Source organism: Panicum virgatum, chromosome 2K, assembly GCF_016808335.1.
Source record: "Panicum virgatum strain AP13 chromosome 2K, P.virgatum_v5, whole genome shotgun sequence".
NCBI lineage: Eukaryota > Viridiplantae > Streptophyta > Magnoliopsida > Poales > Poaceae > Panicum > Panicum virgatum.
Window position 1 is genome coordinate 49,055,344 of NC_053137.1, and position 67,025 is coordinate 49,122,368.

The 67,025-nt window shown below is 47.1% G+C and overlaps 4 protein-coding genes, 1 long non-coding RNA gene and 2 pseudogenes across 7 annotated transcripts; 4 read left to right on the plus strand and 3 right to left on the minus strand.

Moving 5' to 3' along the window:
• The first annotated feature begins 12,582 nt into the window (after positions 1–12,582).
• Positions 12,583–18,684, plus strand: LOC120681927 (protein SCAI homolog). 3 transcript variants are annotated; one of them, XM_039963616.1, is made up of 10 exons: positions 12,610–13,273; positions 14,202–14,408; positions 14,530–14,769; positions 15,287–15,353; positions 15,439–15,582; positions 15,727–15,818; positions 16,464–16,637; positions 16,724–16,860; positions 17,170–17,401; positions 18,023–18,684. In XM_039963616.1, the coding sequence occupies exons 1-10, from the start codon at positions 12,764–12,766 to the stop codon at positions 18,071–18,073; spliced, it is 1,854 nt and encodes a 617-aa protein (XP_039819550.1). In that variant the 5' UTR covers positions 12,610–12,763; the 3' UTR covers positions 18,074–18,684. The 3 variants fall into 3 exon arrangements, 2 of the variants coding, with proteins under 2 accessions (XP_039819558.1, XP_039819550.1); XM_039963624.1 differs by lacking the exon at positions 17,170–17,401 and having other exon boundaries at positions 12,583–13,273; XR_005678141.1 differs by lacking the exons at positions 17,170–17,401; positions 18,023–18,684 and having other exon boundaries at positions 15,727–15,822; positions 16,724–16,866.
• Positions 18,685–19,253: 569 nt separating this feature from the next.
• On the plus strand, positions 19,254–21,465 carry LOC120696095 (plant cysteine oxidase 1-like). Its single transcript, XM_039979246.1, has 5 exons — positions 19,254–19,495; positions 19,580–19,764; positions 19,895–20,039; positions 20,626–20,832; positions 21,217–21,465. Exons 1-5 carry the CDS (start codon positions 19,372–19,374, stop codon positions 21,318–21,320), a joined length of 765 nt encoding a protein of 254 aa, XP_039835180.1. The 5' UTR covers positions 19,254–19,371; the 3' UTR covers positions 21,321–21,465.
• A 4,521-nt stretch (positions 21,466–25,986) lies between these two features.
• Positions 25,987–29,671, minus strand: LOC120681945 (peroxidase 17-like). Its single transcript, XM_039963639.1, has 3 exons — positions 29,210–29,671; positions 28,905–29,096; positions 25,987–26,897 (listed from the first exon to the last, which is right to left on the minus strand). Exons 1-3 carry the CDS (start codon positions 29,426–29,428, stop codon positions 26,274–26,276), a joined length of 1,035 nt encoding a protein of 344 aa, XP_039819573.1. The 5' UTR covers positions 29,429–29,671; the 3' UTR covers positions 25,987–26,273.
• A 4,871-nt stretch (positions 29,672–34,542) lies between these two features.
• On the minus strand, positions 34,543–39,285 carry LOC120681955 (annotated as a pseudogene).
• A 6,091-nt stretch (positions 39,286–45,376) lies between these two features.
• Positions 45,377–48,955, plus strand: LOC120681966. The gene is made up of 3 exons (XR_005678150.1): positions 45,377–46,026; positions 48,330–48,839; positions 48,888–48,955. It is a non-coding gene; the product is annotated as an uncharacterized LOC120681966 (long non-coding RNA).
• On the minus strand, positions 46,660–49,648 carry LOC120681957 (annotated as a pseudogene).
• A 1,408-nt stretch (positions 49,649–51,056) lies between these two features.
• LOC120681975 (RNA cytosine C(5)-methyltransferase NSUN2-like) lies at positions 51,057–60,557 on the plus strand. Its single transcript, XM_039963676.1, has 15 exons — positions 51,057–51,482; positions 51,842–51,930; positions 52,797–52,863; positions 52,947–53,062; positions 55,018–55,084; positions 55,185–55,233; positions 55,966–56,051; positions 56,179–56,432; positions 56,506–56,561; positions 57,094–57,179; positions 57,463–57,555; positions 58,275–58,689; positions 58,815–59,335; positions 59,442–59,670; positions 59,851–60,557. The coding sequence occupies exons 1-15, from the start codon at positions 51,303–51,305 to the stop codon at positions 60,132–60,134; spliced, it is 2,592 nt and encodes an 863-aa protein (XP_039819610.1). The 5' UTR covers positions 51,057–51,302; the 3' UTR covers positions 60,135–60,557.
• The last annotated feature ends 6,468 nt before the right edge of the window (positions 60,558–67,025 follow it).

The following is a 67,025-nucleotide window of genomic DNA, read 5'->3' on the forward strand; positions in this document are numbered from 1 at the left end:
TTCACGTAACTTTCAATACACTAACTTCTTTGAAAGGGTAGTCTCTACTTTAAGGAACTCAGGGTCACTTGTCTGTCGACGAGATCGTCTCGAACTCATCCTAAGGGCTTCTTGAGAAGTTCGATAAGCGCAGGTAAGAGAATGAGTCAAAAGTGGGAAAGAGTAAAAAAGATAGAGTTTATAGTTCAAGGGGGTATATAAAGTAGACGGAAGCGTTTAGAGAATCCTAAATCTAACGACCGTTGCTATGGCCCATGCTACGGTCAAGTATGGCTCTGATACCAACTGAAACGAATCGGTTTATCGAACGGTCAACCCGACTCCCTGTATCGTCGTGATAGTCCTTGGATCAGTAGCTATCACATACAGAATTCATTTCAATTACATATCACAGTTGTCGGTACCCCAGGACTGGGGTACCCCCTCTTGTTGTGTCTAGGCAGGAGCCTTGTGGTTATCCTTGACTACGTCCAAACAGCCGGATCCCCGCGGTCCGGAGCCCTGTTCACCCAACAACGGTCCCGGACCCGTCCCCCGGCTGGGAAGGGTCTGGGAGCACCACGTGTTTCGGGAAAAGCAGGCGCTCAGCCCGAACAGCCGGGAGCTCCGGACCTTCCGTGGAGGTCCGGACCCCCGCGGAGTCCCGAACCCCCCATGGGCTCCCGGACCCCCTGTATAGTAACCGGACCCCTCACTAAGGGAAGGAATTGACACCCTGCCCCGGGGAGGTCCGGAGCTGCCACGTGTCTGCAAGCACAGACACGTATATAAGGCCACTTGGTCTCCATACTAAAGGATCACCTTCCACTGCATTCATTGCGGTAGGTGGACGTCCGCATTGATATAGCAGAAGCCGAGGCAAGTCTTTGACCAGGGGACACTATTGATCGCGTATTACCAAGACGTGTAGTGGAGCCGCTGGCACCGCCCACGCCGCGCCTGTCAGTCTGCCATGACAGATGGACACGACGGCTCGGCTTCACCCATTATGACGCCTACATAATAGCCTCAACAGGCCACGCCGCAAGCTACGTTTCCCCAACGGGCACCTTGCTGACGGGACAAGAGAAGACCTCCCTGAGTCAGAACGCCAGCAGGGCATGGACGCATATCAGAGAAAAGATTCACAACTACTGTAGACATTTAAGCACTCTGCGTAGTATGCTACATAGTCACGTTGGGCCCACCTGTCGGGGCCTCAACGACCAATGTATCTGCACCCCTTGATCTATAAAAGGGAGGGCGCCCGCTAGAAGAAGGCCCAGGCTGGAAAAAGGCCAAGGCCCGGCAGAGGATAGGTTGATATACAACCAAGAACAATACTTCTCCCAGTGGATGTAAGGTATTACGCTCCGGCGGCCCGAACCACTCTAGATCGGGAGTTCATGTGTGCTTGCCTCCGGGCTAGATTAGCCTAACTGCTTAGTACTTCCCCGAGTCCTCCCTCACCGGGAATAGGCGGGTGCGCTCCGCCACCTGGCTGTGGGTACCCTAAAAATCCCACGACATTTTGGCGCCGTCCGTGGGGAAGATACAGGCGTTGGCTAGATCTCCAAGTTTTCGAGGCTGAGCTCATCCTCTGCGACAGCAGCGAGAAGATGAAGAGAGGCATGGTGGCACCTACGCCGCATGTCACTACGCTGAGGCACCAGCGCCCTCGGTGCGGCGGTGCACGGCAGCGGCGCCTGCTGTGCGTCGCCACTGCGACGCCTCAGAACCGGCACGGTGGTGCGCGGGGGCGACGCCTGTTGCGTGTCGCCCCGCGCCATCCCAGAGTCGGCTCAAGGTTTTCTCTCAAGCAACGGCCACGCTTCCTCTGCGGTGGCATGGCGTCGGCTCAAGGCTTTCTCTCAACATGGAGCCTGAGATGCTTGGTGCTGCCGCAGACAGGATCCCGCCACCAGGTGCGGGGGCCCCTGGCGCTAGCACCAAGGACAAGCCGGCGAACGACTGCCCTTCTCCACGCCCCGTGCTCGTCCATACGAGCACCCGTTCTCCTGCTGCGCCAGGGCGGAAGACCAGGTTCTGCCGCAGCAAGCGGCAGGTGGGCTGGCTCCCGGTGGCAGACGACGACGGCGGGGGAGGGGGGGGGCGCTCCCATTCAAAGCCAAAGAATTTGTCTCATGCTACCTAGGCATATGACAGCTCTTAGGCAAGGAATGGTCCCCCGAGCTCCCGAGGTGATGCTGGATGATGCAGTTCAGGCACATCCAGGGCGCCTTCACCTCCGACGACTATGAAGAATCCAGGAGTAGCGGAACCACTTCCAATCAGAGAAGGACATGCTGTATAGGATGCAGCCGAAGGTTACTCCTAAGATAAGACTAAGAAAATTCCTCCTTTGTAATAACGTGGCACCTACGTGTGAGTCCAGAGCGGTCAAGGTCCGACCTTGTAAACCCAGCCTCTGGCCCTATCACACAAACAGGCAAAAAACGGTCCGGAGCGGTAGAGGTCCGACCGCGTAATCCCGACCTCTGATGTATACCATGATAACCACAATAATAAAGGGGATTTTCTTTCTCAGTTTTATCTAGGCTCCACCTTGATTACATTTATTCACATTGGTTTAACTATTCTTTCCTCTTAAGCAGAATCTTCCTTTTATTGCTAACAATCCAAGTTGAGTTGCTGGCTTGTGGCCAGGTGGGGACACCCCTTCTAGCTGGAAGGCAGTTCGGACCCCTAAGGACCTGCTCCGGAGAAGTAGTATTCGTATCCTGGGGTAGAGCAGCTCCGCGTAGCTTAGCCTGGTAATGTACCCTAAGTTTACGTACTTCACTACCCTGTTACAAGTACTCTAGTATCCGAGACTGCTGTCTTTAGAGGTCCCGGACTCCCTTCTAGTATAAGGCTTGGTTTCTCGCACCTTACTATGAGGACCGGTGACATTTCATCGGATCGTTAGCAACGACTCAAGTCCACTCCGGTGGCCCGCTCCGGCGGAGACCGCTCGCCACGGTCGACTCAAGTCCACTCCGGTGGCCCGCTCCGGCGGAGACCGCTCGCCACGGTCGACTCAAGTCCACTCCGGTGGCCCGCTCCGGCGGAGACCGCTCGCCACGGTCGACTCAAGTCCACTCCGGTGGCCCGCTCCGGCGGAGACCGCTCGCCACGGTCGACTCAAGTCCACTCCGGTGGCCCGCTCCGGCGGAGACCGCTCGCCACAGTCGACTCAAGTCCACTCCGGTGGCCCGCTCCGGCGGAGACCGCTCGCCACGGTCGACTCAAGTCCACTCCGGTGGCCCGCTCCGGCGGAGACCGCTCGCCACAGTCGACTCAAGTCCACTCCGGTGGCCCGCTCCGGCGGAGACCGCTCACCATGGTCGACTCAAGTCCACTCCGGTGGCCCGCTCCGGCGGAGACCGCTCGCCACGGTCGACTCAAGTCGACTCCGGTGGCCCGCTCCGGCGGAGATTGCTCGCCATGGTCGACTCAAGTCCACTCCGGTGGCCCGCTCCGGCGGAGACCGCTCGCCACGGTCGACTCAAGTCCACTCCGGTGGCCCGCTCCGGTGGAGACCGCTCGCCACGGTCGACTCAAGTCCACTCCGGTGGCCCGCTCTGGCGGAGACCGCTCGCCACGGTCGACTCAAGTCCACTCCGGTGGCCCGCTCCGGCGGAGACCGCTCGCCACGGTCGACTCAAGTCCACTCCGGTGGCCCGCTCCGGCGGAGACCGCTCGCCATGGTCGACTCAAGTCCACTCCGGTGGCCCGCTCCGGCGGGGACCGCTCGCCACGGTCGACTCAAGTCCACTCCGGTGGCCCGCTCCGGCGGAGATCGCTCGCCACGGTCGCCAAGAGCCGGGTTCGGGAAGTGGTGCTTGCTCCCTGAGCGATCCGAGGTCTGTGTAGCCGCTTAGCTTGGTTCTGCACCCTAAGCCTACACCTTCGTCGCCCTGTGGAGAGCGCTCTAGTACCTGAACCTGGCAACCGGTGTACCGGCCCCAAGGGTCCGGAGCGCCCGCTCTCTACATGAGCACACCGATGCAATCAAGTTTGCGTGGAAACACATCACGATAGTAAGGCCCTACCCGCGGGTTCGTACCTCTCCCGAGGTGGGCCCAGGGGCCACTGTCGGTACCCCAGGACTGGGGTACCCCCTCTTGCTGTGTCTAGGCAGGAGCCTTGTGGTTATCCTTAACTACGTCCAAACAGCCGGATCCCCGCGGTCCGGAGCCCTGTTCACCCAACAACGGTCCCGGACCCGTCCCCCGGCTGGGAAGGGTCTGGGAGCACCACGTGTTTCGGGAAAAGCAGGCGCTCAGCCCGAACAGCCGGGAGTTCCGGACCTTCCGTGGAGGTCCGGACCCCCGCGGAGTCCCGGACCCCCCATGGGCTCCCGGACCCCCTGTATAGTAACCGGACCCCTCACTAAGGGAAGGAATTGACACCCTGCCCCGGGGAGGTCCGGAGCTGCCACGTGTCTGCAAGCACAGACACGTATATAAGGCCACTTGGTCTCCATACTAAAGGATCACCTTCCACTGCATTCATTGCGGTAGGTGGACGTCCGCATTGATATAGCAGAAGCCGAGGCAAGTCTTTGACCAGGGGACACTATTGATCGCGTATTACCAAGACGTGTAGTGGAGCCGCTGGCGCCGCCCACGCCGCGCCTGTCAGTCTGCCATGACAGATGGACACGATGGCTCGGCTTCACCCATTATGACGCCTACATAATAGCCTCAACAGGCCACGCCGCAAGCTACGTTTCCCCAACGGGCACCTTGCTGACGGGACAAGAGAAGACCTCCCTGAGTCAGAACGCCAGCAGGGCATGGAAGCATATCAGAGAAAAGATTCACAACTACTGTAGACATTTAAGCACTCTGCGCAGTATGCTACATAGTCACGTTGGGCCCACCTGTCGGGGCCTCAACGACCAATGTATCCGCACCCCTTGATCTATAAAAGGGAGGGCGCCCGCTAGAAGAAGGCCCAGGCTGGAAAAAGGCCAAGGCCCGGCAGAGGATAGGTTGATATACAACCAAGAACAATACTTCTCCCAGTGGATGTAGGGTATTACGCTCCGGCGGCCCGAACCAATCTAGATCGGGAGTTCATGTGTGCTTGCCTCCGGGCTAGATTAGCCTAACCGCTTAGTACTTCCCCGAGTCCTCCCTCACCGGGAATAGGCGGGTGCGCTCCGCCACCTGGCTGTGGGTACCCTAAAAATCCCACGACAACAGTCATACTTCGCGATAAACACATCAAAGGTTTAATTATTACTTAATCCAGCGGATTGTTATACGAAATTCTGATACAAGCCCATTGGGCTAAAAGGAAACAAACAGAACTCGGAAGCGGAAGCTAGACTTCTGGGGTATCCTCCATCTTGACGTCTTCTTTCATCCACATGCAAACTTGAGCGAAGCACGAGTCGTCCTTAGTCCTTCCTTCAAAGTCATCGTCGATCCTCGAGTCGGATCCTGCATCTACCAAACTATCCCCAAGGACGGGATAGGTTCACGTCACCATCCGTATGCAAGCTTTAAGTGGATGCATTATGGTATAAGAAATAGTCAACGGATAAGGCTAGGGTTTCCTATGCATAGCATCAACAAAGTATAGCATCTGCCAAGTCACCTGACGCGGGCCATTCCGACATCCCGGACTCCATTCCGGCATCCCGGACTCCCGGTCAACTCACACCTCCGAGACTCACCCAAGTCCCTGATAACCAAGTCGGTGCGAGAACTCCCTCTCCTCGCACCTCAGCTGCTATCCAAGCAGGAAAGTAGGCTAGAGGGAGGTAGAATAGTATCAAGTCACACTAACTAATGGAAGTAACAGAAGAGTAGGAATGTACATGACCGAGTACGCGGCTATACGTATAGTTTTCACCCTGCAGGGGTTGTACACCTGTACCCACTCGAATCGCTGCCCGCCGGAGGCCAGCCGACTGACATCGAGACACCGGTCTACTGAGAACAAGAACTAGCAGCCATGGCACCATCCTGCTTTCCCGGGTTTGGGTGCGTTCTCTCGCAAGAGGTCTCCCCGGGACTGTGAAGCCATCTAGAATAGGATTCCCATGCATCCCGCGAATCGGGGAACATCAGGTCCACACCTGCTATCCCTACACCGATACTACATCTGCCTACAGGCTTGGCACCCCGCTTACTAGCCTCGGACCGTATCCACCCGCATAGTGGATAAGTGGTGTGCACGCTCACAAAGTCCCACTAATCATAGTTACACCAACCGGTTCCTTATATGCCGGGGCGAGCATCTCCGTCCTCATGCGTATCCGCCACAGCGGTCCGCGACTGGCACCCATTACAGGTAAGGCCCACAAAACACCTCAAAACTCCAACCGTGTCCAACGACACAAACATGCACCCGCAACAGGTGCTCGCAGGGTGTGCCCAACACACACCCCCAGCAAAGTCAACTTGCTCGCCCCCTGCTAAAAGCCCTAATCACCAACTCCTGATATGGTGGATCTCCACTCATGCCAAGACTATCATATCACGAGGAAATCCCACACATACACATGCAAGCATATCAACCATTCAACACATGGTTTATATTAGGAGTTCAAGGAATAAGGGCACACAATTGGCTATGCAGGTTCATCTCATAACAGTAATAAAGCGATAGCAGTTCTAGCAAGCAATGCCTAATAGGTAATCAAATCATAGATGGGCGTGAACCTGAGACTTCTCGTAGTCGTCCTAGGTCTTCGGAGTCTTCTCGTAGTCCGGTACATCCTTCTGGGTCCTCTGGGCGTCCGGGGCGTCGATCAGCTCCTCCTCGCTAAGGGCATATTCGTAATTACGAGTTACTAAGGGGGTCAATGTGCGAAAGTGTACAAAAGTATCCAAATAAGATCCAAATCACAACAAAACCTACTCTAACGCGTAGATCATGTTTTTAGAAGAATTATGAAACTAGTTTCATAATTTTCGGAGCTCCGGTTAATTTATTATCAATTTTTGAATCCTAAATCTATTTTTGAATCCTAAATCTATTTTTGAAATTAACAAATGATTTTCGGAAAAAGAAAAACACACAGTCAACGGTCAACGTCTAGGTCAGCGGGGTCCACGTGTCAGTGGCCCCACCTGTCAGTCTCTCGCTAGAGGCTGACGTGTGGGACCCAAGGGTTAAAAGAAAAGAGAAAGGATCAGGCGGCTTGACTTACTAGGCTAAAAGAAGCAGGCCGGCTCGGGTCGGCCCAAACTTGGCTCGGATTGGCAGGCTCAAAGCAACGGGCTGGCTCAGGTTGTCTCAGCAGATCGGCTTGGGATCGGCTTCACAGGGCAGGCCGGCTCGAATCACGGCTTGACTTGTTGGGCCGAAAGCATGGCCCGATCACCCTCTCTTCTCTCTCACTCTCTTACAGGCCGGGCCCGCGAGGCTATTTTTCTCTCCCTCCACTAACAAGGCGACCCCACATGTCAGTGGGAGCCGGATCCTGTGCGGCCGGTGCTCCGATCTGATGCAGATCGCTTGTGTGTGGCTTAGTGCGGCTGTGGTGAGGCGTGCACGCGTCCAGCGCATCGCGGCGTCGCTGTGCTGGTGGCGGCGAGGATGGCGGTGGCTGCGGGGCTCGATAGGTGCACGTGCGGTCTTGGTCGAAGGCGGGCCTTGGTCCCTGCAGCGGCCGTGCGCGTGTGTTCGCGGCGGTCTGGCGCGGATCTGCGTCGCACACGCAGGTGCGGGTCGTGCCGGACCACGACGGCGGCGACGAAGGGCAGGCAGGGGTGCGCGCGGGCACTTGGGAAGCCAAGGCCCGGCGCGGTCGTTGCGCGCGCGGTGCTCCGTGGCCGGAACGCGGCGGTGCAGTCGAGACCAGACGGTCTGGTGGTTGGCAAGCCGTGAGGTGCGGTGTGCGTCGTGTGCGCGCGCGACGCGCGCATGGGGAAACCATGGCTAGGCCGAGGCGGTGGCGAACGGCAATGGCGGCCGCTATAGGGCAGCACCGGCGTGATTCAGGGCGTGGCTCGCCACGGTGCGCGAAGGCAACACCTTGGTGTGGGTGGCGTTCGCACGCGCGCGGGCCCCTGGCATTCCAGGACCGCGACGTGGCCACGGCGAGCGTGCTCGACACGGCGGCGCAGGGGTAGAGCGGCGGCAGGCTGCGGGCTATGACAACGGCGAAGGGTCCCTGCAAGAAAGGATAGGACGGGTTCCTATGGCTCGCTAGGAGGGTTCATCGGCGGTGTACGGCGGCCGGACAGCAAGGTGGGGGAGAAAGGGCGGTGCGACGGTGGCTCACCGGCGGGCTCGTGGAGGAAAGGCTCGGTGCCGTGGCGAGGTGCGGCCGCGACGACTCGAAGCAGTGCCGTGCAGCGCTGCTTCGCCGACGGAGTCGTACGGGGGCACCGGCGTGGTGAAGGTCCGTGGCGACGGTAGCATTCAAATTAAGTCCCACACAATTCAAAAAAAAATAAATCAAACCAAATTTAAACATGGTAGATTCAAATAAGCTCCAACTCCAAATATAGCACACTAGCATTTATATCCTTACATTGGCCTTGTTTGGCATGCTAGGTAGCGCTAGGAATAGTAACATTTGACTACTAATTACAGTGTGTCAAACAAAGCCAGTTTACAAAATCAACTTCAGAACTCCCGCGCTAGTGACTTTGAAGAATCTAATGAGGCATTTGACCGCGCGATTAGAGGATGGTACCGTAGCATCACTGTAGCAAATCATCGATTAATTACCGTCATTAGATTCGTCGCGAAAAGTTACACCCATTTCTGAAAAGATTTTGCAAATAGACTTCATTTAGTGCTTCATGCATGCGAAATTCTTTTTTCGGGAAGCGTGCGCGCTAGATTTGTTGCGGAACCAAACAAGCCCATTTGTTTTGGTTTTAATTTACTAGGAATTTAAGGTGGAGGAGAGATCAACCTTATATTATTTCTACCTAATTACACATGCACACAAAAAGTTTTTGAAATTTCACATTTTTGCACTATATAACATTCCGTAAAAATACGGGATGTTACAAAAGCGACCTACATTTTGAAACGGAGGGAGTAGGAATATAAATGTTGTATAATCCATTGATATAATATTTAGACACTTGCAAGCATATAATTTGACTAGTCATTAATTGAATCGCACGGGGTTTAACCTTTCAGATCATAATTATAATATCCTACATAAAGGAAAACAAGAGAGTATCTATTTCATAGGCCTGTATTTAGTCCATAATACTCGCTGAAAAAAAAAGATGGTCCTTCATGTCAATTGATTGAAATATCACTTGATTGCACCCAGCACATTCGACAGCAGCAGTTCTGTTTTCTATATCTCAATTCTCATAAAAAGATATATTCTATTCCTGTGTTTCATTAGTGCGGCCGTGCCTTATCTCTCTCTGTCCCTATTTGTTTCCGATTATAAGCCGATTCCAGATGAAAAGAAGCGAGAATCCCGCCCAAATGTCTTGGTTAATTTTCGATTACCTGGGCCGCTGCTTACGTCAGAATCCCCGAAACAACGTGGCGGCCGATTCTTCCCAACACGCACTTGAGCCCGTGTCTCCGAGAAGCGCACGTCATTTTCCTCCCATGCCCTCCGCTTCCTCTCCCTGCGTCGTGCCTCCCTCTCCAGATCTGCACCTCCCTCTCCCTGCGCCGCGCCTCCTCCTCGCGCTCTGACGAGGCGCACCAGTCACAGCCTCCATCTCCATCTCGACTGCCCTGATCTGCGCCTCTGCTCCCTGCTCCGCTGCCTCCCTATGAATCGTGCCACCCCTTCATTCCCCGAACCGGATATGCGACGCCCGCTCCTGCCCTCTTTGAACTGGAGTTGCGTTTCCACCCCGACCTCCCCTCGACCCCAAGCAGAATTGGTGGAGGACGTCGAGATCGTGGCCCACGGCGCTATCGCTATATTAGAAGGCGAAGCCGGGGTTGAAGGAGACACCGCGCTCAGAGTGCAAGCAGGCTAGAGTAACCGGGTGGCAATGAGTGGCTTGAATGGGAGGGGAGAGAGAGTGGGGCAAGGAGATGGCTGCGGTGGCCATGGAGGCGGGAAGAGTGGGGAGAGTTTAGGATGGATTGGGTTTAGCCAGTGTTTATGATGCCGGACTGTAAATTATGCTCTTAACCGTGGTAGGTTAAAATGAGTCATTACAAGTATAATTGTGACATTAAACTATATTGGATCTAATTGTAATATAATTATGTAGTCAAAATACTCAAAAAACATAAGAATTATTGAATTCTACTCGTATTCAAGAAAGAAAAGAGATATCATCAGCCTCAGGGACATTTCGGATATTTTACCACTCAACTCAGAGAATCAACTTAAAATAATGAGGATTGCCGAACATTTTACTTATCCAGACAGCCAATTCTCCAGACAGTTAGATTATCTTAGAATCTTGCTTCTAAAAAAAGCGAGGTCTAGATAAGCGGAAATAAAGCTTCTCTCAAGCCTAGAGTCGCATAGTGGAATGCGGAAATATTAGACCCTGTTTGGTTCCTAAAAGTCCATAGACTAATTTTAGTTCCTGGGCTAAAACAAAAAGTCCCTTCCTGTTTGCTATGAAGTGCTAAAGGACTAGAGAAGTGGTGAAAGGACTCAAATACCCCTGCATTCAAGGGCAACGACACGGCGCTCGAGCAGGCGGCGCTACGGGCGGCCGCGTCAACGTCACCATGGCGCAGGCCACGGCGGAGGGCGCGGCCTCTCCGGCGGCGGAGCGGCGGAGGGAGCTTCAAGGCGAAGGGCGCAACCGCTCTCCGCCGGAAGGCGAGGCAAAGGGCGCAGGGGAGCTTGGGCGGCGCGGGGGAGCCTGGGCGTGTAGGCAGGCGAGCAGAGGGAGGCCACGCGCGGATCTTCTCGGCCATGGCGGCGACGGTGGATCTTTGAGGCCATGGCGGCGACAGCACGGCTCGCCTCGGTTCGGATCTGTAGCCTCGAGCTGGCGCGCCTCCCTCCACGACCCGAGCTCGAGGCCCGCCATGGCTGCCGCCGCCATGGCCTCCGAGCTCGAGAAGGAGGTCGGTCGAGCTCCGCCGCTGCAGATCAACTCAAGGCCGGCCGGAGCAGCGCCGAAACGAGGGATGGGGAGGGAGCAGGCCGAGCTCGGAGCGCCGCCGCCGGCGAGGGAGGGGAAAGGAGCTCCGCGGGGCGCGCACGGGCGCCATGGCCGCGGGCCGAGCTCGGAGCGCCGTCGCCGCCGGTCTTGCGTGGATCTGCGGGCGCGGGCGAGCACGAGCGGGTGGAGCGTGGTCGCCGGCGGCGGCCCTTGCGCGGGCGGCGCAGCCGGCGGCGCGGACCGGGAGAGAGAAGCGGGTGGGGGGTCACGGGGAGCGGAAGGTGGGGGAGGGTCACGGGGCCTTGGGGGGAGGCGTTGGGAATCATGCGTGGACCAGGGGTAGGGTGGAATAAGGCCCTGTTTGGAAATAAATTTTTTTCAGAAGTCCCTATCACATTAAAAGGAATTTTACTATTTTATAGTATTAAATAAAATCTGTTTATAAATGTTTTTTGACAGCTGAGTGCTTTTTCATGAGACGAATCTAATGAGCCTAATTAATTCATAATTTGCTACAGTGATGCTACAGTAACCATCCGCTAATCATAGATTAATATACCTCATTAGATTCGTCTCGCAATTTAGCCCCCGGATTCTGCAGTTAGTTTTATAATTAACTTTTATTTAATACTTCTAAATACTAAAAAGTTCCAGGGACTTATAAAAAGTCACCGGAACCAAACAACCCCTAAGTCCCAAAAAATGTCTCTTTAGGGACTTCTCAAGTTTTAGCCTCCAACAGACTTTTAGTCCCAAAAAGCCCCCCTGTTTAGTTGTTTAGCCCCAAAAATCCTAAAAAATTATACAAAAGTCCCTCAAACCAAACAGGACGTTAATATGCTCTCTTTCTTAACCCTACGGTCACGGCGACATGTAATGACAAATTGACAATCAACTACTACTTCCGGTCATAATACTTGACGATTTGATTAACAATTTTTTTTAAAAAAAATTTGGTCATCAGTATCTCAAATATATTCTGTTTGACTAATATAAACCATATATATGTGTGTGTAATAATGAAAAATCGATTCCAAGATCTCATGCACTTATACTAGATATTTTAACAGAAGAAAGTGTAGCTAGGCAGTGTAACTCATATGAATTTAGGCCCTGTTTAGTTTCTAAATAATTTTCTACAATGCTCATCACATCGAATTTTTTGACACATGCATGGAGGATTAAATACAGTTGAAAAAATAACACATGCATGAATCTTTTAAATTTAATTAATTCATAATTAAATATTATTTGTCGAGTAACAATGAAATGTGCTACAGTTTCAAAATCCAAACTTTTTGGCCAAGTAAACACACCCTTAGTGCCTTCCAAACTAAACTATACTATGAGTAAGCAGGTAAGTGAGTGGAGTCAATTTTGGAGGAGGATCGACGACAGCATCCGTTCCAAGTTCATCCTTGGTTAGGTTAGCAAGTGGGATTGTACAGAAAAGAAATGGGGGAAGCCATTAAACAAAGCCCAAATGATTGACTCAGCGCCCAATTAGACGCCACCCAAATCACAGCAATTTACTACAACAACAGCTCATCCCGTACTCCCCGACCGCCGCTGCCTGCTCCTCGAAGCACAACGAACACCTCCTTTTATTACTCTCTCTCTCTCTCTCTCTCTCTCTCTCTCCACCTCCTCCTCCAGTCCTCGTTCTGCCATTCGCCCAAATCGAGTGGGGGGACAAGGAATTAAAACCTCTCCGCCTCCGGTCCCCTCCCCCCTCCACCTCGTCGCCGGCGATGGCCGACGGCGAGGCCGGCGCGTACCGGGAGTTCAAGGCGCTGGCGGAGGCGGCGGACCGCAAGTTCGCGCGCGCGCGGGACCTGCCGCTATACGGCGGCGGCGACCACCACAGCCGGAAGGCCTTCAAGGCGTACACGCGCCTGTGGCGCCTGCAGCAGGAGCGCCGCCGGGAGCTCGTCGCCGGCGGGCTCCGCCGCTGGGAGATCGGCGAGGTCGCCTCGCGGATCGGGCAGCTCTACTACGCGCGGTACCTCCGCACGGCCGAGCCGCGGTCGCTCGTCGGGGCCTACGTCTTCTACGAGGCCATCTACAGCCGCGGGTACTTCGGCGCCGCGGCGGGCGCGGAAGGCGGTGGCCGGCACCAGGCGCTCCTGATCCGGTACAAGGAGCTGCGGTTCATCGCGCGGTTCCTCGTCGTCGCCATGCTGATGCGGCGGGCCGAGGCGGTCGACCACCTCGCCGGGCGCCTACGCGCGTTCGTTGAGGAGTCCAAGGTGGCGTACCCTGTAAGGAGCTTTGCTTCTCTTGTCTTTTGAATTGGGGAACCTGACTGAAATTTACGAGTTGTGGTGTTTTTGTTGTATATCTGGGGACCTAAAGCCCTGAGGAGATGATTTACGTTTAAGTTAGCAGCGGAGAGTTGATCCTTTTTTTAAAAAAAAAATTAAGTTAGCGTGTGCCTGTCTGTGGTCACTAGTTTTTGGGAAGTGATATGCATAGTGCTCTTTTTGTTCTGAAAGGAACATCCACGATGGGGATTCTGAGTTGGATTGCTGTTGAATCAGGGGTTTTCTGTTTTACATAATTGCCTCGTAAATTGTGTTTTTGTATACCAAGTTTTATCTTGTGTAATGGCACTTGAAAGTTGAAATCTTATAATGCTCGCTGCCCATTCACAATCTAGTTGCAGAAGAACATGCTTGCTCCTGTTACTTTCGGTGGAAATTTGACATTTGAATAAAGTGTAAAGAACCGTGGATGAGCCCCCACCCCACAAGTTAGTGGGACTGTGATTGGTTGCTTTACAATTGTGATTTGGAATTTTTCAACTGTGTGAATGGAGACAAAAATTGAGTTTCAGTTGGTTTGAAATCCCAAGGTTTCTGCGAATACAAAAAAGAAAAAATTATGGCAATTGGACAAACAGCATGACCTGTTAGGAAAATACCACATGGTTCTCTCAGAGCTTATTGAAAATTGAAACATGTGCATGATGGTTATGGCTCTGTGATGAATACATTTTATATTGTAAATGAAAAAAAACATGTGTTTTGGAGAACCACATGGTTGAGTGATATGCAAGTTTCATTCTTTGTTTTCCTTATTGAGCCTTCCATTTCAGTAAAATATGGCATGTTGACATGTTTTTAGGCAGTTTTGAGCCTATCATCAACTTTGTTCCTGATGGATACTTTGTGACCTTGTACCTATTAGAAAACCAACTTCAAGGAGTGGAAACAAGTGCTTCAAGAGCTTGGGAGATTCTTGAAGGCTGATGGGGCATACAAGGGATCTAGATCACTGAGATATGACAACTTGTTTGATTCTTATCCATCAAATCTTGCATCTATCGCTCGATTCCATTCAAAAAGAGTGTTGAAACTGAAGGAAGCTGTATTAACAAGCTATCGCCGAAATGAGGTAGCATATTTCTGCTATCCCATCGTCAATAATTTAGCACTAATCTAATTTTCGCTTGTGTTTCACGAAAAGATGCTGAACAGTTGAAGACATCCCTCACAGCCTTTTTTCTGGAATCCAGGTCAAGTTCACAGAACTAACTTTGGACACATTCAGAATGCTACAGTGTTTGGAATGGGAACCCACTGGATCTTATCAGATTGCTGCCAAAGAACTTACAGAAAATGGCACTGTAAGTGATCAGAGCGGGCCCTCCGGTCTCATTGATATTCACCTGTCTGCAGAAATCTCTGATGGAGGTCTTCCTTCAAATCCTCAAAAAGCAATTATATATCATCCTACAGTTTCTCATCTTTTAGCGGTATGAATCTTACCTATTGTTTCCTTCTCATTTATCAGTCTTTGCATGATATTAGGAGGCACATGAACTTCTGGTAGAATTGCACGTCTTCTTGTACATTACTCTTTATTCAGAAACTCTAATCTAATTTACTTGTCTACAATCCTAAAATATGAATTAGTTGGTGTCGAACCATCGAAAAGAGTGCCAATTGCATCTCAAAATCATGATTGTAACGAAACAAGGACAAATAACTACCATAAGCATAATTTTAGTGATTTAGTCAGAAACAGGTGGTTTTCCTGCATGCTCCCAAAATGTGGTTATCTCCTTGAAAACTGGTTTCATTGAGTTTCCTGGTCAGCCAGGATTCATTAGTTCCCTTCCTAAGACAAAGGCTGGGGATGCCATCTCACCATGGTCAAATTTTTTTAATATAATTATAATTGAGAAATGATAGCCCCCACCCCCAACACACACACACACAAATCCTATAGAAGTTTATTTCATACTGTTGACTCATAATTTTAAAGTACAGGTTCTTGCAACAATCTGTGAGGAGCTTTCTCAAGATAGCATTCTACTCATCTATATATCGGCATCAGGTTATTTTTTGCTCTCTGGCGCTTTAGTTTATTTCTTTTATCACTTGCTATCCTTCTGACACGTGATTATCTTCTCACTTTTCAGGAAGTGCCGAGCAGAATATGGCCAGCCAAAAGTATGCCTCTAGCTCCTCATCACATGCAAGGGCTGCTTCTTTCCCTATTGATAAGCCAAATTCACATATGAGTTCTGATAATCATCTATGGCTTGGTCCCCGTGGAAGTGGAGGTAAAGCTCGATGGCAATTTTATGGTTCAACAGTGTTCACCTATTATAGTTAGATTGGTGGATCGCTAGATCCATGGACCCTCTTCTTTTAGGATGGTAAGATATGCACTTGCTTATATGTTCTTATTACTATCTTTTTGCCAGGTCCGAACAATCTTTATCCTGAAGATCTGATTCCATTTACAAGATATCCCCTGTTCCTTGTAATCGATAGCGAAAATAGCCATGCATTCAAGGCAGGTTTGTCAGAACTTAATCTTGGCTTGTAGAAGAAAACCATTACCATGGGCATTCTGTTGTTTCTTAATGTCAAAAATATTACCAGAGTTTTAACATGATTTCCCCCCCATTTGAATGTTGCATCATTTGAATTCATTCTCAAGTGAACTTCTGTCCTAGTAGAATAAAATATGAGCATGCACAATGGTTGCGTCAGAATTATTGTTATCTGGTTCTACTGTTTTAATAACATTTTGATCTCTAAACCACTACAATATTTTTAGCGGGCTGTCAGCCTGTTAACTGGTGATGCCAAGGAATGAGGATGGCTAAGGATTGATGCTCTGCCTTGTGTGAATATGCTGGATACATAGCTGGAGCTTGGACATTGATAATTATTAAGAAACTTTTTTTTCGATTTGGAATGCGTAGATGAAACCTGTCTATGCCTACTTTTATTAAAGGAAAAATGCCCAAACTTGTTAGCATGTGACTCATCTATGATCCCTTAAATTGACCAATTTTTCATAAGGTGCAGTTTAATTCGATGAGTTCTGGACCTTTTTATTCAATATTTGTTGGTAGTTCTCTCCAATTTGTCTAACGGTAATGGGTAACAAATGTATTGGAGCAAATTATCATTTGGTCATGTAATTTTCCAGGCCATACATAATGCAGAGAAGGGAGAACCAGCTGCATTATTACTTTCTCCTCGGATATCATCAGCCATGCCTGGTGTAGAATCCACAGGTCATGGAAGCCAGTTTACATACTTCCTTACTGCTCCAATGCAAGCTTTCTGCCAACTAGCTGGAATAACTTCTGACATAGATACTGTATGTTATCTGTTTGAGGAGTTGTCTATTCTTATTTCCTAAAAAGACTGATCTCAATAGTAATATTTATTCTGCTTGGTTTTCAGGATACATATGCTAATGCAGAGAACATACTGTTCTCTGCTTTCGAAGAATATGAAGGAATCCTCTGTACTTCTGTTGGGTTAAATAATGTCTGGGGACAAATTTTACCTGATCCATTTCTCAGACGACTGATTCTCAGGTACCGTATCCCATATATTTTCTGCACTCAGCAATATGAGCATCTGGCAGTAGGCTATAACATTAATTTAGCAATGTAACTTGGGAAAAGGCATCTTGGCTTCAATGTTTTATTGAATATACGTGAAGAACAAACTTTTGCATTGTTTGCATCTCGTTTAATGAGGGAAACTTTATATTTAACCCTAAGTCCATCTCATTTCTACCAATTGTCATTTCAAGGAGTTAGTAGGGCCTACTCCTTCCAAAGTTTTTTTTTTCTTCCGAATCGAGGCTTTACCCTATTTCCATTTCGCAACGGAAATACAAGGTTTGGTATTAGCCCAACAGGGCTCAGAATAATATGGAAAAAGAAAGAGGGGGGAAGCCTAATCTGCTTCAAGCTAGACTACCAGGGGCTGAGCATCGCTCCCGGGATTCCCAAGAGCGAGCTCAGAAGGAGGAACAAGTCACACTTAGATACACAACGTTCAGAAAAAAGAGCTACATACGACTCGACTGAAATACAGCAAAAGAGTACTACTTCCGAAGCATGGCAAAAGGTTTAAAATTGCTGGTCTACTGTAGTTCTTCCAGTAAACTGCACCACGATACCATTTCTTTTACCTACTTGCCTCTTAAGAGGTTGAAAATTGCAGCTCAGTGCTGAGTTCTGACATGTACAGGGTTGTGTAGGGATTTTGTGAACCATTCTAGCATGCATGTCAGGTAGGGAATGGGGTTGTGACTTGTGACTATACCTTAGATATATGCATATGAGCTGGATATACGCGTATATCAGGTTCCATGATTTATCTTTTATATGGTCCATCCAACAACCTAGCAGGAAATAAGTCATTTTTCTAACAAAACTTTGTGATGCTAGTAAACATGTTTATGCTCTAGGATTTGCGGCAGAGAAAAATGTTTTACGTACATTATTTGGGTTGAGCTTGATTGTTACGATGTTGAACATGCTTTTGTTTCCTTCCTAAAGGACACAATGCCTGTGGGTGATACATGATAGAGTAGATTGCACAATGATGCATAACATCTTGCCAAACTTCATGTTTCTGGGAGTTTCTTGGATACAATTATTTTGAATACTAAAATTTATTTTTTTCCTGCAGCATGACCCACTTGAGAATGTCTGATCATTCTCAGCAATTTTTTTTCTGTTGCAGGTTTATCTTCTGTCGAGCAGTGCTCTTCTATTTCCACCCCGAGGAGCATGAACAACATCTACCAACATGCTTACCTAACCTCCCAGAGTCAGTCTCTCCAACCGTGGAAGCTATCAAAACTCCTATCCTTCTGCTCGCAGAAAACCTTGTCGTCAGCAACCGGTTTCATTTCCGAGATTCCAGACACAAGAAATGATCAACAGCAATGACCATAGATCAAGCCTTCTGTAGATACCTCCTTGGTAAATATAGTTCAGCAATTTGTTGATTGTTTCGCATTTATACCGCCAATGGAGAATGACTCGGCATCAACAAGCTGCTGCAGCGACTTGGTGATTTGAGTGGTGATACAAAAAGTTTTGCCTGCTGCTTCATCTCCATTGTGCGTCTGTATAAGTTTGTTTAACTGTTCTCTGATTCGATTAGGCATTTTAGGCTTGTAGGGGCTTGGCTTCAGTTTCTCTTGGGTTGTGTTAAGGAGAGGCCTTTTTTTGGGTTACTCTGGAAGGCAGATTGTTTTGTAGGGTTAGTTAGCTCAGGATATTGACGGCAGTTACGATTCCCATCTTCTTCCATTGCGTTTTGTTTGCCTTGTGCTCCCAACTTTTTGTATCAGTTTCTGTTCTGCTTCAATGTTCCATTGCGACCTCGTTCAACCCGAACGCTCTTTCTTTCTAGCGACACCAGAAATGTGTAGTCAGAGCGAATAAACGAGTGAAATGAAACCAGATAAGTGAGTTGTAAGTACCCGGCTTTATGCTAGTATTTCGCTTACAATGTACTGTGCTACTGCGGTTCCCTCAGCATTATTTCTTGTCCAAATCATTGTGAAACGGAATGTAACGCAGGCTACTTAACCCATATTTTCAATTCCGGCATGTACCAAGTTGCAGAACTCGACAGATACACTCACATGGGAAATAGACCGTGTCCGGATTCCAAGCGACCAAAAGCTTCGCCCATGGTTGTTTTCTGTGCACAGTAGTTTCGTGACGGTGTGCGCATGCATCGACATGGCGGTTGGTAACAGCACACACGGGCAAGCGGTGGCGCGCGCGCGCCACGCAAGCAGGCGAGCCGGCACCAGGCAGCCAGGTGGCCCCCTGTTAAAGCCGGGCCGGCCCGGGCGTAGCCCACGGTTTCTACCGCCGGAAACCGTACGCTCCCCGTGTTGAACTCGTCCGGCCTCGGCACACGCACGCACAAAGCTTCATACCATTACCATCCCCTGCACGGATAGCCCGTCCGTGCAGACGAAGGCGCGCACACACAGGTCTCCCCTCGTGCTCGCTCGATCTCGCCACTCGTCGTCGGTCAGCAGCCTGTGCCGGGCGTGACGGCGGCGCGCCATGGACGACGGCGACCGGCGGAGCAAGGTGCAGCGGCTGTACGGCGCGTGCGACGCCGTGTTCTCGCCGGGGAAAGGTGGGCTCCCCACGTTCTCGCAGATCAGGTGGCTGCGGGGCATCCTCGGTACGTACGTCGCGCCTGCCTCGCGTCTTGGCTCGCTCGAATCCGTCGACGTGATCACTGATCAGTGTCTGTAACTGTGTGCAGACGGGATGGAGGCGGCCGACGTCGGGATCGACGCGGGCGCCGGCCGGGAGGAGGGCGAGCTGAGGTCGTCGTCGTCGGACGACGACGACGAGGCGAGACCGAGGGCGGCGGCCCGGCGACTCCTCTCGACGCGGGGGTTCACGCGGATCACGTACGTGCACATCCACGAGTGCGACGATTTCTCGGTACGTGCGTTCAGGTTCAGGTGATCATCGTGCGCCGGCCCGGCCGGCAGCGTCGTGCACTTGTGGTTTCGCAGATGGCCTGAGGCCTGTCATGATGCGTCCGTCCCGGCGGCGGCGGCGGCGTTTGCAGATGGGCGTGTTCTGCTTCCCGGCGGGCGCGACGCTGCCGCTGCACGACCACCCGCACATGGTGGTGCTGAGCAAGCTGCTCTACGGCTCGATGCGCGTCAGCTCCTACGACTGGGTCACCACGCCGCGCTCCGGCCCAAGAAAGGGTAAACCCTGTCTCGCTCTCACCCTGCACGCACCTCGGCACCTGCTCTAGGCTGTGGCCACGCACGTTGCCCATCGATTTCTCTTCCCGATCTGTCATCGTATTGGCAAGTACGGAGTATAGTTAAACGTCTCTGATACGTGCGCAGCATTTTTCTCCCCCCAAAAACCAGAGCTTTTCGTGGTATGAATGGAATCCTGAAGGCCTGAACTGCAGAGTCTGCAAAGACTGAGTAAGAATCTTGCAGGAAACGCGAGAGGTCTGAACTCTGAAGCCAGGGGCTGTGGAAAAATCCTGAGCGCGTGCAGCGTGTACCTGGTTGTGAGCTCATGAAAACAGCTGCACAGCTAGTAGTATCTACGTCTGACGCTATTATTCTAGGAAAAGAAAGTACGTGACGGTATTCCACCGCACAATCCAAAAGTCCACCCCTGTTTTGGGATAAGGGGGGGGGGGGGGGGGGAATAAAATAAAGCAAACTGAAAGAGATGGACACTGGACAGACCAGGAGATTCTTATTAGTGTTCGCTAAGCCACTGCACGTACGCTGATTAAAAATTTATTAAGAGAGTCCTTACTCCTTGCAGGCGGTTTAGCCAAGGTGGTGGCCGTGGACGAGCAGCGGGAGGCGCCGTGCAGGGCGTCGGTGCTGTTCCCCCGGAGCGGCGGCAACATCCACACCCTCACCGCCGTCACGCCGTGCGCGCTCCTCGACGTACTCGCGCCGCCGTACGCGGAGGACCTCGGCCGGCCGTCCACCTACTTCTCCGATATGCCCGTCCCTTCTCTCCCAGGTACATACATCTATTCAAAATGCTTCTACATGGCCATGTTACTACTCTCTCCGTTCCAAATTATAAGTTATTCCAAAAATTTTGGAGAATCAAACAATCTCAGAGAAATATAAAGATTTATGACATCAAATAGGTGCACTATGAAAATATAGCTAACAAAGAATCTAATGATACTTAATTGGTATCATAAATGTTATTATCTTGTCATATAAATTTGGTTAAAATTTGAAAAACTTTGACTCTCCAAGATTTTTGGAATGATTTATAATTTGGAACGGAGGGAGTACTAGATTATTAGTAGAGAATTATTCTCTATTTTCTGTCTGCAAAGACGACATACTTTTTTTCTCTGACAAACATGCGATCCTCGAATCGTCTGTTCAGGTTTTGCAGTGCTGGAACAAGCAGAGTTGCCTGAGGATTTTCGTGTTGTAGGGGCGCCATACGTAGGGCCAGAGCCCGTCGTAGATATGGATTTCTATGACTAGATAGCTCACTGTTTCTTTCCCCCAAAGTAGCTGCGTGCAAGTTGTGTTGTGTGTCGTGTCGTGTGTGTGCATGTCTGGAAAATACGCTGCATCTTCTCACTTCGCCTGTACATATAATTACATGACGATTTGTCCTTCTTGTTTATATTTTCTTCCTTTTCGGCAACTAGTGATTGACGACTCACTCTTTGGCAACAAGCTTGTGAGATGAGAGCAAACTGGACATATATTTGTACCTCATTACTTAACCACAGACTAGACAACTACCCGCGCTACAATCTAGCAAAATGTGACCAACTGCATCAAAGGTTTCTAGACTAGTACTCCCTCAGTTTCAAATGGTAAGTCATATTAATTTTTTACCAGAGTCAAACTATTTTTATGTTTAACCAAAATTATAAAAAAGATTACAAAGATTTATAGCACAAATAGATATACCATGAAAGTATATTTAAGGAAGAATCTAATGATACTTATGTGGTATCATAAATGTTAGTACTGTATAAATTTGATCAAACTTGAAATGTTTTGACTCTCCAAGAAAGTTAGAATGACTTACAGTTTGAAACGGAGGGAGTAGCTATCACGCTTAAAGTCATCAATTGGCCATGCATGTTACTATTGCTAATCACATTAATCTTGTGACAAAAAAAACAAGAGTAGGAATTCTTATTAAGAAACATCCTATCATCTATTTTGTAGGCTCAGCCATTGCTGATAAACATAACCATGGGATCTAATTTTGAGACTCGATAGAAACAAGATAAGGAATTTTAAGCATCTGGCAATCCATTTTGTAGACTCCATCATTGTTGATAACAGTAACCATTATATCAAGGTCAGCTAGTCGATCTCCCATATCCGTTTCATACATGCGACTATGTGAGTGCGTGCATGCACGTGTTGGTGCATGCGTGCGGCCGGCTGTGTTAGTGTGGCTGTTTATAATGTGTTTCTAACAAAATCACCCGTCCGTACCGTTGTGAATATGCCCCCCAAATCCTACTCTATTATTATAAGCTAGCTATGACAAGTGATAAAAATGACCACATTTTTTTAGGGGTAAATACGGAAAATGTTAGGAGTCGCTCGGGCTACTGGCAGTCAAACCATCGCACAAAACCCAATAACTATTTTTTGTTCTTTTTTTGTTCCCGAACAAATTTTTTGTATTGTTAGAATAATTTAAAAAATATTTTGACTATGGGCCAGTTTAGGTTCAAAAATATAAAATCTGGAGCGGGTGACAAGTCTGCTGGGGTCACCCGTGTGACCCCCAGCAGCCCCCGTAAATACACCACATATATTTTTTCAGGGGTTAAATACACCACATATATATCACTCCAAAAAGAATATAAATCCTACTTGAAATTATGGCCCGCACTGGCACTCTCTACAGCCCATCTTACGTATTGGCCCAATTGATATCCAGCCCACTCGGCACAGATCTCCGGATCTGATGCATCAAAACGGGGTGAGATGCTCTAGTGATCTACTCCACAAATCTCCGGATCTAATTCATTCGAGTTCTATTTCAGTTTCGTCCCCCCAAAAAAAGTTTTACTTCAGTTTATTTTGCTCGTGTACAACGATCTTCTAATTCAGTAACTCATGTCCTAGGGGCGGTAGGTTGTAAGTGTGCTGAATATGCTTAGTTCATGGAAAACACTTTTCCAGTAAAAAAATACTCCACAAATCGTTGCGCGGCTGTGCGCCATGTGACCAAATTTTACCACACCTCGACAACCCTCGTTAGTGTGACAATTTGATTATTGTTTTTTCACTGTGAGGTTATAATATCATTTTGCTTCCAAGAGTTACACTGAGGGCTAGTTTGGAAGCCAAATTCCCCGCCGGGTTCCCCGTGAATTCCCGGTGCAAGAAATCCGCGGGGGCAAGCTTCCCTGGGACAATCTGTAAGGCCTTTGGAAGCCCATGAGATGCGGAATTGCGGCCCGCTTCCCTGCGTTTTCCACGGGGAAGATATCCATGACACATGAGGCCGGGAGCGCTTCCCCGGTTCCCCGACCCCTCGCCTCTCGTCGTCGCTGTTTCTTCACCGAGTCGTGTCGCATGGGCGAGATCGCCGCCGCCGCCTCCCATGCGAACCTCCCCCTCCGTCGTCCCTGTCCGCGAGGGAGACCACCACCACGACACCAGCATCTCCGCCTTCGCAGGTTAGTCTGCCTCTACCTGCATATCTCCTCCCCAAACTCCACCGCGAATGAGATCCCCACCGCCGCTGTCGTGGATCCACCCCCGCCCCCTCCATCATCGCCTCTGTTGTGCCTCATTTGCGAGCTAGGACCTCCTTTCTGTTTGCTGAGTCCAGCATCTTCGCTTCCGCCCTCATCTCCTTGCTCGCTAGGGTTTCTCCTCACCTCAACTCACATTGATTCTTGTAGATATTGGGGAGGAAGAGCTGCAGGCTTGCAGCCACGAGCGAAGGACGACTTGAGGGATTTGGTCCTAGGCGTGGGCGTTGACTTGAGTAGTGTCAGCAACACAGCATCTACCATAGTGCATCAACAAAATGTATGGAGTAGTTGGAGACGATTTCTTTGTGCATAATTAATTTAGACATGAGAAGAACAGCAATATGGAGTAGCACATCATGTTTTGACATTGATTTTATTTGTCCCATGGTCTTTCTATCACTTCAATCATTAAACACCGTCAGATTTCTTCGAAATGCAAACTGGATTCAGAAAGTGAACTATGCACGGTTGTTAAATTCATTCGTTTTTGTCCCTGAACCTCCTTTGAGTCGGTTTGATTAACCGTTGCAATTCATTTTATAAGATAGCGCCCATTGTCAAAAAAGTAACAATTGTGATTACTCTGTGAAGTTCCTTAGTTTGCTTCTGAATATAATATGATATCTTTATCGTCAAATGCAAATTGTATGCTCTTTTGTGTTTGAAATGTCTTTATTCCATGAGTTTGGTGTGGCGTTGAAGTGCTAGCATAACCACAGAAGTATCTGCACTTATCTTTTTCCTAAATTCTGAATATCTGCACATGCTCCATGATGTCTTATAGATCCTATCCTTGCTGATCTCCATGATCTAATCCTTGCTGTTCTCTTCGTCGACGTTTGTTGGCCCAGGTAAGCATTCTATTCATGGCCCCGTTGAACTGATATATTAGCTCTTGTGTTCTTTTGCTATGCTTGCTATTTTGCTAATTGAAGATCTGAAAGAACAAATGAATATCCGCATATAGAGAGTTGGGCCTTAAGGCTTCCGTTGATCATCATTGAATCGCAGTTCATCATTACTCCAACTGGAATTACTTAGTAGTAAGCAATGAGAACAAGGAACGTGCTTGGCAGCTTAATAGCCTATTTGTGTGTTCTTGCTCTTTCCCTAGTTCTATCTGTAGTGTCTATCAGTTAGCATGAATTTTAGTCCTACCCATTCTTGGGCTACCAAAAATTTTGCCTGATTGACACAACCTTCTGCAGTGTTGGAAATTGTTAAATTATTGAATTTCAGCTGTGCTTTTCTTTTGCAAACATATAACTTTTGGTTTTGTGAATACATACCCATTTTCTATGCCAGAAGAGCAATGATACTCTGCATTAAATGAGCAATGATACATACCCAATTTCTAGAATGACTTGTATTTTGAGATGGAGGGAGTAGCTATATATTAGCACAAAGCTTGAAACTTGAAAGCTGTATACGTCAGGTTCATGTTATTTTGTTTACCTTTTGATTAATTTGTGATGGCAAAGTGCCTGCTGGAGTTGTCAGGCAGGATGGTACAATTTTCAGGCAACTGATAGTGGTTCATACTATTTAAATTTGATATCTTTTCACTCATGTCTTGCCGTTGCACTCATGACCTTTTTGGGCTACTGGTAGCATGCCTAACTATTATCTTTTCTTGCCATGCAAGTTGATTGGTCAACTGTACCAAAGTTCCCCAAGTTAGTGAGGTCCTGGGATGCCAACAATATTCAACCATCAGTGTACTGATTCTATAGAAGTTCAAGGCCAATGTGAAGCGGCAAGGGCAATGTGAAGCTTGTGAAAAGAGTTAAAAGCTATAAATTATTGCTCTAGTGCCAAAGTTCTTTGTGGTCCATTTTGTTTTTTACTGTATGTGGGATGTGAGAATGGAGATGACCTGTGACCTGTGATATGATGATGAAAGGATTTGCTTAGCTGGATATTAGATGTGACTTGAGTTAAACTTTTGCATAGCTTTTGAGCTAGATGTTACATATTACTTTCTTACTCATATGCATTTTACAATTTTTCATGGCTTTTGAATTCTTTACAAAACATATGTATCATATCTCCCTTGGATTATCCAAAACAATAGAATGAGATCTCCGTGGTTCTCTCCCCGTGGAAAACCATTCCAAACAGCAGCAGGGAGGTTCTCCCCTCGGGGGATATCTCCCCTGTGGTGGAGGGGGAAATCGGTGGCCCAAAGATTTCCCCGTGAGGGATTTTCTTCCCTAGGTTAATTACCACATGCTGCCAAACTAGCCCTAGTTATAGGATTTCAATTACTACATTCACTCGATCTTGCCCTACGCTTTAAGCAGTAATTTTCCTGCTGCAGATCAGGTTAGTGAATGCTAAATATATCACGTTATTCAGATTCTTGAACCTATATATTGTTCATAATTGTCTATGTATATATGATATCTGCGCAACCGATTTAATTATTTGTTCTGGAAATCAAATCGGCCAGTAGAACGAGCTTATAAATCACACAAGGCAATTTTTGGCTAAGCTACCCTTATCATATATGTAGGTACACCATCTCAATTATTTCCCAGATCAGCAGTGAGCACAAAAGCTCGCGCACCACAATCATAGGTATAGGTGCAAAACTCACACTACACACGACCAAAAACCTTGTCAACATATCAGTAGCACGATATCAGAGCTCGATCTGTTCTGAAACCCCAAACCCCGCCGGACGCGTGATCGATCAGAAGTCCATGACGCGGTACGTCGCCACCTCCTTGGGCGTCGCCGGTGATGGCGAGCCGTTGGCGACGCGGCAGTTACGCCGTATCTCCCCCTTCCTGGGGTTCTGCAGCTCGCCCATCTTGATCATCCCCTCGATGAAGGCCCTGAAGAAGGCGTCTTGGTCCTCGCTGAAGCGCTTGACGACGCGGCGGGTCCTCGCGTTGTCGGAGAAGAGCGTCTGGTCGGAGTTGAGGAAGCCGCGGAGGGCGACGAGGTCCTTGAAGTAGCGGTTGTCGAAGACGCGCGGGGTGGCGTCCATGCCGCCCGTGACCTCCTCGTCGCCGCCCCTGGGGCAGAGCGCGTTGAGCGCGCGGCGGTAGCCTGCGTCCATGTTCGGGTCGGGGCGGCCGGAGCCGGACTGGTTGTAGAGGCGGAAGACGATGGAGAAGCAGCGGGCCTCGCCGATGGAGTGGGAGCCGGAGAGCGCGACGAGGTCGGTGACGCTGAGGTTGAGCCCGGCGAAGAGGCGGATGAGCGCGCTGGCGTTGGCGCGCGGGCTCGGCATGATGCTGTCCGAGTCCTCCTGGCTCGCCGTCAGGCTGTCCTCGCGCCCGAGCCGCACCTCCCAGGTGGGCCCACCGGTCTGTGGCAAGAGAAACAAAGCAAACCAAGAGGTCAAACATGTATTAGTACTGCAAATTGCAATGCAAACTCTCACTGACAGTGGTGTATAGATTTATTAATATGATCTCGCTTTTTTCCCTCGCAAAATGTAACAAAGTCAGAGCGAACGACCAGATAGTACTATAGCGCTATAGGTCCACAGCGTACGTGGCACACTTGCAAGTTGCAAATCCAGCTAGAGCTCGTACTACGGGCACTTGATGAACCGATCGATCTTCCGGTTGCAAGCGCAATGCATTTTGTTTCAGGAAAGACCAATAGAATCTGTACTCAGCAGACAGCAGACACCACTAGATGAACAGGTAACGGAAAAGTTGTAGAATAACGTAAGTATGGCTATGGTTTCTCCTGCATCAACGATCAACCAATCCAGTGCAACCACCAGTCGACTGTCCACTTGCCAAGGGAAACAAGGAGATAACCGCATCCTGACATGGAGTAGTGACAAAGTGATAACGTACGCTTGGTACCGAGAACCTTCTTGAGGACCAAGACCAGGGCGAGGAGCACGGGAAAAGTGCCCTGCTCGGCGGAAATCTCGCTCCCCATCATCACCCGATCCGAGAGAAACAGAATCCCCCGGCGCCGATTGTGGGGCCTGCAGCCTTGCCACTCGCGGCGCCAGTGGAGTGGCAACACCGGGGGCTGTCTGCGCTAGACGCCGAAGGCTACTACAACCAGGGCACCGCACCAATCTAGCCGCGGCGGGGATCGCTCGCGTCTAGGCTTTCGTGGGCGCGGCCCTCTGGCCTGGCCTTTCCCGGCTTGTGGCTGCGCCCCGTTAAATGCGCCTGACCGGGCCTGGCTGTCTGCCTATGGGGGGCGCGTGATGGTGATGCTGCCCATCCCTGCCCGCTGCGGTGGTTACAGGGAGCAGCGAGCTGGGGTGCATGCACCTCCATGCCTCCATGTATTGCTAGAATGCCAGTGTCGCTATCATCAATGGCAATGAGACATGGTCATCAGGCTGCCAATTTGCACACTACTTTGTAGGAGTACTAGTAAATGTTTTTTCTGTCAATTCGGAAAATCATCAAAAAAGATTTCATGTGAAAAAAGGTAAAATGTGAAACAGAGCGCCGAAGCGCGTTCCACCAGGAAGAAAAACGTGAACGCATAGGCGTGGTGGCCACACGCAACTGACAGGGTGGCACAAGCCAAATGCTCTCGGAAAATCTCCAGATGCTCATTTTCTACGTGAAGTTTTAGTCAGGACGCAGGACTAGCGGCAGAGAGGCGCTAGCGTCCACACGAAGGTGACGCAACGGTGAGCGCCGCGTTGGTGGTCACGCAGGAAACGAAGGCGCACACACACCCGTGCGCGCAGCGCTGCCGTGGCGGCAAAAGCGATTCATGGAAAAGCCTTTTCCTCACGGTGGATCCTGAAACTGAAACTGAATTAATGTTGGGGGGAGCAGGATCGACGCGGAGTTCCTGCACTGGAAACGCCAGGCAGCGGAGGGAGTAGAGCGCCCGTTTAGTTTCCAAACTGAAAAATTTTTGGGTGTCTCGTCAATGTTTGACCAGATGTCGGGAGGATTTTTCGGGCACTAATTAAAAAACTAATTTCAGAACTTACTTGGAAACCGCGAGACGAATCTTTTGAGATCTTTGATCGCATCATTAGCACATGTGTGTTACTGTAGCACTTATGGCTAATCATGCACTAATTAAGCTTGAAAGATTCGTCCGGTATGTACATGCAAACGCTGGAATCTGGACCGGAAACGGCAGACAAAGCGGAGTGGGAGGAGGCGATGGATTTTGGACTGGAAATGGCAGACAAAGCGGGAGAGGGATAACGCTGGATTTCGCACGGGAAACGGCAGGCCGCAGGAGAGAAACGGCATGCGCATCGCATCGCCATCGCATCGGCGGCACCACCGCGTGTTTAGCGAGGCGAGCGGCGCGACGGATCTGCGGGCCGTGGGGGTGGTGAGGAGGAGAGGGGAGGGGAGGCACGTACCAGGAAGACGGCGTCGCGGGCGGCCATGACGACGATGTCGGCGCAGGAGACGACGCCGGGGCAGCGCTCCTCCAGCGCCTCCTTGATCTCGTCGACGACCTCGAACGAGCGCAGGGAGTTGATGTTGGACAGGGCGTCCTTCTCGCCGAGCATCGTGGGCGTGGCGTCCATCAGCACCGACCCGTCGCACCCCTGCAACCGCGCCCCGCCATCATCATCAGATCGGCCCCGGAGAAAACCACGTCGTGCAATCGAAGCGAGGTGAGACGTGCGCCGGTGGAGCGATGGATGGATGGATCACTCACGTTGACGAAGCAGTCGTGGAACTGGAGGCGCATGACGGAGGCGACGCTGCGGGCCTCGCGGGCGCGCGCCCGCGCCATGACCTCCCGGACGACCCCCTCGGCCTCCGGGCACGTCTCGGCGTAGTACCCGACCTTGAGCTCCCTCACCGCCGCCTCGGCGCGGCAGAGCAGCGCGAGCAGCACGGCGACCAGGGGGAAGCACCCGCGGCGGGCCGCCATGGCTGGAGAGACGAGGGGTGTGGCGTGTGGGGTGGGGGCAAGCACACGCACGCGCGCGCGGCTCTGCTCCGCGGCTGTTCCGAGGAGGGGTCGCGCTGCACTGCACTGCCCCGCGCCGCGCTTCGCTTCGCTCCGTGCCTCTGCTCGGCTGTCTCGCAGCGTACTAGTAGACTAGTAGTAGCGGCGGGTTGTTGCAGATTAGAAAGGGGGTCTCTGGCCGCGGGCTGCAGGCCGGCAGGCCGCCTCTGGCTCTGGGTTGTCATCACGGGATTGGGGAGGAGGGGGCGCGGGCCGCACGCGACGCGGCGCGGGGAGCTGTGGCCGGTGTGGGTGGGCGGACGGCGCGAGCGAGCGGGCGCGAGCGAGCGAGCGCCAGCGAGCGGCCGGCGCCGTCCGGGTCCTGCCTGCACCCACCACTCCACCAGTAGCAGGCTAGCAGGCGCGGGCGCGGGCGCGACGGCTGAGGTCGCACGGGGATCGCGTTGGTGCGCGTGCGCGGCGTCAAAAATATCCGCTCCGTGTCGTCGCGGTGGAAGGTGATGGCGCGGCCGGGGCTATTGGCGGGCAGGGGAGAGGAGGGAAGCATTGACCCGGACTTTTTTTTGCGCGCCTCCGCGTGTCAGCTGTGTTCGGCTGGTGGTTCCGGCTCCAGCTCTACAATGTTTCCCTCCAACTCCAGCCTCCAGCCACCAGCCAGGTAACAGTGTTTTTCTCTCACACCACTCCAGCTCCAGCCTCCAGCTCCAGCCTGCCGAACAGGATGAGCTGTTGGTTTTTCTTGACATTTTGGGTGAAGCTGAAAACAACTAGGGCTTCCGATTCTAGTCAGAGGTGTGAACGGGTGAGTTGAGGTGTGAAAAAAATATATATGCTCGGGCTTCGTCTTTTTCACTTTGGTATTTCACATTTTGTGGTTTGTAAAACACGATTAATTGAAAGGGGCAGACTGTAATATTAGTTTTCCGTACGGCCATATTACTTTCGGAATAATTAACTTGCCATTGTCATAGCACGCTTCTATTTTCTGGTAAAAATTGCTAATGCTGTTTCTTTATGAGGTGTGGTCTCACCTGTTTTTTTTTTCTTCACCTGAATCAAAACTAGGCACTACCGCTGGTGGTGTACATACTTGCGAAGAGAAGAATAAAAAGAAGCATGAGAATAAGGTCAATATGTTAACATGCACTTGATTTTGAAAATTAAAAAAAGCCGTAATTTTAAAACTGAGCATCCAAATCAAAATCTGTTGCGCCATTACACTTGTTTCAACAACATCTTCGAAACAAAATTTCACATCAATATATTTTCATAATATTTTCTAGTGTGAGAAAATATGTTTCAGTGTATTATAATTTGCTTACCACTTTCGAAAAAGTTGCTTATGACTTTACAAATGACTGCTTTAGTCACTTTGTTGAATTAAACAATATCTATGATGATATCGCGAAGATAATTTGGATAGTATGATTAGAAAAGAGGGTAAACAATTGTGCGGTCAGACAACCTGAAGTGTTTACCTAATTGGAAATGGACACGTAGTATCTGCGCCAAGGGTCTATTGTGCACGGCTCCTCCCGGCTTCAGTTTCAGCATTGCAGAAAAAAAATGGGTCTGCGAGTCTAGGAGAAAACGAATTAAGTGCCAGTGAAGCCACCCTTGTAGGATTCACAAGGAGCGAGTCTGAGAGGACGCGAGCATAAATTTGCACAGAATTTGACTTATTTTTTGTCAACGTTTATAAAAGTTTTTTAGATCACAATTTGACTTATTGGCTAATGGGTAATGGCTCGAGACAATCTTGACGTACGGCCCATCAATAAAATCTCAAGTAGGACCCCCTGCCCAACGAGGACAGGACTGCCGTGCTCTTTAGACTAGAGAACAAGACCGCAGTTTCCTGGTCCCCCAACCCATGACCGGCTACTACATGGGAACCATGCACTCTCTTTCGGTAGCACATATTCCATCCGCACAAGCAGTCCAGTACCATCCGAAAAAAATCAGTATGCGGTCGCTTTCGTTCTTTACCTTATCCCGGCCTGGACAGTTCCAGTCAATCTGATTCCCATGATATGCAATAATAATATCGCACCACTTGCGAAAACATGCGAAACTGTACGTGGGACATGCCGCCATGAGCTCTCTCTCTCTCTCTCTCTCTCTCTCTCTCTCTCTCTCTCTCTCTCTCTCTCTCTCTCTCTCTCTCTCTCGTAGTATTTCTATTTCTCAGTGCACCACTGCAGCGAGAGTGGAGTATATTATTACTATATTATTGGTAATAGAGGCTCCTGCCACCATCTTGCTCGTCCCCAGTGGAAACGCCAGCTCACGCGTGCTCGGAAATGGTACACTACTTGGCGTCCGGCTTAAGCCAAGGCCGAGGCATCGTCGTCCACCACTCTTTTCATGGCTCCGAGGAGATTCCGCACGCTTAATTTAAAAAAAAAAGGAGATTCCGCACGCCGAGTCCAAGCTCTGAGCCTCCTCCAGCACCGGTTCCTTTCGGGGGCGCACAGAGCCCGACAGCTCGCCGGCGCGGCCGCGTCACGGCACTTGAACTCGACGCGACGCGACACATGCAGAGGCGTAGTAGCATCTCACGGGGACGGGGCCGATGGAGACCGGATAAAATCCCGCGCTACACGCCACGGGCGGCGACGCCGACGGGGCCGGAGCGCCGGGCCACACACCAGCGGGAGCGACGCGCGCGGCAGGCCCGGCCGGCAGCTCTGACCGGTCAGCTCGACCGACCGACGTGCGGCGCGGCACGGCAGCAGGAGCCTACTACTCGGTCTCGATCTACCAGTAGGAGTAGGCGGCTGGCTGCGTCCGGGTGAGCGCGACCGGTCGTTGACACCCAGCGCAGGGACCAGCCCGTCCCCGCCGCGGCGGGCAGCGCTTTCCGAGCAGTGGTGGGGATTGGCGCGCGGGGCGGGTGCCGTGTGCCCCCCGGGAAGGGAGCTAGAAGAGCGAAGCGCTGTGACGGCGACCGCTTGACGAATTGCGGGAGCGATCGGCCGCGACGGGACGACGACAGCGGGGGGAAGCGCTGCTTGCGCGGGTCGGCTGTCACGATCGGAGGACGAGAGCAGCTGCGGCCCGGGTCTCCGGGAGCGTCGGCAGGGCTTAGAATGGGCCTTGCACGGACGGCTAAAGAAGGCCCCGTTAGGGGTGGGCCTGGGAGCTGGCAGGCTGGACCTGCTGCAAGGAATTTTTTTTTCAATTTATCAAAAATATATACTGATTTTTTTAAAAAAATTTGTCACCCTGCCGCCAGTTCGTTTGGCGGTAAGAAGCTACCGCCGGATGAATCGGCGGTATGTCTGCTGGGCCACGACCCATTGCACATATCGTCGACTGATCTGGCGGTAGCTCCTTACCGCCGAATGAACTGGCGGTAGGAGGTACCGCCGGGTTTGGCACGGCGATAGCCGTCCTGTACTCCTGTGCAGGCCCAGTAACCTTCCGCCAATTGAATTGCCGATAGGTTTTAGTGCCCTTTGCGTCTATATTATTTTTGTGTTTCGTGGATCTATTATTTTTGTGTTTTTTTTTGGTTTAATTACATTTTTTAGCGCTCTTCCGAACCATTATATCTTCGAAATTATTAGACTCCGGGCCCGAACCATAATTCCTAGGAAAAAAGGATGCAATTGTCGCGCCCCTATGTAAACAAGACATGGTAATAGTCTCTGGCTAGCAAGCCTCTGCCAGGTTTGAACAAACAACACAAGCGGTAAGCCTCGGCTACTACTTATATTGACATAGTTCCTCCAGTTTTGCGTCCCTTCAAGCGGCAATAGCTCCCAAAACACTAGTTCTCTTCGACTGACAACTGCTATGACAGAGATCTCATGTTCATCTCGATTAAGGCCGAAAGCTTTAAATAGCCAATTGGATATTGAAATCCAAATCCTCTCTCTAGCTCGGGGTACTTTTTTGTGATCGAGCTAAACTCTGACAAATCTACCCATTCAGGCCCATATCTAACTTCTCCTGACCCATAGAACACTTGAAAATACAAATCATCTGACATGCCTGCCAACATTTACGACAATAATTACTCGTCCTTAGAATTTAATCAACGCTAATAAATGTTTCTGCTATTTTAACATCTATCTTAATTGTTTCTCTAGAATTTCTATTACTGACATATATTCGTAGGTTTTCTATGTAATATAATATCAATTAATAATATTTCTATGAGACTAATATGTCTATTTGAACCCATTAATATTTATATGTAAAATAATATTCGTATGAAAACTAATATTTTCAATTTCATATTCTACGATTTTATATCAAAAACAATTATATCCAAATCACTAATATTTATTAAAACTATTTCTACACCTAAAACTATATCCAAATCACTAATATTCCTAGTGCTAATCTACCAACTATTATTAATAAAACTAGATTTTAAAATTTACATGAGACGAGTAGGCGCGCACGGCCGGGCGTGCGACCCAAGGTGGCGAGCGCCGGCCGGCCAAACCCCGGCGCGCGGGGGCCGGGCGCACGCCGCCGCTCTACGGCCGGGCGGGGCGGCCCTGACCAGGCGCGACGCGGGCGGCGGAGCAGGCGGGGGAGCGAGCGGGCGGGCGGCGGCGCGGGGGAGCGAGCGGGCGGGCGGCGACGCTGGAGGAGCCGGCCGGGCATTAAGAGGGGGTGCTTACCGCCGGTTGGTTCGGCGGTAGGTAGGTACATACCGCCGGATAAGCCGGCGGTAAGTGGCAGCTATCGCCATTTCAACTGGCGGTAGGTTCCCGGCACACCACGGCCCATCGACTTGGCCTCCTACCGCCAATTGAACCGGCGAAATGTTGTCAGGCCGTGGCCCACAGCCCCTACCGCCGGTCCATCTGGCGATAACTCGCTTCCGCCGGATGAACCGGCGGCAGGGTGACAAATTTGCACACAAAAAATTGGTATATATTTTTGATAAATTGAAAAAAAAATAAAAAAAATTCGGTTAGGCCAGGCCGATGGTAGCAGCAAAGCAGTAGGCCGAAGTGGCCCAGGTCTAAAGTTCAGACAAAGTTTTTTCTTTTTTAGGGCAAGTTCAGACAAAGTTCATGAGATGAGATCATGATTCTTTGAGTCGTTGAGAGTGCAGCGGAAAATCTGTCCCACTGACCAATTTACTAGTAGTATCTAGGTAGACAAATTTATTTACAGTAGAAAAGTAGATAAAATCTGAATGGATAATACGACAAATACACCAATCGACAAAAAAAACTACTTTACACACTATCTTTAGCACGATACAGTGACGATATATGTAGCACATACACAAAAGTCATCCATCGACGTAGTTAGTTGACAAATTATTGACATATATATGTCCCAAAGCGATATAGAGATATTATACGCTCTCAGGTCGTCGGAAGGTGAATTGTTGGTCAACGTCCCCATTGCAGACCCCTGGCAGCTTCCTTCTCGATGCTTAGGTTTCCAGTGTTGACAATAACCTCCGAGCTAGCCATGGATGACTCTCCAAGTAAGGACTCAATCTCCTCGGGGTTCTGCTGTGCCCATTGATGCTGCATCGACTTTGTCAACCTATCAAGCCTCTCAGAAACTTCCCTCATCGACGGCCTATTCTCGCCGCACATCTCCAAGCACTGCTTTGCTAACTCTGCAACCTCTTCTACTACCTCCATGCTTTCGTCGTTCATGATTTGATCATCCAGTATATCTTCTAGCTTACCCTCCTTTGTCACATAAATAAACCTTAGTACCAGGCTCTTCTCATGTTCAGGCCCATCAAGGTTGAAATTGAAGGGCTTTTTGCGTGTGAGCAGCTCCAAAAGAACAACCCCGAAGCTGTACACGTCGCTCTTGTCTGTCAGTTGGCATGTCTGCATATACTCTGGGTCCAAGTACCCACAAGTTCCTTGAACAACTGTGACGAACTGCGATTCATCAGTTGGTGCTAGAATGGAAGCACCAAAGTCTGATACTTTCGGTGTGTAGTCACAATCGATAAGGATGTTTGAGGATTTGACGTCTCCATGGAGGATTGGTGGGGATGCCCACGAGTGCAGGTAGGCAAGTGCCTCAGCAGACTGATGAGCGATCTGCATACGAGTAGCCAAGGAAATTTGCCTGCCATGGTTTTCATGGATGAGTCGGAACAATGTACCATTTGGAATGAACTCATATACCAGCATGGGGACCTCCACTTCGAGGCAGCAGCCAAATAGCTTAACGATGTTCTTGTGGTTGATTTGAGAGAGGATCAACATTTCCTTGCCGAATTCTTTCCTATGCCGCTCATCAATGGACATGCATCTTTTTACAGCTACTTCAATGTTACCTGTGAGAAGACCCTTGTACACAGTTCCATGTCCACCATGACCCAACACTCGTTTTTCGTTGAACTTATCTGTGGCTTCTTGCAATTCTGCTTCTGAGAATACTTTAAATGCAATGCCTTGTTGTGATTTTATCTTCTCAAGCTGAATACCCCCGTGTTGTTGGAAGTATCTCTGTTTGATGTCCTGTAGCTTTTTTCTTTCTTGGATCAGGTATACACATGTTATTGTAATGACAAGGACTAAGGACCCAACACTTGCGCCTGCATGATTCACCGTACCACACTGATCACTATATATATATATTGAATCAACCATACTGGTCAATATGACGCTGCCCAAATGATAAGCGTATGTAAACCAGGTGAATAGAGTTTGAATTTAAAGTGAACCGATAAGAAATCAGGGGTAGAGCCAGGACCGTGCTGCGCGTGGTGCAGCACGGGTCCAGCCCAGTTCATCCTTTTTTTTTTGAAAAATAAGCCCAGTTCGTCCCTTCTAAATTTATTATCTATATGTGTATTTAGGCCCAAAGTAGTAACATTCAGTATAATTTTAGTCATGTCCGACACTTGTCTACTGTGGTTTAGCCCTGGCCAGAGGACCTCTCTAGCTCCACCCCTTTATAAAGTCACAAATTGTTTATAGGAAATAGTAAGAAAGTACTAGTAAAAAAATTTTGGAATATAAAACATACGAGTCAACCAGATTCATACTCTTGCAGATAGAAAAAGGTACCTACCTACGACAGGCATCACCCAAGGAACACTTGTAGTGGTAGAAGGAGGCAGCGGGGGCGGAATTGCCACGCAAACACCATTTGTTTCATGTTTTCCTGGTGGGCATAAGCAGGTAAATTTCCCCTGTGTATTTTGACAAACGCCCCCAATAGCCGCGCATGGATCTGTCCTATTGTTGCATTCATTGATATCTGCAAAGAAAATAATATATTGGAACTATATATAAGGGCCAAAAACTTTTTCTTTTTCTTTTTTTTAAAAAAAAGTGCTGATAACTGCCGCAGGAATATGGTTCGAGGGAATAGTGGGGCAGCACCTATGCATCCACCCTTCACGTAGGGATTGCCTTCGTACCCATCAGCGCACTTGCATCGGGAACCTCTGCCGTTAGTGGAACCGACACAGTGACTGTTATTACTAAGGCATGCGTAAGAACTGTGGTTCGTCAACGCCGTAACATTGCATGCATCGTCCCATGTAATTACCTAGTCCATCACAACTGGAACTTGGCCCTTGTACGCATCCCAGAACGCTGTCTTTGTCGGGTCGAGGTATGTGGTGCTAAAGTTGAACGCTTTCTCTTCCATCACTGCAATATAGCCGCAGCCAGAAGAGTTGTACTTTTTATTGAAGTACGCTTCAAAATACCCAAGGTCATCTGGCACACCCGCTTCACAGCAGCCAGCGGTAGCTATGCACGAACCGTTTTTTGGTATGCTATCATCAGAGCATGTGGCGTAGCAACCTACTATATGCTGCACAATTACCAGATGCACAATAGATGTGTTAGCCCCTGCTGTGTGCTGCACGATAGGAAGCCACAAGGCGTGAAGAAGAAAAACTCTGGAAAGTCCATATGTCAAATACAATATATAAAATAGTTAGTTTCAAAATAAAAATAATATATTATTATTTTCATTCTCATATGAGTCGAGAAGACAAATAACCTAAATAAAGGATGCATAAAAATTAAATTTAATACATACAGCTGAATTAACAAATCATCCAAACGTCACTTAGCCTAAGGCATTATTTTTCAACCATTTCCGTTATTAAATGCCTTTCAACTTCCTACATTCCAAAGGAGGAGCTCCACCATAATGCTAAAGGTCTAAGGGATGGGAAAAACTAAAATAGATTAAAAAAATCACAATCTTACTCTTTTAAAGTCTCCACGTGAAGCCACCTATGATCCTAAGTGGATACCCTAGAGAAAGAGGGAAATTCTAGAAATTCTCTAAAAAGTTCGAAATATCTGGCCGCCAAGTAGTAAATGGTAATCATCATCAATAATAATAGCCGTTGGATTTACTTTGTTTCTAAAAAATTATTCACCTATGCCACTATGAAAAACTAGCCTAAAATAACCCCCATATATGTATATCAATTACCCATATCTGCCATTATAGAAAAATTAGATCCAATTAGATCATATATATCTTAATTACCCACATCTGCCATTGTAGAAAAAATAGATCCAATTAGATCATAAATCTATATCTTAATTACCCACATCTTACAGAAAAATTAGATCCAGCCTAATTTAGATCTTTTAGAAATTTAAATAAGAGAAGCTGTCCCAAAGCGCTAATTAGATATATGTGTACATCTGTCTATGTATGAAGGAGTTCCCGTCCTTCCAAAAATAAAATCCAATGTGATTAGCAGCATTCCATGTTGTTGGCAACTGGCACTAAGATAGAGATAGGCTTACCAGCGCATTAATCATGATTGTGATGTATACACGTTAAAGTATATTTACTTGCAAAAGAGTTAAAATATATTCAAATTCTATGTATTATGGTATATAAATAAAAACTCTATTGGCCTAATCCTTTCATATTCGAAACTATAAATCATTTTAGTCTGTTTCTAAGTTAAACTTCTCTATGTTTCATCAAGTTTATAGAAAATATTCATAAATATCTACAATATTAAATTAGGTTCTTTAAATAGACTAAATTATGCCTCGGTCTATATTTTTCGTAAACTTAGTCAAAATTAGATGAATTTTCTTTAGAATAAAGATAAAACAAACTATAATTTAAAACAGATAGTGTATTAGCAACATATATATAACTATAAATTGCTTGCCCGTGCAGTTGCACAGGCTGATAGGCAAGTACATAAAAATCACAGTATGTTTAATATTGTATCAAAATGCTACTATGCAGTAACCGCGAGGGCCGGGTCAGGGGTGCCACAGCTCACGGCTATGCCTAGGCGGCCGATTTTTCAAACCTTATTAGACCATATAAATTGAATGTGTGAGTCACTTACTGGTTCGCTCTTCATATATGCGAGCGTGTTGCAGCCCACGACCACGATTTTGTTGTCCACGTACGAGAACCTAAAAGGTGTGTCTGTGAAATAATCAGACCACACCGACTGGCGCGCGTCATGGCCACACTGCCAAGAGATGCCCATCTTCATCCAAGCTTTGGCGTCGGGCACGGAAATCTTGGTCACCTCGAACGGCCCATCGTAAGGCCTCTCTATGCCGTTGACGACGGTGCAGTTGAGGTCAAAACCGTGGTGGATGGCGCACTGATCGCCGATGCCGAAGGGGTACGGGATGTCGACGTCGCCGCACCTCGATTTGCATCCTGGCCGGTGCGCCGGCGGGTCGTCGGCTGCGGCTAGCACCATGACGGCCGGGAGGGAGAGCAGGAGAAGACGGATGTTCAGAAGAAGCCTCGGGTACTTCATCAGCTCCCGTTATTACTAACTTACTAGATTTATTGGCTGGGCGTATTCAGGTTGTACTGGCTAGCTGTTTGCTTTGTGTGGTAGTGAACTGGTTGGTTAGGTTGTGTTGCCTTGCGTGTTAGCGCTATAAATAGTTACAGCTTCCATTGGGTAGTTCATTCACGCATATCGGCATATGCGCCTGAAAGGGAAAGAAGAGAAGAAGAAGAAGAAAAAAGTATCACAGCAAATTAAATTGTTTGGTCCAGGTCAAGCGCGATGTTATTATACAGTACAAACTCTCACTCTCAGTTGACTGAGAATTAAGCAAGCAAACAATGACTTTGACATAGTTGGACGACGACGACGACGACAATGACCTCGAGAACGCGATCAGCCCGATCAGTCGCCGCTGTCGACAAGCTGGAGACAGAGTCTTGACGCGGCGATCTTCCACCCCCACGCTCACGGCACCCGGCGTATTTTTTGGGGTGTTGATTGAGCAGGGTAAGGCCAAACCCCGCACAGGACCAACCTGCGTCGTACGTGTATGGTGAAGGTTTCCTCTCGAACCCGTCTGATACCATAAATAAGACTGAGTGCCAACTCAAGGAGGACTTGTATTGATTCTCAGGTATATATGATACATGTATAGCACGCCTAGCACTAACAGAAAGACGCTAGCTATGGCAAAAAGACCGGGTCAGGCAGATTACAAGGAGAACGTGAGGCAGTCCTTCAGGAGACCGAGTCCTCCGCTAACACTCTGATCCTCCGGTTTTCTTTTATCTGTCTTTATTCATTACTTAGAGAAAATAGCTACTAATTATTTTTTTATGTACAACAATTGATAATCAAATGAAGAAGATGAAAAATGAGAAATTATATTTTTATAAGATTAAATTAATTTATTCACTAAAACATCTTAAAAAGATCTTCTGTTGGATCTCTCTAGATTAGCCACTGTGTGTGTGACCCCCCAGTTCTTCCACAGTTCCAGTTCCACGAGTTCTCTCTCTGGACCTTTCTCCCCATGGGCGTGCGATGCGGGCGTTCGAAGGCAAGTTCTACAAGACAACATACCAAGAGGCTGGGTCGCTGGCAAGACCCTGTGCCGAAGCCTTGAGGGTACACGCCAGCGCGCCATGGTCGTTAATCCGCGAGGCTCTGCTCGTGTCAAAGCACACATTCGCGTTACATGGAGCCTCCAGTTCATATTTACCACCCCCCTCCCCTCCCCTATTACTTTGTTTTTTTTCTCAACTAGACACACAAGTTTCTTAATAATATTTTCTTCAATTATTTTCCTTTTTCTAACCTATCAACAAAGAGACCACGGATTCATGCGCTACGCGCCAATCCGCCTAGTTGGCAGGTAATTGAGGATGCGGTAGGGCCGAACCCCTGCTCAATTCACAATCACAAGAGTTGCCCTGGCCCCTGGATGGCTGGATGGCCGAGGTCGGGACCTTATGCTCGACTGTAACGTTAGGTTTTATAGTCTTCTTAGAGCAACTCCAATAAATTAATCTTCCCATTTCTCCTTTCTCACCATATAGGGAAATCTCCTTTCTCAATTTCAACATATATGAAAGAAGTGTTCCAACAGATTGGTTTTCCCTCCTTTCTATATGGAAAGGGAGATGCAATGTCTCCCCTTTCTATTGGAGATTGGAAAGAAATTATTGGGGATTGAGAAAAAATAAAGGGGAAGGGAGATGGAAAATCAATCTGCTGGAGTAGGTTTTTTCAATATCAATCCCCTATATTGAGAAAAAGTGGAAATGAGAAAGATGAAGATCAATCTGATGGAGTTGCTCTTAGGCTCCTCTTGGGTGGAGTGGTAGCCGGGAAATTGGTAGTCAAAGCCGGAAAATCACCTGTTCCTAAATTCTTTTCTAGGAGAGGAAAGCAGAGCTGCTGCTTGAGAACAAGCCCACCATCACTACTTCACTCACGAAAAAGTCACTAATTTAATCGTCATTCGCCAAGTGTTTGTATCTTTGGGATAGAATAAGACTATATGTCCGTGTACAACAAAATGCTTGTGGTTGTGGCAGATGTGACAACTTACTCTTATGTAGGTGTCCATACACGTAAATGTGTGCAGTTGTATGGGCAGGCATGCGCATTAGAGCTCCATGCTTGTATTTTATTATCTCGGTAAAAAATGGAGAAACCAGGGACTGTAGTGGCATGCATGTGCATTAGAGCTCCGTGCTCTCCGATTATGATTTCATTCAGCAGCTGGACCAGAAAGTACATTAGTGGCCCAATGCAAAACAAAGTTAGAGAGGGGTCCAGCTATTCATAAGGGCAGTGTGTGCCAACGTATATGAGCTAAACTGTTTTCCGCGGGCTTTTTTTTTTTGAGAAACCAAGTTGTATTTCATTTATTTATATAACAAGCTACATTCCATTACTTACAAAGACGTCCCTAAGTAAAACTAAAATTACATACAAATCCTTGTAAGCTCCAACTGGTCATCTTCATCAACAACGATCGGAGCCACCACTCGTCGGGCCACCTCTGCTGACAGATGAACACGCCGAGCTTGCAGCTTGAAGCCGGTCCCCATCTCGACGAAGAAGCTTTAAAGTTTTATGATGCCGCAACGTGTAGCAGCACCGTCTAAATTAAACCGGCTTAAGTGCACTAACCATCATCTTAATAATTAATCAAGTTACTGTGCACTTAAAATGGTGTAATCTGACAGTCGGTCGGGTAAATCCCGATTAAACTACTGTACTCCAGGATCACAATTGCACTAGTAGACCCGTACGAAGACGAGCACATGTGATAAAAGCATACAATAAAACCAAATTAATTTACAACACTGGGTTTTACAGATAAGTTCGATATATCAAATACAGTATTTTTAAATGTACAACGGAAGTTTTAAACGGGTTTCCAAATACAATACGGTAGATACAAACGACGATAAAAGGTGAGCTCCACATCCTGCCCACCGATGTGATGCCGACCTGCCCGACCTTCACGGAGAAGACGGACCCACTCGACAGTCCACCCAGGAGGAAGTGGTTGTCCAAACCAGGACGCACAGACCTCCTCAAAGTCAGCGAAGACACAACATGCTCAAAGTGGTTACAACAACAACCCTGAGTATACTAATACTCAGCAAGTCTTACCCGACTAGTGGTATATACTTAGCCGACTTTTAGACATGCAAAGTTTTTTTGGCTCTGGAGTTATTTTGCTGAAAAGCTACTAATAGTGGATCCTTACTTTCAGTATTTTAGCTCAAGTTTATTATGCAAAAACTGACTAGGTTTTCCTGAACATCTAGAGCACGCATGGTTGATCACATTATCTTTTCAGAGTAGCACAGTCATACCTCATATTCTTAAGTTTCCATTTGCAATTCAATCCTTTACTACGATGTGACAGAGAGATCAAAGTTCTCATATCCGCGAGTCACGTCGAATCGATTTGATTTAACCTTGCAAGGTGGACCTAACCAACACGACACATGTAAACCCCGTCGGGCCACACGCATCAACTGTTTCTATCGTTACCATAACATCTGAATCGCGCCTGCTAAAACCCAGGTGTTGGGCCCCTCACTGTGAACTCTCTGAGAACCCGAAGGCGACATCCATCCAACACCCGCCATCTCCCACGCCCAGCGTAGCAGGTAGGGATTCAAAGTATCGTTATAAAGCGGTACACAGCTTATCGGTTTCGACTACCTCCTACTTCTGGCATGTGGTTAGTACTGTTCAATCCTCGATCAGTAGTGCCAACAACGGTACGGTCCTCAATCGACACAGGCGGAGGCTCACTTTCCTTACATTCCATATACATAACCAAATTCCTCTCCGCCCTGTCTCCATTTTTCCTTTCTTTTCTCAAGCCATAAAGCCATGAGTAACAAGAACCCATAACTCGCGAGTGACAGGAATCACTCGACTTCTACCGAATCCTGATTAAGCATTGCAGTACTAACGACCTGTACACTAGTAGAGTGACTGAGGAAATCTAGGGATCATGCATCTAAGGTTTCAATCAACTCCTAGAAACTTAAATGCACAATAAATATATAATAAATATTGAATACTAAAATTAAGATTTATGCTCCGGGGCTTGCCTTGCAGGTCAGCAGGGTTAGTGATTTCTCCGAGAGCTTGATTAACGGCCTCTTCGGTCTGCTGCTCTCCTGCTGGTGGCTCCTGGACCGTCTCGGCAATCAGCTCGTAGGCGACTTCGGTTCCAGTGTCTATGCGAATAAAATATGCCATGCATGAAACTCATGAAATGATGCACTACAATGCAGTACTCATAAATAGAAGCGTAGGCAAGACCAGTAAACAGGACTCTCAAAACTATGGCTCAAAGGAATGGTGTAGTGCTGAGATGGTATTTTGGCTCCAAATTCTCTTTAGCCTAAAGTGTCTCCAACAAGAAAGACTGGGGTGCATTTGAGCAAAACAAGCTCAATTCCAACAAGAAAAAAGTAGTTCCAGGCTTTAATTGCTCTTAAACAGGAACCAGCAAAACCATCTAGCAAAAGTAATGAAACTCTCCATTTCATGGTTCTATCAGATAGAGCATGAAATTACAAAGCTAATGCAACTGGTTTTGCCTTTTTATCATTTTTCTAGGATTCTCTACGAATTTTGGAAGATTTCAACCATTTATTCAATAAAAGAAAAAACCCTAAACCCTAAACTGGCTGACAGCTGGGCCCCACATGGCAGTGGAAGGCCCAGTCCAGCCCTCCTCTGTTTTGCGCCCGCACGCGCCATGGCCATGACCGGCGGCGCGGCTAGGCTAAGCCGCGGCCAGGGCGGGCGGTGGGGCGCAAGAGCAGGGCGGCGGCGCTTGGCGTTCCGGCCGGCGCGGCGCAGGGCAGCGGAGGAGTGGGGCGCGGCCGCGACCAGGGTGGCCGGGCGGCGGTGGGGCGCACGGCAGCGCTGCAGGGCCCCGTGCAGGGGCGTTCTGCGACGCGCAAGCGGCGGAGCCCGAGCGGCCACGACGGCGCGACGGCACCCCGACGCCGGCGGTGGGGGATTCAAGCGGGGAAGAGGTCTGGGAGGAGGAGGAAAGCGTGAGGGGGTGGTGGATCTTCAGGGCGAGGATAGGGAGGTCGGGGCGCGAGGAATCGGGGCGGGACGGCGAGGTTCGGCCGGAGGGACGTCGACGGCGAGCTCTGCTCGGCTTGGCTCCGCACGAGCGCGAGGAAGGAGAAGGGGATGAGGAGGAACAGATGATGGGCGTAGCGAGCGGATAAGGACGCGTTCGCGCGGCGTGCGAGGATCGCCGACGGCCGACGCGTGGAGTCGCCAGCGGTCGGTCGTGGTATGGGCGCCGAGCACAGTGGAGCACAGGGAAGCACAGTGTTTGATTTTGACCATTTTTGACTCGCGTTTGACCATCCGAATCTCAAAATTTGATATAGGAACTTGAAATTTGGCCAAAATAAAAGTTGTAGAGGAAGAGAAGATCTACAACTTTTGTTTTGGGCAACAGTTGATTTGGAGCTCAGATTAGCGAGAAAAACGCGGTTGAACACGGCTAACTCAATGTTTACCACGCAAACTCGATTAACGCTAATGACGGTGATTAGCCTCAATTAGCAATTAAGCACGATATTAGCGTCAAGATTAACATCGGGGTGTGACACAACGATTGGCACATCGAAAGCTTCGATCTGCCCTTGGAACGATTGAACGCACATGCAGTATTTGACGGCCATTGACCGTCGCATCCCCGAAAACTCCAGGATCAGCCGCCTCAAGGGACGCATGCGACCCCGAGTCGTCGGCTGATAAAGCAACCCAAAAGGGAAAAAGACCGCGGCAGCGAGAAAGCAAACACTAACCCGATTTCTCGGACAAGTGGACAACATACCTCCAACCTGTGGTGCAGAAGAAGCCGCCAGCATCATCGCCGTCGCCTTCATCCACATCACCATGGAGGGAAACTGGACTTCGCATCGGCAACACCGAAACGAAGGACACTAACTCTAACCTAGCAAGCCCTAAGGTAATAGGATAGGTAAAATATATCGGCCACCGACCCCGCAATCCCTCCCCATCTCTGATGCCGGAACGGCTGCCGGAGGCGAGGAGGCGCCGGCGGAATTGACACCGAGAAGCCAATCGCCTCCGCTCCGCCTCGATATGCTGTAGCTAGAGGATAAGAACGGAAGGATCGAGTGTTTTCTTCGGGCTAGCCGGCTAATTACTGTAATTAGTGACTTTTAGCCTTTCAGCCCATCGAGCCCAATTGGGCCTCTCTACGACGATCTGATCGTCCATCGAGCCCAATTGGGCATCTCTGATCGTTCGTAGTCCTCCACGACACCGTTCGATCTGCTACTCAGCTGCTGCATCTTCCTCCTCCCTAGCACTAGCTCGCCCGCGCCGCCGCTTCTTCTCGCCGTCCTCACCGGCGCCGCCCGCTTCTGCTGGTTAGGGTTTTGGGGCTGGGGGGTTCGGGTTCTCCGGTGTCTGCCGGCTTAGAGGCGGCGAGAGCCGTCGACTGCGGGCGGAGGAAGAGGAAGAGGAATGGAGGGCGCGGGCGCGCGGAAGAGGAAGGGAGGGCGCGGGCGCGCGGCGGGGCAGCCGCGGCGCCGGTGAGGCGCTAGCGGATGCGATGGAGGCGGCATGACGGGGGCGGGGGCAGGATTCATAGGAATGGACATGCTGAGCGGTTGAGCTGGCCACACACTGGCCGGCGGTCCGGCGGTTGAGCTGGTGAGTCATCGAGCCATGGTGTCCTGAGGTTTTGGTCGAGGGGACAGCCGAGGAAGAGTGGCGTCGCTTCACGCCTTCATGTGTATGATCCGGGAGCCAATTGCAGAGCCGCTTCCATGATTGTTTCAAGGTGATGCTATTTCTTTTATTCTCTTATAACTATCAGGCCGTGGATACATATTATTATTTTTTGGCTTAGTCTAATCATTAGTAATTTAGTATAATTGTTTTGACTGAGTTGAATGTCAAAGCAGTTGACTTATATATATGCATCATTGTGGTGCTCTTGATTTTTTTTTATGTATAGAAGTGTATACGTTGGATAAGGAGCCATGACTTGGTGGAACTCGCTCACAGATGGAGGCGTCTTGCCTTCCTCTATATTATTGGTGAAAGATAAACTTTGGGCTATAAAACCGTGAAAAAATATTTACTCCCATACTCCCATATATTCTTGAGGGATAACATCTGAATATAAGGTCCTATTGAGAAATATAAATAGTTGCCAGGCAAGTAGTAATTATTTAGTAAAGCTTCCTTACTCCCTCAAGATGTCCAAATTCTATGGAACTAAATTAGGTGAACTGGTGGTATACTGAATGTTCTGATCGTAAGCATATCTGGCCATTGTTACTCTGAATCACATAGACAGATCAAGTTTTGCTTAGTGGATTTAAAACTTGACTTGATCTCATCATGGATGTTGCTCTACTATCCTTCTTTTTATTTTTAATAATGGATGTCAATATCTCTACACTGGAGATAGCAAGAAATAAATTTAATAGCCATGGCAAAAATCACCTCGATGGGCCATGAAGAAATAATTCTTCTACAAAGTCTAATTCCTACAAACAAACTAAGAAAACATCTACAATTTTACATCACCTTTATATTAAGATAATGCAACAAAACAACGGCACACACAGTTGGCTAACGCCCTGATTCGAAGCCCATAGCAACTTTCTTTTCAATGCTAAAAGCTTCGGGAGTAACAGCCGAGCTGACCATAGACATAGAGGTCTCTCCAAGCAAGCTGTCCAACTCTTCAGAATTTTGATGTGCCCATGGATGCTGCATGACCTTCCTCAACCTCCCAAGATTATCTGCAACCTCCTTCATTGATGGCCTATTCACACCACTCATGTCCAAGCATTGCCTCGCCAACTCTGCAAACTCCTCGAGATATTCCATATTCTCGTTGTTCTTGATTTGATCATCAAGGATATCTTCAAGCTTGTTTTCCTTCATCACGGATAGAAACCTCATCGATAGACTCTTCTCGTGCTCAGGCCCTTCAAGGTTGAATGCCTTCTTTTGCGTGAGCAACTCTAGGAGAACAACTCCAAAGCTATACACGTCGCTTTTATCTGTTAATTGGCATGTTTGCATGTACTCCGGGTCAAGGTACCCACAAGTTCCTTGGACTAGCGTGACAAATTGCGATTTGTCGCTTGATGCTAGGATGGACGCACCAAAGTCGGAGACCTTTGCTGCATAGTCACCATCCAGGAGGATGTTTGTAGATTTGATGTCACCATGGAGGATTGGTGGAGATGCGCATGAATGAAGGTAAGCTAATGCCTCTGCAGACTCACAAGCAATCCTCAAGCGAGTGCCCAAGGAGATGTGTTGGCCATGATTACCATGGATTAGATCGAACAACGTACCATTTGGGATGAACTCATACACTAGCATGGGCACTTCAACTTCGAGGCAACAGCCGAGGATCTTGACAATGCTCTTGTGGTTGATTTGGGATAGGATTAGCATCTCCTTGCCGAATTTTTTCTTGTGTTGCTCATCAATTGTCATGCATCTTTTCACAGCTACTTCGACCTCGGTCTTCAAAACTCCCTTGTAGACTTTGCCATGGCCTCCATGGCCAATGACCCAATGCTCATCAAACCTGTGTGTGGCTTGCTGTAGTTCTTCTTCTGAGAAGATTCTGAAGGCAACGCCCTTGTTGTGATTTCATCTCCTCGAACAGTATCAGACCACCATGCTGCCGAAAATACTTTTGTTTGATGTGATGCAGCTTACGCCTCTCTCGGATTAAGTATGCACAAGTGACGACTATGAGAAGAACGACTAGTCCAACACTTCCACCTGCATGCATGATTAGACAAACTGATTACTTCGACTTGACCCCTACCAATCATTAAAGTACTCCAAATGCTACCAGAAATGAACCCCCAAAATTAAAGGTTCCTCGACCGCAACCTACCAACAACCGGCGCCACCCAAATTGACTTGTGAGCTTTCATGCAATGGCCATTGATCTTATCTTGTCCTGGCGGGCATGAACAAGTGAAATGCCCCTGTGTATTTTTGCATATTCCAGCGCAAGGATAAGTAACATTGTCTTGGCACTCATTGATATCTGAAAAAAGGTGCAGCACTGATTTTGGTTAAAATCGTTCTATTTCTTTTCAGCGAGCAGGAGATACACAAGGGAAGCAAGAGGAGGAAACTAAGGGCATATGAAGAGAGGAACCTGTGCAACCGTCAGGGACGTATGGATTGCCTTTGTATCCCGGGGAGCACTTGCAGTGGTAACCCACGTAGTTGTTGTCGATGCAGTCGCTATTGTTGCTAACACACGCATAGGCAGTCTTGTTAGTTCTGGCTTCCTCGCATGTTTTCTGTGCTAGCCCCCATTCTAGCACAGTGGGTATCAGCGAGCTGTCCATGTCGTAGAACACCGTTGAGGTGAGATAGGTGGTGCTGAAGTTGAAGGCTGCGGTTTCCATCACCGCTATGTAATTGCAAGGGGTTCTCCTACATATTTGGCTGGTGTTGTACTGCTCATTGAAATAGCTGTCGTATTTCCGCACACCTTTCGGTAGAGCTGCCTGGCAGCACCCATCTGTACCAGTGCATGATGAGCCGTTCTTAAGCCGTTCTTGAGTGCATGTTGACGAGCACCCGATTATGTACTGCATGGTTTGAGCACGAATCAGTTAGCTGCTAAGTTTGGAGAAGTAATAATAGGTTTGAGCACGAATCAGTTAGCTGCTAAGTTTGGAGAAGTAATAATAGACTTCGCTTATATATGATTACTTCCTCTCGTTTGTGTGCTCTTTTTTCTATATAAGAAAAGTTGCTGAATTTGGGCATGTATATTGAGAGAACTGAAGAACGACGAGGTAAAGACTACTTACGGAGTCACTCCACACGTAGGCTCGACTATTGCATCCCATGACAATGACTTTGTTATCATCTGCCGACATAACGCATTGGTTGCCAAGCGACAGCTGCGCGTTGTTGTAGAGCATCCCGTTGGTGGTTTGGTCGTAGCACTGCCGAGAGATCCAAGTCTTGACCCAGGCCTTGCCGTCGGGTACGGAGATCTTGATCACCTCCAAGCCGCCATGAAACAGCTTGGTGGCGCGGCCCACGGTGGTGCAGTTGAGCACGAATCCGCCGTGGATCGGGCACTGCGGGTCCAAGCCATGTACGGGTACGGGACGTCGATCTCGCCGCACCTCGTAGAGCAGCCTGGTCCCCTCGCTGCCGGTGCCGGGACGTCGGCCGCGGTGGACACGGCGGCGAGCATCCACACGGCCAGAAGCCCGAGAAGAAGAAGCCATGAGAACTTCATCTCCATGGAAGATCAGAGCGATGGTGTACGCCCCTTTAATTTGGGTGCCTGCGTGGATTATCTGATAGTTATTGGCAGGAGACTATAAAGGCAGAGCGGACTTGGGATTAACAACTAGTTTTTTTCTTTTTGAGATTAAAAACTAGTTGTGAACGCAGTGGCGGAGCCACCACTAGGCCGATCCAGGGCGGCCGCCCTAGGTCCCTCCAGGTGAGATTCAGAGTATATTTGTTAACAGTAAAGGTAGCAGAGAATGAGAAGGATGGATCTGAAAAACATAGGAAGAACATAAAAGAAGAGGGAATTGGTTTCGCATAACATGTTACTTGAGAAAAGAGTAAGAGTTCATACAAGTTGTTTGATATCTTTCCTCCTCGCACGCACTCAGTATTTAACTAGCGGCTCTCTTGTGTTTATATGGATTGGGCCGGATATGTGCGGGCAGGCACATCTAGCGAACCCATTCGCGCCAAGATAAACACTAGGCTTCCTGGTGCGGCGACCCATAATAGTAGATGTTTTCTCCGGTTCGTGGGTGCTGACGATATCCCCCGTTCTCAACTCCGGCAGAGGCTCATGACGGTGCGGCGGCGCCCTCCGAACGCGAGGTCGAGTGGGCTGCGGCCTCTTAAGTGGTTCAACCTAGCGCCCCAACCCAGCACTGCATCTTCTTGCCACCATATGCCGCTGCCAATTTCAGCAGTTCACCATCTACCCCCCTACAGTCCCGCTCAGGCGCTCACATTGGCGCGTCGCTGCCGTTGCGCGACGCCACTCCGCGCCTGTCTGTCCTGCAGCCTCATCTCGGCACCCGTCGGTGGCGACAGCGGATCCCGTGCGCCGCTGACGTGGGCGCCTGCTACCGGGCAGCAAGTCTCGTCGTCTCGCTCTGGCCGTGCAAATTTTTTATCGTAGATGTCCGCCCTAGGTCATTTTCTGGGCTGGCTTCCCACTGGAACGCATAGCATAGGCTAACGAATGGACGACCTGTTCTTTTTTCGCAATTCGCAACTGCCTTCCTGGTATAACAATATCACAATTCACAAAGTGGTCTATTCGCAAAAAAAAAAAAACAATTCACAAAGTGATCAATTGACCACGTGTTGACGTGTGGTCGACGTCGTTTCGTTCCGTGCATTCATCCTTCCATTGTCCATTGACCCGTTCTCAAAGAGGCTTCTAAGCTCTTTCTCATAGAACGACACATTTTTCTGAACATGAAAAAAGTAGCCGCCTGATGTTTCTTGTAAGCACCGTTGTACAATATTGCCTATTCTACACCCCCATTGGCAAGTTGTACAATTTTTTTTTTGGCATGACAGGTCATTTTTTTCAAAAGGATAAAAGGAGATTGTTTAGTTTTTGTTTTTTTATGGGACTGATTAGTTTTTGTTTGAGCATCTGGAGACTGTTTTTTTTTTTTGAGCATCAGGGTAAGGCATACGCTGTCATGGGACATGGGCTGAGCCGGAAAGTTTATCAGCCCAAGAAAAATAAAATTGATGTAAGCGAGAGAGATCCGGCCCATCTTTTTAATAGGCTACACATTTTTCATTGGACGGACTCTGCCGCGCGCTTCACTCCAGCCCAGCCCAACTGGCGATACTCCTCCCTCTCCGAGACGACTCCTCCCACTGCTTTTCCCCTTCCCGCATTCCCACCCCCGAGCCGCATCGCTCGCCGCGCCGCCGCTCCTCAACCCCAGACGCAAACCCTGCTAATCTCCCTCGCGCCAGCAACGCCGCCTCCTCCCGCGCCGCCACGAGGGGCAGCAGCAGCGCGCACGCGTGCGACAGGGAGCTGGGATGGGAGGCGGGCGGAAGCGCGGGCGGACGCAGCGCCGCCACTTCAAGCAGGGCCGCGAGAACGTCTGGAAGCACAACCCCCAGCGCCCTCCCGCCGGCGAAGCGGGCGAGGGGCGCGAGGGGAATCCCTCGTGGCAGCCCTTCGCCACCGAGAACCCGGCCTTCGAGGAGTACTACAAGGTAGCGCCGCTTGCTTCAGATCATGCTCTGCTTCTCATTATGATTGAGCGATTTGGTGTGTTTCTAGCTTCTGACGGTAGTCAGATGGTGGTTGGATACCTCAGGGCGTTGTCTATGTGTTTTGGTTTGGGATTCAGGGCTCTGTCGTCATGTAGCTAGTATGATTTGCTGATGTGTTCATTTAAGCTATCAGTTTGTTTGTTGCATCTATATGAGTCTACTGCAATTTGTAATGTTACTTAGATGTTGTGATTTCTTATAGGTCTTTAGCTTTTCAGCTGGATGTAGAATTTCATAGAAACTTTGGATTGGGATTGTGGGTAATCCTGTTGAATCTGGCACATGTATTTGTCTTGCAGGAGCAGCAAATTATTCCTGAGGAAGAGTGGGATGATTTCATAAGTATGCTCCGAAAGCCATTACCTGCCACTTTTAGGATTAATGCGAGGTAATGCTCTCTCTGAAGTATGAAAGTGGATGCATAAGTTCTACTTGATTGCTTGCTTACTTATTTTGACTAAGTTGAATGGCAAAGCAGTTTGCTTATGAACCAATATCAGATATCACACTTTTCACTACTATAGCATGGAAGTTACATATGTGTTATCTGTTGTATATGATACTTTTCTGTGACTATTGCACCTCTGCTTGAAATTACCAATTCAACAATTTCCTGGTGATTCTGGTGTACTCGGTTCTATGTTCACTTGTTCAAGTTGTAAAACCATGTATGCGCTGCTAAACTGTGAGAACTATGACATACTGCCTTATCCTTATCACCTGTCGAGATATAGAGGTTGCAAACTGTCATGTCCTCTTAAGAAATTTCTATTGTTGCCAAGCATGTATTATTTATTGAGTAAATATTCCTTTCGCTTGAGAGTGGAACCGAATTCACCTGATCTTATATTTGCAAGCATATTGGGCAATTGTTGGTCTGAATTCAATCATATAGACAAAACTGGTTTGCTTGATGGACTCTGAACTTGATCCCCGTGTTGCTTTAGACTCTTTTCCTTTTATTTTTATCAAGGATTACACTATTTGTGTTCTGTTCAGTGTGCTGTCTACATCCTATGGTTCATCTGCTATTTTGTTGTGCTTATTGTGCAACTTTGTAACATTCTTATTTTACAAGAACCTAAACTGAACAACTGACCATATGGTTGGGCAGAGTAATTGTGCAAAAAACTGTGGCAGTTTTAATGGGACTTTCTTTTCTATCTTTTACGTGGTGCAACATTTCAGAGTAATGAATTTGTTTATTAGGGGTTTGATTACTCTAGTAAGCTAAAGTTTTCTTTGCCTTCTCAGCTGTCAGTTTTTTCAAGATATCTGCTCACAATTGGAAAACGACTTCAGAAAATCATTAGAGACTGAGGTTGCTTTTAAACTCATGCATAAGTCTAAGAGTTAGTGCTCTTGACACTATCTATTTTGTAATCATTTTTTTGTCATGGACAGGTAAGCGATGAGCATGGAGAAGATGCTATCCGGCCTTTGCCTTGGTACCCTGGTAATCTTGCATGGCATTTGAACTTTTCCCGAATGCAACTGAGGAGAAACCAGGCACTTGAGAGGTAAACAGAATAACAGATGCTGCATGATATTTATTTTGAGAGAATCTTCTGAAATGGTAGAATGTAGTAGTCACTTAGAACTTGTTATGTTTTCATGTTGATGTTTCTTGTAAGAGTTTGGATTTGCAGATGTATTAGCTGTGTATTCATGTGCAAATAAATAAGAGCATCTCCAAGAGTTTGTCATATTTTACTCGGCATATCTTGTGTTTTGCCAACTTTTAAAAAGATATGCCAAGTAAAAAAAGAGATTATCTCCAACAGTTTGGCATAATTCACTTGCCAAATCCAGATCTAACTTACATCAGGAACCCTGAGAGAGAAACAAAATTATATTTATGCCCTTCCACCTCTTGAAAACTTAAATCAGAAACCATTCTTTGTTATTTATTTCTTTTTTCACCCTCCCACCTGACTAGAAACCACGATGCCAACCGCGCGCCGCGCGCGTATATTTACGCGCTGGAGGCTGGTTTTTCCCAAGTTGCCAAAAATTGCCAAATCTTTTGCCAAACTGTTGGAGGAGTATTTTTAACGTTTTTGTCAAAAATCAAAGATGACAACTCGATTTGCCAAACTGCTGGAGATGCTCTAAGGTCATTGTATAAACTGAAAAGTCATGGAGCGGTATAGAGAGCAGAAGAAGGACCTACACATGGTTTTCATTGACTTGGAGAAGGCTTATGACAAGATACCACGGAATGTGATGTGGTGGGCTTTGGATAGGCATAAAGTCCTAACAAAGTATGTGGCCCTCATTAAGGACATGTACAATAATGTAATGACTAGGGTCCGAACAAGTGATGGTGACATAGATGACTTTCCGATTAAGATAGGACTACATCAAGGATTAGCTTTGAGCCCGTATCTTTTTGCCCTAGTGATGGATGAGGTCACAAGAGACATACAAGGTGATATTCCTTGGTGTATGCTTTTCGCTGATGATGTCGTGTTAGTTGATGAAAGCCGTGCGGGAGTGAATAGGAAGCTGGAGTTGTGGCGGCAAACGCTAAAGTCCAAAGGTTTTAGACTTAGCAGGACTAAAATTGAGTATATGAGGTGTGACTTCGGCGCCACTCATGAGGAGGGAGATGTTAGTTTGGAAGGTCAAGTAGTGCCCAAGAGGGATACCTTTCGATATTTGGGATCGATGCTACAGAGAGATGGAGATATTGATGAGGATGTTAGTCATAGAATCAAAGTGGGATGGATGAAGTGGCGCCAAGCATCTGGTGTCCTTTGTGACAAGAAGGTACCTCAGAAGTTAAAAGGCAAGTTTTATAGAACGGCGATTAGACCGGCAATGTTGTATGGTGCGGAATGTTGGCCTACAAAAAGGCGGCACGTCCAACAATTAAGTGTTGTAGAAATACGCATGTTGCGTTGGATTTGTGGGCATACAAGGATGGATCGAGTTCGAAATGATGATATACGGGATAGGCTAGGGATAGCACCAATTGAAGAAAAGCTTATCCAACACCGGCTGAGATGGTTTGGACATGTCCAACGGAGACCGCCAGAGGCACTAGTGCATAGTGGTATCCTAAAGCACGACGATAATATGAGGAGAGGCAGGGGCCGGCCGAAGTTGACATGGGAAGAAACAATTAGAAGAGACTTAAAAGACTGGAGTATACCTAGAGATTTGTCCTTAGATATGAGTGCTTGGAAAGCTGCGATTCACATGCCAGAACCATGAATAATGGTCTTTGTTGGGTTTCAACTCTAGCCTATCCCAACTTGCTTGGGATTAAAAGGCTTTGTTGATGTTGATGATTGTATAAACTGGAAAAAGGCTTCTTTCTTTTCTTTATTTAGATTAGATTATAAAAATAAATTTCTTGAAATGATTATTACACTTAACAGTTTGCATTGTAATATTAAAGCACATAGACCATTTAATACTCCTATTCCACTGAGATAACTGTTAATTCAACATTTTTTTCTGGCTCCAGTTTTCATGAATTCTTGAAGCGAGAGAATGAAGTTGGCAACATAACTAGGCAAGAGGCTGTCAGTATGGTGGGTTCCTGATTTTTATTTCAGAGATGTGCTATAGTATGTATGATTTACATATCTTGGGTTAATTTCAATGGTATGTGTTGTTGACTTGTTATTGCAGGTCCCACCGTTGTTTCTGAATGTACAACCTGATCATCATATTCTTGACAGTATGCTATATCATCCCTGTTAATCGATTCAAATATCGTGCACTTTATGTACTTCCTTTTTGACCAATGGCTACATTTCCCATTTATAAGGTTTGCAGCCACATATCTATATAAACTATATAGATGCACCCCACTAAGAGTCATTAACTCTATTTTTCTCAACATGCAAGCTATCCACATCATATAGGAATCCGCTACGTCAGACGTCACATCACCATCCACTAAGACCATCTATTTATTTCTTACATCGATTTTCTGTGACTAATAGCATCCATGCATGCCACATATTAGTCGTTGCGAGTACCACGCTACAAAATTTCTGCACGGAGGATCAATCATTTAAGAGCTGTTTTAAACAAAATGAGCATGTTTTCATATATAATGTCATTAGCAAAAGAATGTTGCCATACAATCACCTTAGTATTTCTATTTTCAAATTTCAACTTAAAATTCTTTTTAAAAAAATTCCTGCAGCAACACGCGGGGTATCACCTAGTTCAGCAAACAAGCGTGTCCAATTATATATGTATAAGTTAAAATTATTGCCCCCCCCCCCCCATTCTCTTATTTAAGCTGGGCCTTTTCTGTTAGCCTTTAACTTGCTTATTACTTTTTGTGGGTTTGAGATTAAATCAAGGGCAAACAACTTCCGCTTGGTTATAGCATCCACTTTTATTTGAGACAAATGGTATCTCTAACTGCAGTCTCATGAATTTTGGTATCTTTATGCAGTGTGTGCTGCTCCAGGATCTAAAACTTTCCAGTTACTAGAGATGATTCACCAGTCAACGAAACCTGGATTGCTTCCTAATGCCCTGGTGTGTTTCAGTATCTATTAGATGCAACTGATGTAACCTTTTCATTTTTGCTTCTATTGATTTTCAGAAAGGAATGTATTAGTTATGTCATCAGTTCTCTTACCTGATGCTTCCCCCATGTAATCAGGTGGTAGCTAATGATGTCGATGTGCAAAGATGCAATCTTCTTATTCATCAGACAAAGAGAATGTGCACAGCCAACCTGATTGTGACAAATCATGAAGCACAAAACTTTCCTGGTTGTAATCTTGCGAAATTCTGTTCAGAAACATGTATGGATGAGGCCAAGCTGCAGAGGTTGGAGTTCGACCGCGTGCTTTGTGATGTGCCTTGTAGCGGTGATGGGACCGTCCGCAAGGCTCCTGATATGTGGAGGAAGTGGTAAATACTGAGTCATTTATTCTTCTTGCTACTGTATTTAGTTAGCTTCTTATCTACTGGATTGACTGTTCAGGAATGCTGGTATGGGGAATGGACTTCATCGTCTGCAAGTAGAAATTGCTATGCGTGGTAAGGAGTTAAACATGCTGGGAGCATTTCATTATTATTACTGAACTGTTGTTTCATTATGCTAGCATTTTGTTATATGAAATGTTTTTAATATTCTGAAGTCACCTTTGCAGTGTTGAACTGCTGATGCCTTGCAAAGTGAACTGTTGCATGTTCTTTGATTATTAATTAGGTCCTTGTAATTGTGGTTCTCCATTAAATATTCCATGAATTTGATTGCAACTGTCAATTGGATAGCTCATCCCTTCGAAACTTGCAAATTTCTTATATATTTATTTCATTTACTTATCAACACATAATGATATACTTGGATTGTTTCCAAATCAGTTATGTATTTTAGAAGTTGGCATTAATTTATACTAATGTTTTTTTCCAACAATGCCTACCCCAACTTGCTTGGGAAAAAAGGCTATGTTGTTGTTGTTGTTGTTTTTTTCCAACAATGACAGATAAATGATATGTTATTTGTACTGTAAGGATTTGTTAATCATGAGATTAAGTTTGTGTACTTGTTTATTTGTTGCTTGTTCAGGTATGGGTTTGCTTAAAGTGGGTGGGAGGATGGTTTATTCAACATGTTCAATGAACCCTGTTGAAAATGAAGCTGTTGTTGCTGAGGTATTTTTTATGCTTGACTTTTAACTTTAACCTTTACTCTATAATGTTTGGTTTGGTCAAAACTTCTATTATTTTTGTAGTACTGTCATGAGTTAATATTATCTTGAAAAATAGTGTAATAGTGTTCAGGGCACAGCAAGTGTGTTTTTTGAGAATGCTTAGAGATTTGACCAACAAACATGCTCTTTGTTTTAGTATATTCATATATTGCTTTTGTAGTTTGCTCTCAGTCTCTCTTTTTGTACATCGTGTAACATCAACAATGTTGTGCATAACTCTATAGATTCTACGGAGATGTGGGGACTCTGTTGAACTTCTTGACGTTTCCAGTGAGCTGCCTGAATTAGCCCGTCGTCCTGGACTTAGCACCTGGAAGGTTAGTATACATGTTATTAAAACCATTAATATTTTCTTGATTACATATTATATATATCCTCTGTTTTGCCCATTGGGTGTCTAGTTTCACTATTAAATGCGGTTTCCTGTGAACCTAGGGTTTGCTATCCTTTCTGGAAGCAAATGTATTTAGAAAAACTTAGATGATGACACTGAACTGGCGAACCACTCTAGTCATTCAGCAGAGTGTGCAGTGCACGGTGCTGTCACATTTCCATGTCAATGAAAAATAAACATGTCCGTACTTGTTTTGGCATCTCTGGCTGATAGCATAGTGCTACTGCCATTGCATTGTCTTATTAGCACCTAGTTGCGTATTGATACTGATCAAAACTTGGCGCTTTGGATAAAGAGGAAGTGAACTTACATTTTCATATTGTATACTTTCTGCTTAACTGTTTTGTCTATTTATTTTCACCTGTACTTCCAATAGGTTTTTGCACCTGAAATAAGTAGGCGAAGAATGTGCTGGTTTTTTAGTGTTCTGTTGGAAGATAATTATTTTTATTGTAACACTTTCAAAGAACTAGTGTAGCAACTTGTGTTGCTTTTTGACTGTTTACACTCATCTAGTATTTGCTTGCATTCTAGACTTTAAGTTGGTATACATGATTCCATCTTCTGCCGCCTCAATAAATTTAATAATTCAAGTTAGTAAAATTTTATTCTGCTATCCCCTCAGTAGTTCAAGTATTGCAGGTACGAGATAGAGGTTCTTGGTTTGGTGTTCATGAAGACGTTCCTCGCTACAGGAAGAGTGTGATATCACCAAGCATGTTTCCCTCTGGTAAAGGCAGCAAAGATATTGAGGTCAACACAGATGTACTTGATGCAGACATGAAGGATTCAACAGACATGGGAGAAGAGGGAGAACAAGAAAGAAATACAGCAATTGATGACAGCAATAATGGTGACAGTGCGAAAACTGAAGAGAAGACTGAAGTTGATTGTGAGTCTGGTGAAGCTCCAACTAGATATAAAAAGTTAAATTCTACTTCCACCCGAACAGAACATTCAGATTACCCATTGCATCGTTGCATGAGGATTGTTCCTCATGACCAGAACAGTGGGGCATTTTTCATTGCAGTGCTTCATAAACACTCTCCTCTGAACGGTAATGTTCTTCCACATTCACTTATTCTTCATATTTCGTTGTTTATCACTTTATTGCATCCAATCTCATATACGTTACCGTCACTGCTTCCTTGTGCTGAAGTATGGTATATTGCACCTTTTCAGAGAACCAGGTGGTAGATTGGGTAAAAAGTGAGCAAAGTATCCCAGAAGACAAGACTGGGAAACTTGAGAAAGATTTAGGATCAGATAAGGTATCATCTGAAGAAAATATTGTGCCCCAGCAAGTGGTTGATAACACAAATGTTGTCGATGGAGAACAAAATGGAGACATGGATAGCAAAAGTTCAAAAGATAAGAGCTCTGAGGATGCTAAGGTGATTGTTGATGAGGCAGAAAAAGGTCAAGCAGGAACAAGAGATAGGAGGAGGCAGCAGAACCAAGGCAGGTGGAGAGGGGTTGACCCTGTGATATTTTTTAAAGATGAAGTGACAATCAAAAGTATAGTATCTTTCTATGGTATCAAGGATTCATTTCCACTTGAAGGTCATCTCGTGACTAGGAATCCTGATACTAGTCATGTTAAGAGAATATACTATGTGTCAAAATCTGTTCAAGATGTTTTGGAGCTCAACATAAAAGTTGGCGAGCGGCTTAAGATCACCTCACTTGGCCTAAAGATATTTGTAGGTGTCCGATTAATCACTGTTCTTTATCAACATAAGCTATTATGAGATGCTAATATTTTATGATTTAACATGGTGATTCTCTTCTATTATTGCACTCTTTCAGGAAAGACAGTCATCAAAGGATGGCTCACCGTGCACGTTTAGGTTGTCATCGGAGGGATTGCCACTCCTGCTTCCGTACATCACAAAACAGATTCTTTATGCATCGGCAATTGACTTCCAGCATCTTTTACAGTACAGGACTATTAAGTTTCCTGATTTTGTGGATGCAAAATTTGGCGAGGAAGCTTCAGCTTTACTTCCAGGTTGCTGCGTTGTAGTATTACGCGAAGGTAAGATCAATCGTTATTCTTAGACTTCAACAACAACAACAACATAGCCTTTTTTTCCCAAGCAAGTTGGGGTAGGCTAATTCTTAGACTTACAAAAAAAAATTATTCTTGAAAGAGAACCCAAAGCTTGATGAAAATTAGACATCTGATGATTACTGGACATTTTTATTCAAATTTCAGGGCATCAGGATATAGGATCTATAGCCACAGATCCCTCTGCAATTGCCATTGTTTGCTGGAAGGGAAAGACCAATTTGTGTGTCATGTTATCTCCACTGGATGGGAAGGAGTTGCTTGAGAGGATCTCGTTACGTTTTGGGCTCAAAATCCCCAAATTGGATAAAGAGAAACCCAACCAGGAGGTTACTGGATCTGGTGAGCAGCCTGATTGTGCCAATGAGGCAGACGATCAACCTGAAAGCAAAGCATCGGACATGGAGATTCCAGATGCTGAGGCTGAGTAGATTTTTTAAACATGCAGCAGTTTCCTCGTAGTTGGCTACTGTTTGTGGTCGCTTCAATTGATGTTTGGTACTGAGCTGGCAGTCTTCTTTATTGCATTTACATCCATCAATCATATATGGATCATAAATGCTGAAGGGAAGGTGAGCGCCCACACACAGGAACTACTACACATGGCATGAGAGATGAGATATAAACACAAAACACATGGTAATCTTTGTCCGTTGCCGTGCGAATTGCTTCCCTGTGACTGTAAGCTTGTAACCTGTTGATTTTTTTTTTCCTTTGAGGGGGTGTATTACACCGATTTTGAAATGTTACGGATTCTAGTAAACTTTGAGACGAGTATTGTTTTAGACACCATCTGTGTAGGTTCACTCTGAATGCGAGATCTGACAAGTGGAGTTGAAGTTTTCTGAGGTTAACTAGGTCGATGTCTGAGCTTGTGGCGGTCTTGCTGTGCACCAGTTACTGGACGAAATAAGGTCTTCGTGCCGCATACAGAAGATCTGAGCATATTGGTGCCCATTATCGCTGTTTTCAATAAAGGTTAACACGTGCTTAGAAATCTCTTGCATGATAGACTGACAGATGGAGTAAAAACTTGAATGATCAGAGGGTTTGATCAAATGGTTGGACCTAGTGGACTCCAAAGTCCAAAGTCAATCCGGGTGTCAAAATCCGACCGCAGCATGACTGCATGAGTGATAGGTTCATGGCCGGTGCCACAGGCGAAGCTTGGTCTCCGCCTCCGGCGCCGACCCCAGGCGAATCCTCACGGTTGCCCCCTCCCAGGAACGCAAGAAACCAGAGCCCACACGTACGTTCAATTCTTCGCGTGTAGAAGGGAGCAGCTTGGGGGAGGAGGAAGAAATAGACAGCGTGGAGCACGCGCTGCGGACACAAGAGCGGAAGATGGTCCTCCCCGTGGGCGACCGTAGTGAGCGTCGTCGTACGTCTGGCTCGCTTCAACACTCGGAACCAGGGAAAATGGTCAGACGGGCCATCTGTTGGATTTTTAGCATGGTTCAACACCATGTTAGTCACATGCATGCGTGGTGGATCGATCATCTAAGCTATTTTTTAAAGGGATCGATTTGATCCTATTTTATTCGTGCGCTCCCTGTGGTTCATCAAGTATTCGGGGTCTCAACATTATTGTCTACGTACAGCTTGATTGACATGTGAACCGGCGGACCATGGGACACTGACCTGCAGTTTCGGGGAAGCAGCTCGCGAGCTGCAGCGAACAGGAGGTCACGGAGAGGAGAGTTAGGCCCCAGTAGGTTTTCGCGTTGGTGTCGCAGGTTCCACTTAATGCTGCTGGTCTGTCCGCGCTGCGAAAAATTCGCCGTCCTGACGTCCAACAGACCGGTTTCATACGCTTGTTCGGCATGCACCTCACTGGTCTGATTGGCCGCAGCAACATCAACTCTAACAAGCCTGTCAACGAGTGTGATTGACCTTTACTCCAGAAAACATAGACGTTCAGCATCAGCACCATCATCAAGTTTATCATACGAGTGCGAACAGAATAATACTCCATATATAATATAATAGATAGACATTAAGACAAAGTGTTCACGTAATATATCTGCTGCTTATATTATACTATACAGTATATATGGTGACCTAATTTATCACTAATGTCATTTCCGGAGAAGAACATTATTGAAGTCGTCGTCGACCGGACACGACGACCAACCGGGAAAACTTGCGTGCATGTCGCGTGCGGTGTCACTCTGGCCTGGGCTGGTTACTGATTAGTATTTGTAGTGCTTCTAGCTAGATCTTTAGTTTATTTGAAAATGCTGAGCAGATCACCACTATTTTAATGATGCCGAGTGTTTAGCGTTCTGATCTATATATATAGGACGCTGACGAACTCAAGTTTGAAATTGTTGCCGGAGACGCTAGAGCACTTTAAAATGAAGCCTTAAAAAAAAGGTATGTTGTGAAAGAAGGAAATTTAGCAAGCTAGTATGTCGGAATGCGAATGTTTGGCAATGTCAGATGTAGCTAAGAGTCGAACTTGACCACGCTACCTTATTGTTCATCCAGATAAGCTGATTTTTTTTAAGAAAAAAGAAACGTATTAGGCTTCTGCAACCGCACACAGCTATTTTTTTAAACAAAATTCTCAACTCACAAACTGTATGGTTAACCATTAGTAATACTCTAGGCCCGGCCCTCTAAACTGTATAGCCGCTGCCGCCACCGCACACGTGGAGTCGCGTTAAACGTAGTCGTCCTATTAAATGACAAAGATTACTACAAGCATTGAACCAAGGGGGCGAGGAAACGAAGGGGCGGCGCTGGGATCCTAGGAGGCTTTCTGCACAAAGTGAGATTAGGAGGGGATTGGTGGGGGGTTTAAGTGCTAAAATAACACTGTTTTATCTCTAGCCATTGGATTAGAATTCTGAGGTTTTGATCGCTGGTTTGCATAGTTTGCACAATAGCTTGGTTTCCATGCCATACGTTGCCTTGAACCAAGGTGCGTGTATTTGTTTGCAGCAAGTACCGTAAACAATGGCCGTATATATACTTGAAGTCAATGGCTGATATATATAGTAACTTCCAACTTGTACTTGAGTATGAAACTTTGCCTGAGCAAACATGGTAGCCTTTAATTTGCCATTGGGGGAGGCATACATGCATAGTCACTTTTCCAAGTCAAACCATCTTCATTTTGACTAGAGCTATTGAAAAAATAACAACAGGTTTGATATCATATTAGTATTATTGGATTCATTATGGAACATATTTTTATAGTTTATTTCTTTAAATTTGACGTGTTAAATGTTTATAGTCTTCTATATAAACTTTTTCAAGCTTAATATAGTTTGACTTGTGACAAAACTAGAAACACTTGTATTTTAGGACAAATTAAAGGGAGTACAAAGTTGCACTTAAATTTTGATTTTCTGGTATTAGCCTGGGACGACATTATTTTTTGATAAAGTAGGTTGCAAATTCTTGTAAAATTGGCTTTTATATCATGCTATAACTAGATGACACAATTGATTGTGATTTTTTTTAGAAACTGACTGGTGCATTTATTCATAGTTTCTATAGTAAATTGATTTACAAAAATTATTTTACAAAATACTAGTATATCTACTTCTTAATTAAACATCTCTACTTGCATATAAAATTAAACTTAACCTTAGGATTGAAAGTAAAACAAATTATTTAATTTAATATCACCTGCCCGGCCATATGGGTTTTCCAGAACTATTAATGAGATCATCATCAGGATTCCTGGACTGGAGGTGCGCGTGTTGACGTGTTGTCCCGTCAGTCTGAAAATGTCAAGAACAGCACTATTCAGAATCCAAGTATATATAAATCTAAACAAAGTTATGTTCAAGTTTATCTATTAATTCATCGTACAGCATGGAAGTAGCAAAAATACTGAACTGACAGCCAGTGTATGAAACCGGATTAGTTTGCAGATGCCGCAATGTGATTAAGTCTGGTCGTGTGGTTTTCATCATCCCGGATGAACACAATAAATTCTCAGTCGCAGTCAGTGAAGCTTATCACTTTACGCGTGCTGGAAAAGGACTTGATGACATTCATGTGGCAGCTTAGTTAGTGCTTTCTCTGTTTTAATTTAGCTGTCGTATTAGATTTGTCATAAGTCAGTATGGCCAACTTTGATCAAATTTATAGAAAAAATAATAACATTTCTAATATCAAATTGATTTCATTGAATCCACTATGAAATATATATTGATAGTGCATATGTTGGGTAGTATAGTTGTTGCTATATTTCTCTATAGACTTGATCAAAGTTAGCAAAGTTTGACTTATGACAAATGAAACCTAATACAACATTAAAATAAAATAGAGGAATACTGCATGCATTATATTGATTGCGTGGAGGGGGACAGCGGCCGAACGGCGACGGCAACGGCGTGCGGAACGCGGCCGCGAGCGACGGATGGGAGCCAGGGGACGCAGGGCGGGCGCGTGCGAGAAAGAGGCGGGCCGACTAGTATACCCGAGCTCGGCGCCGTGGATCTGGGCGCCGAGCTCGGCGCCGAGATCCATGGCGCCGAGCTCCGCCACGTCGGCTGCCACGTCAGCGGTGAGGTGGATTTAGTGTTGCGATCTCGGCGCCATGGCCCAAGGCGCCGAAATGTTAAAGCTCGGCGCCGCGCCCCAGGGTCCAGAAATAGAACTTTTATTAATAATAAAACAAGCTGCAATAAAAAAAGTGATATTTTGCACAAATTTTAAATAAAACGAGCAGTCCGACATAGAGTTATAAAAATCAAATGAATTATAATTTAGAACAAAGGGAGGTACTAATTATTATTCGCACGACCGATCGAAATTCAGGTGATCGGTACCTAGACCACCACCGTTGGTGACGGTCATCATCATCACACCATCCTTGCGGTATAATAATGAATCATGATCGTTAATTGTGGTTTACGCGAGACAACAGTAGGCCGGCAGGCAAGTTAGGTGGCGGTGGCGGCGGCGTGCATCGGTGCATGTACGTGCACCGGCCGGAAGGCAGAGAGCAGAGGTTGCTTTCTTTTTTTTAAGGAGATAAACTCTGCTTTAAATTGAAAGCAATAAAATGTTCCGGGACCAGCCACAACCACATTACAAGCTGGGGACACCAGCTAAACATGTAGCGAAGGAGCAGCAGCTCTCAAACTAAGTAGCAACAGCAAATTTAAATGTGACCAATGTCTGAGACAGGATAAGTGGTCGGATGAAAGCCCATCACCCAAGTTTTGAGGCGCTCCACAATCTCCCTGGCCTTCTCCCGATCAGCAGCTCTGGACAACGGGATCCAGCGCTGCATAAAGCCAATAAAGACATGAAAGGTTTGAGTGGCATTAGTTGGGAGAACATGTTCGATCGCCATCTTATTGCGGGTTGTCCAAAGCGTCCACGTTAGACTAGCAACTATGAGGAAACTGAAGCGTTTAGGTATTTTTGCAGTTCCTGGAGATCCATGTAGTGAGGAAGTCCCCCCCGAACTTCGGTTGGCCTATCCAGCCTAAGGTCTCCCCAACCCCTTTCCATAAGAATCGGGCCATGGAACACCCGAACAGGATGTGGTTCGTTGTTTCCGGCTGCTGGCAAAGGCAACAAAGATGACTCCCCTGCCATCCTCTATGCTTTAGTGTTATAGCAGATTGCAGTCTATCATTGTCTACTTGCCATAGGAAGATTTTGATTTTCAGGGGAACCCGGGCGTTCCAAAAGTTAACCGAGGGTTTCATAACCACACTCCTGTTGGTCAGAAATGAGTAGAGAGAGTTGGTAGTAAAAGCTTTGGAGTTATCCAAGGCCCAGAGGATATTATCTTGCCCAGCTTCGAGAGGGGACTGGCGCAACCAGGAGAGAAGCTCCTCTAAACAGCCCCGTTCAGAGGTGGTCAGACTCCTCCTAAAAGGGATGAGCCGGTCCTCCCCATCCCAACAATCCGCAACACTTGCCCGAGGGTATGTGCACATTTGGTATAGTTCAGGAAAATGGGATTTAATTGGAGAGTCTCCTTTCCAGATGTCCTTCCAAAAGAGAGTTTTCTTCCCATCTTTCACCTGATAAATGGCCCCCCATTTAAACAGGTGTTTTACCTTGTGCAAACTTTGCCAGAACTGTGAAGTACCCCTAGAAGGGGAGGAGAAGAAAGTGCCATTTCTTAAGTATTTGGCCTGCAATATCTTATACCAGGTTTCATCAGAGCCCTTAATAATTTTCCAGATCCATTTGGTTAGAAGACACTCATTCATTAGTCTAGAGTTAACCAAACCCAAACCACCCTGGATCCTGGGCCTACAAATAGTGTCCATTTTCGCCATGTGGCATTTGAAGTCTCCCCCAGCACCCTGCCAAAAAAAGTTGCTCCTGATCTGATCCATTTCAGCGTGAATTGATTTTGGTAGAAGATAAAAACCCATGGTGTACATTGGCAGACTAGATAGGCAAGAATTGGTGAGAACCAACCGTCCTCCCGAGGATAGGTTTCGGCCCTTCCAAGGGTCAAGCCTTTTACTCATTTTGTCAACTATCTCGGCAAAGGATCGAGCCCCCACTCTATGTTTAGATAGAGGTAAGCCAAGGTATTTCATCGGCCCTTCCCCCAGTCTGCAGTTTAGCATATTGGCCACTTCCTCTTGTCTTTCCAGGCCTCCTGTGTCTCTCCAAATACATACACATCACTTTTGTGAAAGTTAATCTTCAAACCCGACAGCCATTCAAAGCAATAAAGTATCAGTTTCAGGCACAAGATAGAGCTATTAGACCCATCAGTCATAATCACTGTGTCATCAGCATATTGGATGTGGGAAATCCCCCCTGGGATTAGCCAATCCAAGGTGCCCACCAAGTGCCCCTTAGCAACAGCCTTGTCTAGCATATTGCTTAGAGCATCGGCAACCAGATTGAAAAGGATGGGAGAGAGGGGGTCCCCTTGTCTTAGTCTTCGAAAGGTCCTGAAATATTGGCATCTCTGACCGTTGACATTCACACAAACTCTGCCCCCCTGGATAGATTGCATGACCCAGCTTATCCATTGAGGAGGGAAACCTTTGCCAGTCAAAACCTCCTCCAAAAAATCCCACCTAACCTTGTCATAGGCTTTTTCAAAATCGATTTTCAAGATAAGGCCCCTCTTTTTAGTGCTTTTCAGCTCATGGATTATCTCATGTAGCACCACTACTCCTTCCAAAATATTCTTGCCTTTCACAAACCCAGTTTGGTTGCTGCCAATCACTGTCTGAGCAAGGGGAGAAAATTTGTTAGTCAACACCTTAGTTATTCCTTTGTAATCAGCATTCAAGAGACAAATAAGTCTATATTATTTAATGTTGTTGGCTTCCTGAATTTTAGGGACCAAGGTAATAACACCATAATTTAGC

Excerpts from the sequence above, each read along its gene's own strand:
- LOC120681927 (XM_039963616.1), top strand. The coding sequence starts at position 12,764 with ATGGCCGACGGCGAGGCCGGCGCGTACCGGGAGTTCAAGGCGCTGGCG. Across the intron at positions 15,583-15,726 it reads TGGTCCCCGTGGAAGTGGAG|GTCCGAACAATCTTTATCCT; the intron begins GTAAAGCTCGAT and ends TCTTTTTGCCAG. Across the intron at positions 15,819-16,463 it reads AAAATAGCCATGCATTCAAG|GCCATACATAATGCAGAGAA; the intron begins GCAGGTTTGTCA and ends GTAATTTTCCAG.
- LOC120696095 (XM_039979246.1), top strand. The coding sequence starts at position 19,372 with ATGGACGACGGCGACCGGCGGAGCAAGGTGCAGCGGCTGTACGGCGCG. Across the intron at positions 20,040-20,625 it reads GCGCTCCGGCCCAAGAAAGG|GCGGTTTAGCCAAGGTGGTG; the intron begins GTAAACCCTGTC and ends TACTCCTTGCAG. Across the intron at positions 20,833-21,216 it reads GCCCGTCCCTTCTCTCCCAG|GTTTTGCAGTGCTGGAACAA; the intron begins GTACATACATCT and ends TCGTCTGTTCAG.
- LOC120681945 (XM_039963639.1), bottom strand. The coding sequence starts at position 29,428 with ATGGCGGCCCGCCGCGGGTGCTTCCCCCTGGTCGCCGTGCTGCTCGCG. Across the intron at positions 29,097-29,209 it reads TCCACGACTGCTTCGTCAAC|GGGTGCGACGGGTCGGTGCT; the intron begins GTGAGTGATCCA and ends GCGCGGTTGCAG. Across the intron at positions 26,898-28,904 it reads CCCGCGACGCCGTCTTCCTG|ACCGGTGGGCCCACCTGGGA; the intron begins GTACGTGCCTCC and ends CTCTTGCCACAG.
- LOC120681975 (XM_039963676.1), top strand. The coding sequence starts at position 51,303 with ATGGGAGGCGGGCGGAAGCGCGGGCGGACGCAGCGCCGCCACTTCAAG. Across the intron at positions 51,483-51,841 it reads CCTTCGAGGAGTACTACAAG|GAGCAGCAAATTATTCCTGA; the intron begins GTAGCGCCGCTT and ends TTTGTCTTGCAG. Across the intron at positions 59,671-59,850 it reads CGTTGTAGTATTACGCGAAG|GGCATCAGGATATAGGATCT; the intron begins GTAAGATCAATC and ends TTCAAATTTCAG.